Genomic DNA, 72,089 nt, shown 5'->3' with positions numbered 1-72,089 from the left:
GTTATTAGATTGTTATTGGATACAACGATTGTGAGCTCTGATACTGTTGTCAAGAGAATTGGAGTTGAACGTTGTATGGGAATAACTTTATGTGATAGTACATTAAACTGATTAATGTCCAAATGTATGGGTTTAGTTCTCAAGTCAGTGATGTTGTGAAAATGAGTGTGAATGGTTGCGCGTCACGCCTGTGTACTCTGCACTGACCAACTCAGGGTGCAGTCCGCCTGTGGTGTGACAGCCTACAGGTATGTCTAATTAGCACAGCCCACAATTGGGTTGATTATGAACACAATATTATTGTTTTAATGGTGAAAATAGCGTGTGTAAAAGTATCCCTTTTAAATGAAAACTAATGATTCCAAATCCATCTCACAGTCATGGTGATTTCAATGACAGTCGTTTGAGTTCCATATCCAATTGAGGTAGCTAGCCGTTCTCCCCCATTTATCCCACCTAGGTGGCCATTGTTGTGCAACATGTGAGGCTGGAAAGGTGAGTTACATCATCTTGTTTGGTATTATTAAAATATCCAAAATTTCAGTTTTCCTACAGTGTATGACGGGTGCTCAATGCGTCATTGCGGTTGATCGTTATCCGAGGTACTGTTGGTCGACCGCATGATGTTGCACAACATATGGGAGGGAAAAAACCCGACTGGGTCTCAGAGGAACTTCAAAATACAAGCATACCAAGGCTGTTCGTGTCATACATCATCTGTTATGGTACAGTTTATTTTGAAGCAATGAGTGACTTTGTCACAATGGTTGGCTGCTTTACTATAATGGAGTAGATTGGCCTTGTGTTTTTCATTGTGCTTCTAGCCCATTCCTTGTAGTTCCTGCCTGGTAAATGTGTCCATGCTGCCCAGGTAATTTTATTCTTTGCTTAAAAAAATAATTACTATGAATTCATTATATAGTATTGTGCTGAGCTGTATTTGCCACCTACCATAGATTATTAGAATATCACTGCTCATATCTTCCCCACTAGATCATGGGTAGTTGGCTGCATGAAAAGTATGTCTTGGGGCAACAATGTTTAGGCACTCCTGGAGTATAACATGTATGGGCAACTAGATAGCTGGACTAATAATTAGCAACTGTACCACATTCTAATTAACAAGTTATCATTGTGGTTTTACTCTATTGCTTGGACTGATGGATAGTCCATTGGTGCCTAATATTATTAGAATAGATAATTTGATGACCAAATTATACTTTTGTACTTTCTTCCCTCATTTACTGGTTTGATTAAATTGCCAACATTTTTTTCCACCCCTTTTCTGTGTCATAGAGTTATCCGAGAGTCACAGGAGTTCAATGTAGTGGGTAACCTTGACTTGCATGTGCGCACACACACAGACACACACTGTCATCGTGGCCAATTGTTTCACATGATGGATGTCGCACACTCGCCCGTCAGCGTGGTGCCCCTGCTGCTTTTAATTGCCCTATCAGAGAGCTGGAACATTTGTTACTTTGGGGCAGCGAGCTCAGGATAGCTAGATGAGAAGCCATTCCCTCTTGCTCACGCACAATGGCAATCACGCACTCACTTGGAGAGGCACGCTTCCTTTCTGCAAGGTGTAGAATTTGATGCAGATTCAGTTGTTGGGCCTTGGTGGATTTCCGTACTCTTCTCTACCGAGTGTCATCTGAGCTAAAGCTTTGATTGTGTACTTGATCATGTAGGGAGCGGTTTTCAACCTCAGTGTTGGTGGCAGCGTTGTCACAACAGATAATAACACTGACACCTGTAAGTACGCACTCTGTCAAGATCCCCTCTAATCTCAATAACTACAGTCGACGTTTCACAAAAGAACTGTTATGCTGACATGCATTCTTGACAAAACAACACATTTTTTTCTGACAGATAAAACGGGAAGAAATAAATAGAGAGGAAAAATCAAGTCAATTTCGCTTCGGCTTCACACGTTTCTCTTCAGTGACAACATCCGTCTTTGCTGTTGAACTTGCTGCCAAAATCTGTCCCTGGGGATGCCAGTAATGTCAGACAAATCTAGTCAGAAAAATCTAACTATAAACTCAAATCAAAGTTGCGCATGTCGTCTTGACGCAGTTTACTTGTTTGGGAATGCGTAAATGTGTTTCGTTTAAAAGATATAGGACAAAAGGTCTCATCATAAACAATATCTCAGTTGAGCGAGAGTCAATGAAGTTTGCTGTATGACCATAGGGGGGCAGTGTAATACCATGCATGAATGCATTTGTTAAACCTCATAGCTTCACTTTTACCTTCTGCTTTTTATTTTTTCCATCCGTATTTCTATGCCTCTGTCTCTGCTCGCACACACACACTGTCACATACAGTATAACAATGCTCTCTCTCGCACACACACACACACACACACATACAGTACCAACACACGTACGCAATAATCTCAGCTCCTCCGCTCAATTATGAGCTACAATGCGTGTAATTAGAAAAGAATAAAATGCGTTTCAGCTTTCATTAATGAATTTCATTGATTGGGTCCATCTCTTTGTTTCTTGCTTTGATGAAGTTAACTTTGAGGGGAATAAACAGCTAAACTTGCAGCTGTGGACGTGCACAGCAGCGACGATGCATGTTGTCTTTGGCAAGTTGGCTATATGGTGTGTCCTAAATAGAAATAGGCCTTGCCACAAAGCTAACAATTGTAATGGAAAAGGGAAATCTGAAACTGAAGAAAGAAGTAATAAATCATGGGACGGCATTATGGTAAAAAGCAAGAGGCGGTGTTTAAAAAAAGACTCTGTGAGAGCAGACAGTAAGAATAGATGAGGTGAGGGGAAAGGACATAATTGCTACCCTGTTTGGGGACATGTTGCTGCAATAAACCACACAACTGTGACTAGGAATAAGGGAGAGTACATACCAAGTGTGTGTACGTCTGCTTTCCAGTGACTGTCATGGATGGGAGCACTTGATGCCCAAACCTTTTGTCTTCATGCATTTTAAACTTGTCCTGTATGTATTTGTGTGTGTGCATGCATGTGTGCGTGTGCGGTGGAACAGAGACTCTGTGTCAGCATTGCTGTGCCCTCAGCGAGCCGGTCTCTAATTACAGTCTACGGTTACGGCGTCCATCTCCCTGTTTAAACCCGGCTAAGGCTGCCCAGCCCCACTGAGCCAAGGTAAACCACACGGCTAATTAGACAGACCAGCTTCCATCGTGCACCAACAGTTGAGGTGGGCAGGGGGCATGCGTAGCATGAAGAGAGATAGGGATGGCGGGAAAGCGGAGGATAGGATGGAGGGAATTAGTGTCACATTTACATTTGGAGGGTTAAGTTGTTATCAGAAGTTAGGAGCACAATAGTGTCTGCTATGTTGTTTTGGCCTGTGTTCACTCATGTGTGGTGTTTTAGAGTGTTAGTCCAAAGCTGTTTTGACACCCCTGAATGCATTTCTTTAAGCCTGAGGTCATTTGCATATTGTAAGCAATTGTAAGGGGGGTCATTGGTCAACCTGGGGCAAGCTAATCTGCATAATTGGCTCCGGTGGTTCAAATTATAGCCTCCTGTCGCTCTGCTGAGAGACAGAAACCAAGGGGGTGAAATAAGAGGGGTGCAATTATGGTCATATGCACCCAATAGAAGGGGGGGAGAAATCATTTCCTTCTTTTTCTCAAGATTTTACCTTTTGACCAATGACAGCTTTGCGGTGGTACCAGAGGCAATCGGGAATGGGCTAAACTCGGCCCTCCCCACATGGAGAAGTGGCAAGTGAGGGAGACGAGAAGCGAGTGAAAAAGAGAGAAACATGGAAGACTGAAGAAGGAGATGACATCCATCCTCACCAGTATGAGAGGAAGGCAAGAATGAGGGTGCAAGGTAGACATATTGGTTTTGGAGATGGAGCTAAAGTGAGCAGCGAAATGGAGGGGAAAATAAGATGCCGCGACATGGCAAGATGGGGTGACAGATCTATTCTCCTTGTACCAAGCGACATTTTCTCCTCTGCGTCCTCTCTTGTCAATCCAGAGTGAGAAAAAAAACAACGTATTTTCATGTATTTTCTTGCAGATTCGACCTCATCTCTTAAGCACTTGATTATTGTATATGTGTGCGTGTGTGCAAGGAGAGGTTGGATAAGGGCGCAGTAAATAAATCATGGGGGGGGTCATCGGAAGAAGGTCACTGACTGGACCCTTTCTGCTGCTATACACACACATACAAACGGACACACATCCTTGCTTGCTGACAGGCCCCTGCCCCTCATTTCGGGGTGCTCTGGGTGATTCTCCCAGCGTAATGGCTTCTACCCCATTTCCAGTCTACCGTCTGAAAGAAATGGCACACAGAAGCTCACATACACTGACATACACACACCTGGACAGACGGGCACTGGGGAGAGGCAAACGGATGGAATCGGCCCGGTAAATAACGTTCTTTTATACATGTTTGATGTTTGTCTGCCTTCTAATGCCGTGTAGCCTATGATTGTATATTTTTTTTTAGTTTCATTCTTGCGTATGTCGCCAACGCTTGAGTACGGCCCCCTTTCTCGTTTTTATTTTTTGGTGTGTCTTCATTGCGTGCCGCAGTCCTATGCTAACATGGAGGTGAGCCGTGCTGTCAATCAGCACATTGCACAGGCTGGTGGTTAGCTGGAATTTTCTGCAGGCGCTTGTCACACGTTGAGGCTGGGAGGTGGAGAGGAGTTGACACCTTGAGGAATGTAAAATGGCTGGAGTAACTTATTGCAAGTGGAATGGTCCACTTGAAACTGATATATTCATGCAGCCTGGTGACCTTCTGTCCATCCACAATTTGTACGGGAATGTGGTATCATCAAGGATTTAGTTCCAAATGGAAAGAACAAAAAAAGAACACACATTTTAGGGTTGCACAGATTTTACTATGATTCATCTGATTTACTCAAAGCTTTTCACTTAAGGCCTAGACTGGTCTTGAAATGTCAGTTTTTTTTAATTGGCTGAAAGAGTATTTTTCGAATGTATGGCTGATCAACGATAGATTGGATGCAACGGGAATGGGTGTGCGGGCAGGATAGGCAAAAAAGAATTGTATACGGAAGAGGGATGCATTTGTCTGTCTGACTCTCAATCTGTCTCGCAGGGCGGCAAGTGGGAGGGTCTATCAATCACCCCCACTCCCCATCATTTATATTCAGCAGTTCATATCACTTCAGGAGGAGGAGAGTCGGCTCCTTTGCATAAGGAAGAATAACTCCTGAAAAGCTGTCAGAGCAAACCAAATAAATGACTACGTTGATGTATACGTTTGATGTTTTTGTTCAGAGTGACGATAGATGTGAGCATGTACAATGAAAGATGCGATCTCACCGATTTGCGTGTACAAAATGCCTCTGTTACATTTTTATTTTCTTGTATATAAAAAAAGTTACTATAGCAAATTGAGATTTGGAGGATAGAATAATTAATGTGATAAAAATCATCAACTCAACAGAAAAAATTCTTATCATTTTTCTGATATGATTTACAGTTTACTCATCAAATCCCAAAGAAATATTTGTCTCAAGACATCTACAAACAATCTCAGGCATCTATTTATATTTTTTTCAAGTGCTAAAGGAGGGTGTAAAAGGCTGGTATTAAATAAATTAAGTACCAAAGTAATCAATTGCTTAAGATAATTGAATACTAAGGAAATGAAGTACTGAGGTGATTGATTACTTTAGGTACTAAAGCAGGTACAAAAGCACTAAAGTATTTTTTAGTACTTTAGTCGAGTAATTGATTGACTTTCATTATGTACTCGATCACCTTTATAATGGATTACTTTACCAGTTAAGTACTAGTTTACTAGTTGGTACCAGCCATTTTAGACACCACCCACCCTCCAACAAACACTTGGAAATGTGAATAAATAAATAAGTACCGGAAATGAATGTCTAGATTCCTAAACGTGTAAAGATATATCTTTGAGATTGGATGAGTTCATATTCTCTCAAATTTTTCGGTAATTTCGGTACCTAAATGATCAAAATAAATCTACTCAAATCCGCAAATTTTGCTTTGATGAGCTTAAGCTCTTAAATCTTTTGTTTGTCTAAAGTCCACGCTGTTTGTAAAAAAAAAATCTTCAAAATCTTTTATAAACTTTGCTTATGCAGTGCAAAGAGGCCTTTTATCCTGCTGCAACAATGTGTAGGGAACCGAGAGCCACTTATAACCCTCAACAGCATGTGAGGCAGCAATTTTAAAAATATAAAAACAAAGTCTCAAAAGAGCTGTTAAATTAGCAATTAACATGAAAATGCTATCAATAACAAACATTAATACAATCATGAATCATGTTTTTTATGTTATTTTTAAGACATTGTAAAAACTGAAGTGGATCCTGGTTATCCTATCCTCTGTCAAAAATTCCTCCATCCCTCACCCTGTCCTCCATTTTCCCGTTCCTCAGCGTGACCTTGTGCGAGTGTGTGGAAATTAAATGCAGCTAACTCCAGGGGCTTAAGTGTAATCATGTATTTAGCAGCAAATATGTACCGAAGGGCTGTTTAAGCTTGGAAAAAGAAAACTCCCAACATTAATTGAGGGATATTACCGTTGGAGTCAATTTCCGTGTTTCTGACAGGGATAGTCATACCCTCAGACCTGAACAAATGTGTCTGTCTGCCTGCAAAAAAAAAAAAAAAAAAAAAAAGATGAATAAGAGGGAAAATAAATGAAAACAATTCCAGAATTTGAAACCTGTGATACACCTCTTAACAGAAAACATGTACAATTATGAATAACCATTGCTACAATGATTTGCATCATCACGAAAACTGCACAGTTTTATATATATATATATATATATATATATATATATATATATATATATATATATATATATATATATATATATATATATATACACATTTTTTTAAGAAGAAGAAAAAAATTAGCTGAACCATTCATAGAAATTCAACTGTGCAGTTTTCCTGATTTGACCAAGTGACAAGTCACCAATAGAGGCCAGTGTGTAACTAAGTATTTGGCCTTCCTGAGGTTGCTGCTCATTGGAAGTACAACCAGACAGGTGGGGGAGGGGGGCGGGTTGAGAGGTAACAAAAAGGAGAGGGTGGTTGTGAGTATTGTTGGATGGGTTATTGTAGAATGGCATAAGCAAACAAGGTGTTTAACTCTGCTTGTAGAATATGTTAAATGGATGTCTGTGATGTGCGCTGTGAATTATTTGTTCTATCGTAAAGTGCATTTGTGACGCACGCTCATACATAGGCATTACTATGAGTGTTCTCCAATTTGGATTGTTCCCTGTTCTCTCTCTCCTTCTTTTCATTTAGTGCTAACAACGCGGAAAGTTATATTAAAAAAAAAAAAAAATCAACCCGTCAGTGGATGGTTTGGAAACATTTCTAATTATCTCCACTCTAAACTCCCCCACCGACAACTTCTGGTAACTCTCATTTTAGTATTTTGATGTGGCACAGGAAACGTTTTGAAGTCCCAAGTAGTTAGAAAAATCCATAAAATTGGTCAGAATTTATTGACGAGGGTGGCACAGCACATTCTCTTCTTTTTTTCTTTCATATTCATAATAAAAACAAATCCTGTTTATAGCTTGAGGATTTCCAAAGCGATGACCCATTTAACTCTGTCATATAATGTTCTTAATATCCAGATTAAAATTTCTTCCTTTAAACCCTTTACAACATGCAAAATTATTTGAGCAATCAAGCCCAAAGCCCACCCCGCCCACACCTTCTGCCCTTCCCTTTTGCCTGGCCTTCACAAATACAACTTCTAATACTGATGTATGAATGCAAACCCCCCACCCACACAAACATATACACTCTCACACACACACAAACCTCCCTGGTTCTTGTCTCTTTGCAATTAGAAAGTGAAAGACTGCAATAAAGGTGGCGCTGTACGAAGAGGGCAGTTAATGAAAGAAAGGATTATGGGTAAAGGCAACATCAAGGGGAGATTAGGAAAGGACGAACAGGCTCCCTGAGACAAAAGATCCTACTGACAAGAGCAGCTTAGCACACATAATTTCAAAGACACACACACATACATGCGGACACACAACCCCCCACATACATGCACAACATAAATCCACTCAAATTTGCAAATGTTGACTTGCATGTGTAAAACCGTTGAGCCATACCCTCCCGAAAGTCTGGAAGTCATGCATCAAAACAATCTTAAAATGGTCCAGATGTGCCCCTGAATTTGCACTCTTCAGGAAAACTTTAGTGACATGAAGCAGCATACAGATACTACAAGTAAAGGATTTAGACAAGACATTGTCACGTAATCCTTGTGCGTCTTGCGATAGTAGAGTATTTAGCTTTCACATGCAGAAAACCATTTCATCAGAGGTACACACAAATGCAACACTTACTGACAATACAAATGAGACGGATCTTAACACCTCCCAAACAAACAAACAAACAAACAAAGCACAAAATTTGCATATGAAAAACCTCATGGTAAACTACCAAAGGAAAATAACAAAAAGTATGCATAGTGAAATGATCCTGTCTCAGGTTAATCACAAATCTATTTAAAGTGAAATTTAGGCTTTTTAGAAAATTACTCGAACACAAAACCATGATTTATTCTTGGTTTTAAAGAGGATGCCTATAGTTTTAGAAATCTTTCTTTTAACATTCTCTATATGCACTTCCAGCATAATTCTGAATCAAGTATGACGCCAAGAAATTTGATCTCATTTACTCTTTCTATTTCTGTTGATTGTATCATAATTTTGACTGGAATTCTGCATTGTCTAGTACCAAAAATAATACATTTTGTTTTAGTTAAACTCAAAGATAATTTGTCTGCATCAAACCAGTTCTTTAATGTATTTAATTAGTTTTGCACAGTATTCAGAAGCTGGTCGAGATATTTCCTCGAGCAATATAAAGTAGTGTCATCTGCATAGAGTACTTTTTAAAATATTTTACAAGCACAACAGACGTCATTGATATATAACATAAATAATTTGGGATCAAGTATAGACCCTTGAGGGACACCATTAATAGTTTTCAGCAGATATTATTTTCTATTATTGAACTGTACATACTGAGTTTGTAGTTTTCATTTGCGATGGGTGCCAGTTTTGAAAGACAACTTACATACTGTATATATGTAAATGGTAACCTGTTGTTATCTATCTCAAGGATCGACCATCTTGTCACTTGCTGTCGACTAAAAATTACATCACTGTTGTCAAGTGTTGGCTTCTGCAAGCCAAACTGTGATTGGTCATTGGATTAGTGAGTCAGCATCCACTGAGTCAGCATCCACTGAACACTGAAAACAGATCAGAACCAAACCAAACCAAACCAAAACATTTATTTATGTTTTGATGATGCCCAAAGTTGAAGCTTGCAGTCAATATTTTTTTTCCTGTGTATGCATGTGGCTGGAATGTTGAAAATAATCGTAAATACAAAACAAAAATGGAAATACGCATTGAACCAGATTCGGCCACTTGGACCTGCGGTGTAAATCCAGTCAAAGTAATCTAGGCCTTCTCACTACAAGACTAGCATACTGCCTCTTTAAGTAGAGTGATAAGCACTCTGGCCTCAATGCTGAGCAGGGAGCAAATTGAAAGTGAAGATTGCCTTCCCGTAGACTTTATCTTTTCCCACTAAAACAGGGTAAGGGTGGCTGCGACTACACCTATTGATTTTGCAATTTCAGCAAATTAAGAAGGAGACAGCCGGCCCTATTAGAGAGCTGTCTGTGGCCAGGACTTGCATGGGAGGAGTGGTCAGTGATGGGGATGTTGGCAAAGTTGCAAGGAGACTCTATTCATTTGAAATTGTCATCCGTTTTTTCCAAGCTTGATTACTGAGTACATTATCACTCATCGGTTGAGCGAGGCCGAAAGTACAGAAAGCCATAATGTATAAATGTATGGAATAGAAGAAGCTAGAGGCAATTACAATATCGCTACGCGATATGGGAAATTCTAATAAGAGCTCTAAACTTATCAATAAGATCAATTCTGTGTAATGTAATATTTTATCAGGTGTGCTCACTATCTGACATGGCTTCAAAGCAACAGGATCAAGTCCAAGGTTCCTTCCAGGAGGTCAAATAAATGTATTTTCTCCCCAGAGGAAGCAACCATCCAAGTGCAGTAATCCGTGATATACATTTATCGGCAGGAGGGGAATTTTTCTCATTTTTCAATCTGATTGCATTATCAGCCTATATATGACTTCCATATTGGAGGTTTAATATGGAAAATTCAATAGGAGCAGTGATGGATGATTTCTCTGTTAAAGGGTGCACATTTTTCATTCATTTTGGTAACTTTTTGGGGGGTTGATGGGGGTGTTCTCTGGAAATGATGAAATATGAGATTTTTTTTTATTGATCATTAGTCCCTGCACTGCACCTGCTTCACCAATTTGTTTCCAATCAAAATTGGCATAAAGATTTATATTTTGCATCACGGCAGGCGAGGATTATCATTATTCATTCAATAACAAGCGAGAATTACAAAGACAAAGAGCAGTACAAGACACCCACTTTGTTCAATTCCCTCTAGCATGATTATATTTTTAATATTTTCCCCTCAGCCTATTTTGCATTGCATTTCAAACGGCTGCCCCGAGGACTTGGGAAAATCTAATTCCTCACTACTGTTTTTCCTAAAAGTGAGAAATATTTCACTTTGTGATTATAAAACGACATAATTGGAGATAAGTGTGATTTAATCCCCATATTTTGTCTATTATTCGTGTTTTGTAAACGCATTTGTGTGCACAGAGGGTGAATTGAAGTGCTCAACTGGCAACTCAACATGTGACTCACAAGCTCGTTCGGTGATTGCCCCTTTTGTAAAGACAACTCCTAATTGTTAGGTAATTAACATGGCATGCTGTAATTATGTTGGCCTAAGGACCCGATTAGTGTTGCCGCATGTCTTATGGGTGCTGAGGGGGCTGTATGCGAGCGTGTGTCTAAGCCTATCTGCTGGCCCGGGGACAGATGGCACATTGTCAAAAGCTGACATGTTTTGTTTTGCCCTGATGTGTGTGGAGGGGCTGCCGCGCGGAAGAGGAGATGAGCTGCGCCCAGGGACCTGTCCTTTTGTTTCAGCGTAGTTAATTAAGTGCTAATTGAGTGTAATTATTTACACCATCAAACACTGGGAATGAAGATGTCAAGTGGCAGAGGCACAAAGGCGGTTGGTTGCAGGCTGGCAGCTGAGAGGCCGCAATCTGTTGATGGCTGCCGCATGCTTCCAAGTAACACATGGAGGACCAATTAACAACAAGCCGACGATCCTGTTTGACATCAATCTCGGTTTATCTGCATTTTATTTCGTCGCGCTTAGCCACAGTTCTAATACATTACGAAGCACCGGGTAGCTCAATGTATCGAAATGCAAAATTAGGAGACAAAGACAGTGATGGGGGGCGGGCGAGGAAAGGAAGCACTAAGAGACACAGTGTGACATTGATCAGTCGAGGAGAGAATGAGATGAGGCAGTATCGAGTGTGTTAACACCTCCAGCTAATCAACATGACAGACTTTAGACTTGCCCCCCAAACAACACATACGCACACACACACTCATACACGCAGCCATGTCCTCAGTCAAGAAGGACGCCGAGAAGTAACTTGCGATAATAAACTCATGAAACAGTGATTATGCAGTTGGCTATGGTACGTCTAAATATTCAATTGTAGAAGGAAAAATCCTGATTATAAAAGAAATTGAATGATAACTTCCTTTGTTCTTTTTTTTTTTCTAAATACACTTTGGAGTACTATTATTATCTCCACACTCAAACACGTTTTAAAAACACGAAAGTTCACGATGTTATGGAAGCGTTGTCGTTTTGTTTGTCGTTTTCACAAAACCAGGCTTATGCTGTAATGTTGAACGTGCCATTGGAATGAATGATAGACAACCCTTTGGAATGCAGTGCTCTCGTTTGCCTGCGTCCCTGCATCCCCGATGCATAATTTTTGCCTTGGGATGCATGCTGTCAAATCAACGTGCATCCACTAGACACAACTTTTTTTTTTGTTTGTTTTTTTTTTGGTAAGGGTGTTGCTAAACAATTGTTTCTCAATTGCAGCATGCAGCAGGAGCCTCCTCTCGATGTGACTCATACTTTTTGGCTGCCTTAGCCAATCACACTGCTACTTTCATGGAGCAGTATATCGTATATCGTTCGAGGTAGGACGCGAGCAGTCTGTCGTGCTAAAGCAACAAAATTAACAATCCAGCATGCAAATGTAAAATAGATGGAGAATCAGACTCATTTTTCAGCTGCAGCTGAGATCTTTCTTACAACTGAACAGTTTAACAAAATACACACGGCTCCTGTGACCTTTAGTATGTGGTGGATTTATTTTCAGTGTTTACAATCTTGCTTTTTGCTGCCAATATTTTAGCATCCTTTTCTTCAAGTGGAACAACAAAATATTGCCACAAGGTGATTTGAAAGTAATTAGAGCAACCTGTATTTGTCCTGTAGGGCTGCAGCTAGTGATTCAGATTCACTTTATTGTCACTTAGATGCACTCAACTGCAAACGTGAATTTTTTTTTTTTAAGTTTAAATTAAAAAAAAAAAAAATATATATATATATATATATATATATATATATATATATATATAAATACGATAAAAACCATAGTAAAATTCTAACAAACGGTACCCATAAGGGAACATTCATGGAAAATTGTGTTGTTGCACATATAAAACTGTTGCATGTCTCATAGCGCTATTGTTCAACAGTCTGATGGTTTATGAAAAGAAAGTCTTTTGGGATTAGTTACATTAAAAAACTATTAACACAGAAGACCAAATGACACATTTTCCATCATCATGAATGACCAAACATTACAATGTTCAAATAAATATAAACATAGATTTTAGATTACTCTCTCTTCATACATTTGATCAAGATATAGTGACGTCAGACCCACAGAACACACATTTGAGTCAGCCAGATTTAGTCAGAATGATCCGTAGGATCGACAACTGTGCCAGGCTGTCAGAATCATTGAGGGTAGAGTCATTTAATTCTATTAATACACCTCTGAAAAGAGATCCAACTTCTCTCGCCAGCCAACATAAGGCATTCCAACACTGCTAGCTAATGGCTAATTTATGCTATTGACTGTGCTAAAGAAATGTCTATGTGATTTTTTTTTTTTTTAGCATCCTGAACTTGTTCTTCATTGTTGTGTTTTTTGTATCAGGTACCTCCCTCCTTGAGCAACAGTTTGTGCCGTCATTACGACATTTTCAGGGAACAAGTTCAAAATAAAAGCCTTTGTATACTAACTTTTGGCGGCATGTTTTAATTGATTGAGATTAAGGCATAAAGATGACATTATCTAAAGTTGCTTTAACATCTTGGATGCTACATTTGTGTGGCAATAGATCTAACCCCATACCCACAGATCAAACGAACAATAATATAAACTGAAGATTACAGTATATGCGTTATATAGAATGCACCACCATATAATTGTAACATATATGCTGTATATACAGCTTTAGTTTAATGGATTTAAGTACCTTCATTCAAAAAGACGCCACACTTATTAAATGATCTGTTGAATTTTTTAAAGATACACGACATATTGCACTTGATATATACTGATTTTTATAAAACACGTCACAGCCCTTATATCTTTATCAGACAAGTACTAAGTCTATAAATGGGCTAATGAACAAATTTGAATCTTGAGCATGTGCTACCTCAGTCTGGGTCCAGAATGAATGCAGAGCACGTAGATGCATTTGGCTTGATGATTGTGTGAAGCATGTGGAACGCAAGCATTTCAATAGTCAAAACAGTAGCAAACGAGGACAAAGTGCTCCCTGAAACCAAAGAATGAATGTCACTTAAATAAAACATGGCGAAAGGTCACTTAACAACAAGCCTGAATAAACCTGTACCCAATGGTGTTAAAAGACAGTCATCATGCTGTGTTTTTTTTAGACCTAGTGTTTACTCTGAAGAATTACAGTCAAGTAGCTGTGACATATTGCTGTTTTTAGAGTCTAAACGTATTAAAAGGGAGCCAGGCCATATCGATGTTGTGAATCAATATAGCTGGAGTGGGGAGCAAATGGGGAGCAAATGCTGTGGTATCAAGTGTTGCATTCAAAACTTGCATACAGTATTTTGCCTTTTTCTGAAATGCATCACACATTCATACACCTACAAAAATTAGTTGGCAATCTGTCATATGTAGCTTCGATTACTTATTCACAGACTTGCATTTTATCTATCTATCTATCTATCTATCTATCTATCTATCTATCTATCTATCTATCTATCTATCTATCTATCTATCTATCTATCTATCTATCTATCTATCTATCTATCCATCCATCCATCCATCCATCCATCCATCCATCCATCAACAGAAAGAATCAATTAATATAAGAAAGAAAAACAATTATTAGAATCAAAATTCTCATTACGACAGTTACAAATCCCAAAGCCCAACATCGATGATTAAAAAATAAATAAAATCTGCTTCTTGTCGCCTTCTAACTATGCTAGATACACATTACCAAGGATGAGGCACCAAATATCACGTCACATGCCAACAGCTTGCTGTGAAGGTAAACTTCAAAAATAAACTCTCTGAATGATGCATGTACAGTGGGCCCCCGGTTTACGAACTCCCTCTTTGACGAACTTTTCATCTTATGAACGTGGACTGTGGCGTTTTTTGTCCCCCTCTTACGCACAGACTTTTCATCTTACGAACAATCCAACATGCCGGTCAGTGTGTCCGTACTATTTTTTTCTCTTTGCTGCATCAACAAAAATAACTATTTTCGCATGTCACGGTAAAGCCGATATGCTATTGGTCTTATGAAGTCACAGTCACTGTCTCAGTCACGGAGCTGCTGATATGCTATTGGTCGATTAAGGTTACAGTCCCGGTCTCAGTCACTGAGTTGCGGATACGCTATTGGCCGGCGCCACGTCAATCACAGAAATGCCGATATGCTATTGGCCGAACGCCTTCATCTAGCTTGATGGCACAGCTGGTCGGGATGGAAGGAAGGAGAGAAAAGGAGTGAAAAACGGAAGGAAGGAATGTTGTGAAGAATTTGCAAACTTTATCTGTTAGACATGGCTTCTAAAATTGCTAGTGGCGGTAAAGGAAGAAGTAAGAGGATGATGACAATAGGAACCAAGCAGGAGATAATAAAAAAAATACGAAGGAGGCACACGCATAGTTAACCTTGCTCCTGAGTATGGCCGTAACCGCTCGGCAATCTTCTAAGGGCAAGACTTTCCTTGCCAGGGGACGGACCTCGGTCGACAACAAAATGGAGAGGCTTCTTCTATTATGGATTAAAGAGAAGGAAATCGCCGGTGATATGATCTAGTTTGAGAAAAGTTCTCGTTTAAGAAAGTAAATAAATAAATTCTGCGGGTTGGTCTCTGCTCCCCTCCGCCTCCACCCAGCTAAAGTCACGTCGCCCCAAAGGTAAATGTCATTTTTCCTTTGTATATGTTATTTTATTTAACTGTACAGTAGATTATGTTACTAATTTTTAATATATGTATAAAGTCGTGATGTTTTTACCTAAGGTTTTTGCACGCGTTGCACGCATTCCCTAATTAACATAGGTTTGGATTGCCCGTCATACGAGCAATTCGAGTTACGAGCATAGCCGCTGAACGGATTAAGTTCGTAACACGGGGGCCCACTGTATGTCTCTGCTGTTTGCTACCAGCTAGCTTTACTCTTTTCAAGATTAAAATGTTACTGAAAATGTTAGAAAAGGATAGGATAAGAAGAGTTGTTCGAGTCTGATATTACTTCCTCTCGGAAAATTTGATTTGCATGAGGGTCAAGCAGCGTCATGGAACATTGTGTTTGACTTTGGAAGTTCCATGATGCATGGCAGTCTTCTAAATTGAATGACATATTTGAAAACACAAGATCGTACGAATGCTGCTGCCTGGTGTATAATCCAGACTAAATTTTGAGCAGCAAGTGCAAAGAAGGAGCACTTGATATGAAGCGGAATGTGAGCATACATGCGTGTATCAGTCTTTGTGCGCATGTTAAGATGCTAGCTTTCACATTGCACTTAGCATAGTGAAGACTGCCGTCACCAAATCCATTCCCATTCCTTCTTTAATTAATTTTTTTTTTTCGTGTGTCGGGTAGTTGAATGATGATATCCTATGGGAGAGGTGGTGGCAGTGTGAAAACTTTAGGAAATTGTAGTGCATTGATTGTACACGGCAAAAACACACAGCATAGAATGAAAATAAAAGTGTACAGAAAATTGAAATTGGCTAAAGTTTTGACCAAAGGAAGCAAAATTAAGCTAATGTAGCTAACTAGCCTCGCTACGTGTCTTCTCAGTCTGCAGTTAACATGATGTTTAGCTGTAAACAATGTCTCAGAATAGTATATAGTAACAATGACCTAACTCCACAATAAAGTCTGAATGTGTGTGTTGATGTGTTGTGTCAGAAAATATCATCTTTGCTCGTAATAACCCTTGTGATAGTCCTTTTATTTGTAACTTTAATTTTTGACATTGACTAACCCCCCAAAAATGAGGTCTGAAAGTATTTTTTTTAACCTACATTATCAGTCAAAGCCTAAAGCTGGATCTGTCATGTACTGAGAAGTAGAAAGAGACATTTACCCCTCCACGCACACACACACACGCACACACACACGCACACACACACGCACGCACACACACACACACACACACACTCACACACACACTTCACTTCTGTACTCAACTGTGCTTCCTTCTCACATTTTAGCTGCTTTTGTGCATTTACAGGGAAATTGACAAATTGGGAGCACGTTACCATGACCGTATTTGTCACTGGAACAGAAGATTACTTGCACCAATGCAAAAACATTAAAATAATCACTGACAGAACAGTTGAGTCCAGAACAAGCAATGTTTTAAGTCATTCTTTTCCTTGAAATCTAAATTAAAAAACATGTCTTTTTTTAATGTTTTTAAATGGTGTGTATATGTAATTATGCACTGTAAATAAAGTTCCCTTCCAATCATTTCACATTTGTTTTAAGTTTTTCTTTTTTACTCAGTAATCTGACAATAGAAGATATTTAAATATATATTTTGTTCCAATGGTTTACATCATAGATTTTTATCAGGTGAAACTAATAATTTCTTTTACTTTTTGATGGATCCAATCTAATTGTTTTAAATTAGGACAAACAGCAATGAAGGGTTTGCTTTGGCACTTTTACAGTACACATTGAACATTTTTTTGATCAAACCCTGAATATGGACTGTGACGGATTACTTCAATATTTTAAAAGAATCTCGTGTTTTTTTTTTCAGGGTAGAATCGATAAGGAGCGACTTCAATGACTGTAACAGTGTTGTGAAAACGGTAGAAACATGCTATTTTGGTAAATACTGGTAAATATATATTTGATAAATATTGCTGCACTTTGCACTTGCTTGGAAAAACACTTCCTGTTTGATTGCTTAGCAACCAGCACCAAAAATGGGTACGCATGCGCTAAGGCACAATTGTGCCTGTGCTGTTCTCTGCTATACCCTGTGGTGGGCGCCACACAAACTAAGTGCAGTGTGTGTATGTTTGCATGTGTGTGTGTGTGTGTGTGGGTGTGTGTGTGTGTTGGGGAGAGGAAGGGTTTTAACAGTGGGGTATTCTTGCCTCTGGTCAGAGGTGGAATTAATTTTAGCTGGCAGTCCCACGCTGCGGTCATTTCTTTTAAAGGGAGGTGTTATTATCCTGATTTGGCCGTAACGGCTGGGGATTGGACGGCCAACTGGCAGCTCCACAATCTCCTTTAATGACAAAGAGACTCAGGACAATATGTCCTTTTCTGACTTGCTTAAAAAGACAGCTACGCTGGAGAGAATCAGATTTTTAAGTTACTAAAATATTAGGTTTAGCTCATATAAGGTCATGTTTATTCGCTGTAACTTGAGCTCCTTTGATAGGTTATGTAGAAAAAGATGAATGATTACCATCTAACGTCAATAATTACTACCTGAAACATAACAGTGTGATTAAACAAATTTATGGCTGATGAATAAAATAAAATAGCACTCGTGTTGACATGTACAACATGTCATGAATGAATTCCAGCCTCAATAAAACACAAGCACGCTCTCACACTGACAATACATTACTCTAATTAAAGCTGGTATTTGTGGAGCAGTTGAATTGTATGTTCAGAAAGCTCCCTTAAGCCACATTTCATTAAATCAAAGATGTGTCTCATGACAGAAAAACCCCAAATGACCACATACCCCACATTTTAAATGGCAGCCATCTGCCAAAGCAGTGTCTTTTCACTGCCCTAATCATTCGCATAACCAAAAGATGATTATTTTCCCTCGTGAAATGATAATTATAATGTAGTGGATTAGAATGGGGTCAAGAAAATACCTTAATGTCAGAGAAGATTGCTGAGTAGTCGCAATAATCGCAGCCTGGGTTTTTTTTTAATCGGAATGAAATACGGGCCATAAATTATTGCCTTTCATGCAAACTTGTGTTTATGCACAGGCACATCGCAAATCTAATTTTTCAGCAATTTTAAGAGGCTTAAAAATAGTCATTTTTGTGCAGGAACTGAATAAAAAATGTTTCGTGTATACTTTCACTGGTGGGGATTATTTTTTTCGTCCATTTTTTTTTTTTTTGTCAAAATGACGTTAAAATCTCAGAATAAGTCATCCGCGATTGTAGAACAGCTACCTGTGCCTCCTCCAATATGCCAGCCGGCCAAGCAATTGCATAAAAAAGGTATAATAAAGCTTGTAGCTTGTAGCTCACATGTGTAATACCTGGAGAGCCTCATCTAAATATCCTCCAGGAGCGTGTTTGCAACACTCGAGGTATTGCATCACTCAGCAATCTGCAACTCCAAATAGTCTTTTAAATCTCGCAGCTAATCTGTGATGCCGCGTTGAAAAGAAGAACTCATACATTTATTTAAAATACCTTTCAGCCACAGAGTGAAAGATAGTTTTAATATTACAAAACACCTCGGGATTCAGCTGCTAAGATAAGATGCTAGGAGCCTGGAGCAGAGAAAAAAACCACGCACACATACAAAAGGTTTATCTTTTGAGCTTCATTCTTGCTGCTCACGCGTCAAACACGGCAAAGTCCACGACGCCTGCGCCCACCCTCATCCTTAACAAAGCAGCAAAGCCGATCCATTGTGCCGGATTCATCTGTAACAAATTCATACATCCATATCGACACACCAGGAAACAAGACTCCTTCGGAGGGTGCGATGGAGGAATGGGCGGAGATGGAGGGATATATTTCTCCTTTGCTCTTTGTTTCATTGGGGGTATAAGCAATCAGGAAAGCTGCAAATTGCTTTGCCACCTCTTCCCCCAGCAGTCTGTCCTGACAAATCTGCCCATGATGTATCATTATCACAACTTTGGGTGGAAATCCATAGAATCAATAGGTTTGTCAGGGAAACTCACGCTTGGGATTGCTTACACGCTGTGCGGCTTGTTCATCCACAAGTCAGGCCTATCCTGCCCAAGGCAACGGAAAGACAACACGCACATGGAAAACACACGGCTGCACAACTCAGAAAATACATTTATATCGCTAAATCTGTCAGTCTGTCCCATTTCCCTGAAATGTCTGCTTGTGTGTTAATTCATTAGCTGGTCAGCAGGAGCTGGACGGACGTCTCTTCCCATGCAATTACTGTCCGGTAAACAGGTCACAAGGGTAGAGTCCAGCTGCTGCAACCCTCAACAACTCACACACACGCGCGTGCGCACACGCACACACGCATCACGTGCACAAAAACACAGACATACACACACTGTGGGTCCCGAGCTTTCAAAGTGCTATTGATTGGTTGGGCTGTGACATCTCCTAAGCCATGTCACCCCTGTGAAAGAAGCCTCCAAATTGACCAATAATAAAGTGGTGGAAGTTGTAGTGGTACTCTCCTGGGAGCTGTCAGTGTGGACTGTCACTGTCTATGTCTATGTGTGTGCTTGTGCGTGTAAGCACACTGCATGCAACCATGAATATATGATTGTGTGTATTGTAGACTTACCTGCACACTCTTTGCTCTATACCACGGGTCACCGGCGTAGTTCCCGTGGGCACCAGGTAGCCCCCAAGGATCACAAGAGTAGCCTGCTGGCCTGTTCTGCAAATACCTTACATTACTTCTTCCTTAAATATCGTGAGAAATCATTAACATGATCGGTGTCTTCAGAAAAACTGGTAGCCGTTCGTATTACTCAGGACCAAAGAAGTAGGTCTGGGTTTCAAAAAGGTCTGTGCAATTATAAAATGATACAAGTGAAACACACACTCTTATCATTTCTGACTCAACTGAATCATGTCAATTGAGCCTTTGCTTTTTCAGTGTCAATTATTTTCTATTTGTACGCATACACATGAAGTGTAAACATTTAGCAGTAAATAAATGTATATTATTATGTTTATAACAAGACTAGCATAATATACAGTATATACACAAGACTGGCTCTTGGGCTGAATCTCCCACCACCATATTGTTGGTTGATAATGATGAGACAGAAGACACAGGTGCTCGCTCAAACATGACTGTAATGTGTCAACCTGCCATGTCTCCCCTCTGCTGGTAATTCTAATATGTATTTGTTATCATTTTTAATGCATTTTCATAATTATTAATATGTCGTTTTGTCCACAAATGAGAGACATAAATTAAACTGCTGATTACTGCTGTCTCACACTTTTCATCTTTACACGCTTTATCCACACTTTCCACCAACAGTTCACATTGTAGAACCAGCAAACCTAAAATTGGCATTAGCTATGGCTAACATTGTACATATTCACATAAAAACACATACATACGTTGGTGTAAACGAACCAGTGGACACTTTCACTTGAATTGCTTGTTAATTAGCGTAATGCCGTGAATGACTGCGCATTAGCCAGAGGGCTAAAGAACATAACACAGGAAGTACTTAGCATGACCTTAAACTAAACTTTAGTAAACTTAAATGCTCGAAACCCAAGAATAAATATGATTGCTCCTGTGGACTTTTAAATTATCCCTAGATAACTGCAAAAATGTAAAACAAACATATTCAAATAAAACGACCTATATAACGTTCTCTGCATGCACCACCAACACACCAGTGCCAGCTCAAGGCAAATACAGCAAATGAACTGCATTCATATTGTCACCTGCTACAAACAATGTAATTTGGCTATTTACATTAAAAGTCAGCTATTCATCTTAAAGGTGTCTCTACTTACTAAGGATTCTCTTTACAGAATGACTCATTTAAGAATTAGAGGTACCACAGACGCTATTTGAGCACAAATTAGAATGTGCACTCAGTTCACGTTTTATCTCATTTTCAAAAAAATTAAATGATGATTTAATCAAATGAATTTATTCTTTTGCCCGGACCTACACTGACCAAAGCGTGATGATATGTTATTATAAACATGTGCAGTTGTAATAAATAAAAACAGATATGCAATATTCAGCTCCTCCAATTTGTAGGAGGCTTTGTAGGCTACAAAAAACAGTGGTAGCAATACTCAACTACCATTCGCACTGTAAAGAAGCAGACATTAGCTACGGCTCATGCTAAGTTGATAGCATGATTTATTCATATTGTTTGGTGCAAGGTGTTACAAAAGTGACACATTGCAGTAATATATTCGTTTAGTAAAGCGAATCTGATATATCTTTCATTATAACATTTACTTGCATGTTCCTTTAAAAATATTGGAAGCATTAATAAATTAATTAATCACTAATAAAAGAGTAACTTTAACATTCGAACCAACCTTTATTGTTTTTTTACATGAATAATAACATAAAGAAACGTATTGCATGTTCAGAAAGGAACAATCATGTGGAAAAAAAAAATGTTGAGTAGAAACAATTATAGCCAAAGCCTGGACCTAGGATCCCATCCCATTATTTTTAAGTTACTTTACCAACACTGCTCATTCATAATGAATATTTACTATAATACTATGGGCTCAATTTTTGTGCGCTCAGCGTAAAACCTGGCACTTTTTTAATACAGGAAGTATTATTTACCATATTAGGGAATTTAGCAGACTGCTTGGACATGACTGAGACCATATATTTTTTACACATCTCCAGCGCACCTGACAATTTGGTGACAGAAATTAGACTACCTCTGTGAATAGCTAAAACAGATCTAAATTGTGGTGCAGGTGGTGTAATGTGATTTTGCAGATTGAAGCACAAACAGATTCTTGTTCTCTTTCTCCTCCCTCTCTCTTCCACTTTCTCTCTTAAACAACACAGCCTTTGGTTTACAGTAATGCCAAAAATGCTGGTGTGAAGCGAATCACACAAAATGTGCTCACTTGATCAAAGTACTGAACTCCAAGTGTGAACTCAGCCAATATTGAAATAATCAACACAAGAACCCTGTTAGTTGTGGTTGTTTGCAAGCAAACCATTGTTCATATGGGAAATAGACCCTTCATTTAGTGTCTCATTAATCCTCACTTTGTGAGAGGTCAGCCTTTCTACAAAAACAAGTGGTTTTCTGCTTGTGTGTGTTCCAGCACCAACCTCATTATATTGTGGCTTTATGCACAAAGACTGAGAGGGTCACATTGATTTGACTCCCTGGAGTATTAGCATGGGATTATGGCAGTCAACAGGCCTTCATTGATGTGTGTGTGTGTGTGTGTGTGTGTGTGTGTGTGTGCGTGTGTGTGTGTGTGTGTGTGTAATATAGAGCTGAACCTAGGGTCATTACACCATAGAATAGTTCGCTGTTGGTGCTGAGTGTGTATGCGTAAGTGTTTTTGCATACCCTCATTAATTCTTTGTGCCAATACAAACCACGCTGCTCAAAGTGTGAGACTCTTTTGAGGGCTTTTTATTCTTATGATGTAACACTTTGATCTGAGTTTGATTGGCTGTGGGAGGTGTTAGTGTGTGCGTGTATTTATCTTTATCTAAATTATGAGTACTCCCATCAGAAACACACTCAGCGATTCACAATCAGCTTGTCATGCGCGTGTGTTCATGTGCGCATAATGATGGCCATTTGAAACACTTAGTGGATTACGCCTCAACCGTATTTGCATAACTTTGAAGTATTCATAGCATTAGCAAGGCAATTACAATAATTAACATGGGAATTCATGTCAATGGGCCACAGCCACCAGGCGAATGTAATTACAGCTATGCTAATGAAGGTTTGATTAAGCTTTTAAAGAACAATCGGGTTATTTAACCCAACATGTTCAAGAGGCTGTAGAGACATTGAACACCCCCCACCTGCCTGCCTTCTAGTTGGAAGGATGCAAATAATTATGTAGTAGCACTAGGTGTCCAACATGTTTGATGTGTACACACTCCTGTCTGTGCCCCATTATATACCGTCTATATACTGTATACAAATGAACACACACACACTCACACACACTTGGTTGCACAGACATTGTCTTGCCCTCTCCCTCCCTTTCTCCTCCTCCTTTTGTTTTGCCCGCTGTCTTTCCATCCAGACAAGAAGACACAATTTTTTTTTTCATTGAACAAGAACAATTTGCTGTCTGATGTTGGAAGCCTCATTGTAGTGACGAGGCCTAAATTAAAGTGTGGGCTTATTAAAGACTGAATGTGTGTGTGCGCGCGTCCGTACACGCATGTGCTCTTGACACTGATCCGCCCAATAAACTCACTGTCCGTGACTAAGAGTGCACTCGTAGCAAGACAGACACAATTGCCTGTTAAGTCAGTGTTGCTTTTATTGAGGCTCCCTGAACAATGCCTTGATGTGTGTCACGACTCAGAGCAGCATCAAGACAAGCGGAGATTATTTTAATGAATTGAGGTGCCTCTCTATGGACTTTGAGGGCATTGTCCTATTTATGACACATTTTAAAATACACCTCATTGATGGCTTTATAACCGCCTCCATTTTCATGTTTCGATTCTTTTTCACTCTCTTGTAAAATGCCTTTCACTAATTTCAATCTCACTTTTGGAGCACACTTTTCAAGATGCTGAACTACGGATAGTTCCACTTCAGCGGTTACCCAATAGCGGAGGACCTGCCAAAAGTTGCCCCGTGACCTACATTTTTGTACCACGCCAAAGTGATGTGACACTGTCGCAATAAATGCATGTATTAGAAATACATTACAGCAAAAGAGAAGTGAGTGACAGTCAAATATTGCATCTTATGCTGCGAGTCAGTCCGGGTCAGCCGAGTCGATGAATGTCACTCACTGCCGCCGTATTGGGGTCATAATAAAGCAAATAAAGTGCTGTCTTGGAATGTCTACAACAGTGGTTCTCAAATTGGAGTTGGAGTACCACTCAGAGTACATAATGGCACTATAGGGGTGCAGAAGATTTTAACAGGGTTTCTGCAGGTATCCGCCAATTTTGATTACTTTTTTTTTACTGCCATGACAGGAAGAGTACATTTTATTTTTTAAATGTGAGAGCAAGTTAATTGCAACCTGAAACGACTCATTGTTGAATGCGTTATAGTGCAAAACGTTGGATGCCAGTTCTTTAAAATGTGTCAATATTGACAACAACAGCAAATTAAGGCAACATCAGGCAAGAGCAAAAGAAGCAGTCCTTCACGTGAAACACACAATTTCAAGACAATGATTAATCATTATTTGATCATGATTTGAATCTTGTGCGTCTTATGTGCAGTTTTTTTTTTTTTTTTTGCTAGCCACTAGGAGGCAGTCCACCTGTAAAACAAATGTGTGTCAATCTGTCCTTCTGTGGAAACCCTATGAAATGGAGCTGAAAAGGTGTGAATCAATGTCTGTACTCAAAAAGAGTTTTAAAATTATAGTATTAAAACATTATGTATAAAATGATTAAATCCATTGCAATTTGATATATAGTGCTTCATAGATACTGTGTGTACATTTATATATATATATATATATATATATATATATATATATATATATATATATATATATATATATATATATATATATATATATATATATATATATACATACACATGTATGATTGCATATATGAATTATGTGCAATGTCTTTATATGTTGCTGTAAACGGGCTATTTAAAGAAACGTTTTGAATAAAAAATAGTGATATAAAACTTCAATAAAAAACATCTTTCTGCGTATCTGATATTACCTGTGGCTTATCATCTGGTGCAACTTATTTGTGACAATTTCTTTTCCTTTTTTATTTTTTTTTGCTGAATTTTTGATGGTGCGCTTTATATACCGGTTCGGCTTATAGGCCGAAAAAAAAACAGTAATCATTATATCAAACAAATAATGGGATGTATGTAAAATGAAAATAAATAATAATTCCAATTTTAAACACATGTTGCTTCTTTTGTTACACGATTACAAAAAAAATCAAATATCCAATACTTATTTGTTCTGGTTTTGGGGCCTATGCAAGAAAAAAAATCACAGGGGGTACATCACTGAAAACAAAGTTTGGTGACCACTGGTCTATATTAACAATGGACAAGAAGAGTAGTTTATTTGTTATGACTTGCAAACACACACACATGCACACAATCAAATGTTTATGCACACACCAAGCACCTTGTTTTTGCTTTGATTAACTCCCAGTTTGCACTTTGCTAACGTATGTTGATTGTGTGCATTTGCATGAGCGTTTCCAAGCTGCAGTCCGCACGTGTGTACTCACAGCATTTCCATATTTGCGTGGGACTGAGCGATCATCATTACACAAGTCAATAGGCACATGTCCGCATATTGATCGCTGTATTGATGAGCAATGAAGGATGCAAGACTGCAGAGGGTTTAGATTTTTACCAAGACTGCAGTGAGATGAGCTCAAGTTCAGCTAAAGATCACCTCCGGGGCAAGATTATTGGCTTCTTGACAGCTTTACAGGTGCCATTAAATGGCCATCTGATTATTGTGGATCAATTAAAATGAACCATTATTGCAAGCGCTCGCGTCTCAAACTAAGAAAAATTTGATTCTTAAACCATGTAAGGGAGCTATATCCCCAAGTCAGGTATACTTTAATATATTGCTGATCCTTAGATGTAACTTTACAGCAGCTTAAATATTCATCCACAGGCTGATGGATCAATCGTTGGTGGCACTTAAAAGTGGAAAATATAAATCAGACTTGTGCTTTTATATATCATCTCTGCTATGTTTGTGTTTATTTTACTATCAATATCATTTCGACGGAATGTCCATAATTTGTAATACTTTATTCCTCACAAAAGAGAAATAATGATTGTTAAACTCTACCAAATCAAGAATGCTTGGATTCATTTTGGCCAATAATAATGCCATTGCAATAAACTTGTGGTTGTATGACAAGGGTATTTTTCTTTGTCGATGTGTATATGTGTAGACATGATTCCTGTTCGCAACTTTTGAACCCAAGTACACAATAGTAAATCTATGTTATGTATCTATTGTAAATTAGTTGTTTGCTTTATTGCCACTGACAGTTTAAGACTTTTAATTCTAGAATTTTATTAACTACAAAGAAAATTTGGGCCATTTTTCTGACCCATAATGTGACACAAGTCTATTAGCGAGTTTATTGTTTTTGTCTTTCAGCTATTTGTAAGCAAGGCTCAAAAAATATCATTTTTTCAGAGCAGTTTTGGGAATCATTGACTCAATTTGAGGAGTAATTTTCTCATTTTGTTGGGCATTTCTTTTCATTTTGTTCATCCCAATTCAACATTAGTATGACATTATTAAAATTATTATTATCATTATTAATATTTTATTAGTATTGCAGTTACTCTTTATGATTTTGAATAATCCAACTGCATTTGAATGCACCGTACGTCTGGCCCTCACACCAATAGCTACCAGAGACTTGGACGCTATCCGAAATTCAACTAGCACTCCGAAAGAAAAACTTCAGAACACAAGCTTGTCAAGCTATTGCATTGAAGTCCCATTTGCGTGTTTATTTTGACGTTGGTCAACACAGCGCAGTATTCTAACACACTGACTTAATGTGTTACATTTTGTCTTAGGATCACTAATTGTTTTTAGTCCAAGTCAAAAGAAGTTTAGTCTAGCACTCTGCGTAGCAAGCTTACTAGAGCATATTAGCAACCCCTGGCATGTACGCCAACTCATGGCCTATTTAACTTTGGAGCCGGAGTTCACTCTATAATTAGCATTTTGTCAATCTTTATGCTTGTGTGATATCCCCAGATGTTTTTTCCCCTGTTGTGTACATTTTTTTAAGTGCCAAAATAGAGGAATCTCTCTAAGAACATGTTTTTCAATATTAGAGGCAGAAAACTCAATTCATCTAATTACTTGGTTCATTTTGTTTTGTAAAGTAGCATCTTATTATGCTAAAGTCGTATGCAGCCATACAAAGTCATGCTCAATGTGAAGTTTAAACAGAATTATGTATGAAGCATAGAGCACATTTCCGCGCCAATATTGTAGCGTAAATTTGTGTCAACATAGTTTGTTTGTCTCAGAATACCAAAAAAAAGAGAAACAGAGCCTGCAGCTCTTATATTTTCTCTTTCTCCAGTTTACCATTTTCCTCGCCTCCCCTGCCTAGGCCCCTCCTTCTTCCCTATCCCCCCGGGGTGTCCTGAGACCCTTCATGACTGTCGCCATGGTAACACCTCAACCATTTGACAGTGGTCCCGGACACCACGTCTCACCCTCCAATGTTCTTCCTGTCCTTTTCTTCCTCCCTTCTTTTCTCTTCAGAGCATCCCCCCTCAACACCACCAACTAACCAACCCTCCCCAAAGTCCCTCCTGTTCCTCTCAAAACATGGCTTCCGGACAAAAATCACAAAATCACAGTGGCAAGTGGGGCATATGATGATGGGACGACCCCCTGAGGGCTTTTTCTCTTTCCCCAAGCACCCCTTAAATGGCAAGAGCAATCATAACGTCCTCACACTTTGAAGTCTGCTCCCAATTCCTCTCTTTTTTACTTTCCCTCTGTCTGTCTACTCGCCCCCCCCTTTTTTTTTTTCTTTCCACGCTCTCCTCCCGACTCAAATTGGCAGACATGTTGCGCCTGCATTGCCGTGACAGAGGGATGTCGTGCTGGCTATTTCTGAAGCAAATCAGTCAGCATCCAATTAAACATGGGAATATTGATCTCATGCCTCATTTCTGAGGATTAGTTTTCCCTTTGAAACATGACCTGGGCATTGACGCACACACACACTTACAAACACACACACATTTATATATACATAATATACACGCTGCGAGACATGTCTGGTGTCAGCTCTCTAGGTGCGATTGTGAGTCATTACAGCTGATGGTGTCAAAGTGAGATTTAAGGCCACCATTGCTACTGCAATCCCAAATTCAAACACACACACACAGATACACACTTACATTATGTTCTCCAGCAATGTTTTAACCATGATCGTGTGTTTGTAATTATAAACACTCGTATCAAAGAGCCTCATAGAATTCAGGCCGATGGGTATCCTTGGACGCTTTTAAAAGGATTGCGCACGGCCACACCCCCCCTACAGGCACACACAGCCTAACAAACACACACATGCTACACTTCAAATGTAGAGCCTTCTTTTTTTGCTTTTGCATACACCTTGAAGGTCTTTTGCCCAGAGCCCCAAGGTCAACACAAGTTGTTTGTGAGTGTCGTGTCGAGATGTCCCCTGGGCTCAGCTGCTTCAGAGGCCACCACCTGCCTTTTCTCGCAGCAAATGTTGCCTTCCTTGCGAGTGAACACCTGAGAGTGGAACGCTTTGGACAAGCTGCGGTTACATTCTGATGAAATTAGATGTAAAAAAAAAAAAAAAAGTCCTAGGAAATTATAGGTAAACTATTACTTAAAGCAGCGATTCTCACATGGGGTGTGTGAATTCCTCTGGGGCTATGTGAAGACACCTCCGGAGACACATTAGCGTTTAACAAGGTTTCTGCAAGTGGCATATAGAATTTTCTGCATTTTAATGAAGTGACAAGAACGTTCTTGTTTCTATTTAAGAGCAAAGTAATTAGAACATGAAACAATGACTCCTGCTAATTGCACAACACTATTTTTGAACCCTTTCACTACGTTTCTTTATTTTTTCAAATTAAAATTAATGGCATATATTACTAGTTGATAAGTCTAGGATGCATGGAAAATCAGGTAAAAAAAAAATCCCACTACCATAGATTAGGTTACAGGCCCTGGGATTTTTTGTCCCATTGGTATTTTATAATAATGATAAAAATAATAATTTAAACGTGCCAGAGAAAAGAAAATGATTGCCTACAATAATGCCTAAAATACATAGTAATCAATGTGATCTATGGTAACACACAGATATAGCACATATCAATAAATTTTTACAGTACTAGATGGTTAATTGAGGAGAAATCGTACAATGCACCTATCATGTTGACTGTTGGCCCAGAACTGCCTTGTTGTGTATGGAAAAGTAGTTAAATGCCACTAGAATCTAAAAATAGGTGTAATGAACTGCTGGGATACCATTTCAATTATTGCTACCATTCTTATACCCACTGCCATTTTTTGAAAAGCTGTGGGATGTATCATCCCAATGGGAGTAAAAGGGTTAAGTCTTTTATTCTGTCCAAAAATGCTTTGGTTAGGGGGTATCGGGCTGAAAAATAATGTTTCATAGTGGGTACAAACTTGCCATGCCTAATTGTTTATTGGTGTTGGTTAGTATATTGTTTTGTATGATGGTGTGGTCCTCACTGGCAAACGAAGGTGTGATGCGAGACTTTGAGGCTAATGAGGGCGTGTCTGCCAAGCCGAAGGTGCATTAAAGCACACAGTGATAAATGTCAAGCAGCCTGGGCTTTGCCACTGTCAGGAGGTGGACAGGAAGGTATGTCTGATCTTGTCAACCAGAAATCCGCATTTGAGTCCGAGCATACACGGACTAGAACTGAGTTGTAGTCTGACTGCTGACTGATGATCTGATCTGGCACCTGACCCACAAAAAATTACGCATAGGTGAATTGAACAACAGGGAGGAACCTTACAATTGGAGCCATGACATCAAAACATCCATCACGTTACTTTATGATAAATCCGTTCTTATACAGTATATAATTGCTGGAATAAAACATCAAAACAAACATAACTTGTCTGTTTAATGAGAAGCCACGATGTAACTTACTTGTGTGATGGCCAAATAGAGTGTTACATTGCTAACACAAGGAATTGTCCTCAAATACAAGTTGGCAACAAGCTCATCCGCTGCATGCCTGCTACATTTCCAAATTACAGCACGTGTTTTTTATACAGAATCGCAAAGCAGGCTCAGTAAAAATGCAGCAAATTTGATGGAAGGATGAAGTTTTTACAATACATTTGATAACTAAATCATTTTTTCCCCCTATTATTAACACCATATTTCACCAATTGTTGACAATTGAAAAATGGCACAGCTCAGCACATCACATGACCAAACCCAGAAAAGTAGAATGTGTTTTAAAACTATTAAATGTACGTACAAAAAAACAGTTAGTTAGTAAATAGGGTATCAACATAATTTTACTGCTTGCCAATGGCTAAATGAATTTAGGATCTCTTGAATTAGAGTCCAATTTCATGTGTATATTCGTTTTGCACACAGAAACAGAGCATACATGGAAATTTAAGTCTTTGATTCTTGCCAATATATGGCCTTTTCTAGCATTAGGGCAGTTCTGTATTTCCATGCTTGACTTTTCACAAAAGAGCGCTACATAATGTTTTTTTTTTTTTTTTTGGTTGTTATTTCTCTTTGGATTTGTTCTCATTATTTAGTGGTTGATGAGTGTGTGTATGTGTCCGTGTTTTTTTTTTTTTTGTAATCTTTATGAGCGGCGCATTGATGATTATTGTATAAGGTCATTGAAGAGAAATGACTACTGCTTGCCCTAGTAAAAAAAAAAAAATAGCCTTTCAAATGATTTTGCTGAGGGAATCAATTCATCTGAATGGGTGTCATCTTTTTATATTGGACTCACTGAAGGCTGCCTGGAGTTTGACCAATGAATTTAAATAAAACATTTGGTGCGAATCCTGCCTCTTACTTGCATGTACTCATAAAAGAGATACCTTTGATAACGGCCTTGTACTTTTATTTTACTTTTTTGGCGCCGCCGTATAAAGACTGTGAAATGAAAGAAAAATGTGTTGTTGTTGGGGCAAACGAGTGCATGGTGTCTCCAGAGTCATTTTCATTCACAGATAAACACACGGCAGCAGTGGTAAACAAGATTCACGGTGAAAGGGTGAGACACATTTGATAGTCATAAAGGATTTTTTCCCCTCAACGAGCAGAGATCAAATAAACTGTGTGTGTCTGAGGTGTCTTGTAGCCTCAAGCAGCGAGGCATAAATTTACCAGGAATCTTGTTTCTCTTACAAGGGTATTACTTTAATTTCTGTGTTTGGGTAAAAGAGAAGATGGTAGGGGGGCAAATTATGGGAAATAAATAAGAAAACATGCAGGTATGTGATTCATCTTACTGAGGAAAAAAAAAAGTGTTTCGCATCCTTCCTTGCACAAATTGTCACCTCGTATACCACCTGACCCTGGAGCTCCCCTTTAAAATCAGTTTTGTTTCAAAATAGAAAAGCAATTTTCCTTGGGTTTATAATCCTCGGTAATAGTCAACCGTCATTTTTAATCTTTAGATGCATTTTAAATCCAAGCTGTAATGTCTTAACTCTCTGTCAAGGTCAAATATCTTAGCAAATAAGGCTTAAGCTTTGTTTTATATGAAAGAATTACATGATTAATACCGAAGAATTAATCAGGTACTCTTCAGATCTCTGAGATTGGGTTTGTGCTACAGGATTATGTTGTCCTACTTTTTCAAATGGGCATAAATTCTCATGGACTTTTTTTTTTCTTTCTTGCTTAGCAAAGTGCTGCTAAATACATTCTTTTTAAACTCTTCTTTCATACACGGAGCCTTGATTGCTCCTCACGGCACACCGCTATAATTGCATTCCTCAGCAACTTTCCTGATCATCTTTATTAATTCACAGCTCCTTTTCAAATCATGACAACTATGTCTTATTGAAAAATTTCAAGTCAACACAGCAGCTATTTTAGCAAATCCATTCCTTGAAATAAATTGAAAATTGCTGAGAAGCCATTAAAGTTAAATTAAATCAATGTTCAATGTAGCAATGTAATGTTTTTATGTGGTTGCTATGCATTGTGGATTCCATTTACACATCATGATGCATCTAAACAGCATCAAATTACTTGATCAGTCCCTTATAGAACTCACTATAGTTCTAACTACAGTATAGAACTAACATTTCAAATTTGACTAGTGAAGTTGCATGGGTGAGCTTTCAACTGTATTCATCCAACCATTTTCAAGAGCGCATCAATAATTGTCAAGAGGGTTAGGGTTTTACATATATATTATGCATTATATATGAACTGCTTACCAGTCAATTGCAGGACACTCAGAGATGAACAACCATTCACACACCCAATCAGACCTCAGGGCAATTTAGATGTCAAACTAATTTTTATCATGGGCCACATAATAGTCATAGTTTCCGTCAGAGGGCTGGTGTTACAGTGAAGTTCAATACATTTTAAAATCAGAGGCTATCTAAAACTGTTCAAAAGAGAGATTGGGATAAATAATTAAAAAAAAGCTTGTTTTCCCCCTAAGTTTTTAAAAGTTGAAGAAAACGTCAAAAAGGGGTGGACATTTTCCATAGGAAGTTAAAGTGAGAATTTTTTTAAATGCAGCCACTCCTTCATTTACAAGCGACCCAACTATTGATTTTTTTTTTAGTCAAATCAACATTTTCGAGGGCCACAAAAGGCCCCAAGTTTTTAAAAGTTTAAGAAAACGGCCGAACCGTGGTGGATTCGAGGCAGACATATATATATATATATATATATATATATATATATATATATATATATATATATATATATATATATATATATATATATATATATATATATGCACACACCCTAGGGATCAGGATTAGCACATCTGCCTCACAGTATAGGGTCCCAAGTTTTATTCCAGCTTGCCCCCTGTCCCTCTTGTGTAGAGTTTGCATATTCTCCCTGTGTTCTCTCCAGATTCCTCCCACATTCCAAAAATTTGCACGACAGGTGTATTGGACACTCTAAATTGCCCTTATGTGTGATTGAGTGCGCGTATGGTTGATCGTCACTGTGTGCCCTGCAATTGGCTGGCAACCAGTTCAGGGTGTCTCCTGTCCACAACTGCTGCTAGACAGCTGGGATAGGCACCAGCAAGAAAGCAACCCTAGTGAGGATAAGCGGCTATAGACCATAGATGGATGGAAGGATGGAGTATCTTTGAACAAGAGCAAGAACACTTAATCTGCACCTTGTACATAATTGTATGCTTACAAACCTACAAAAGCAGTCTTGGGCAGTAGCTTATCACTTTCAGTATAAAGACAACTTTCAGTGATATTTAAATTGCCTCTACCAAAAGCTCTATGGAACCAATGACAAATGCGAATAATGTGGTTTTGTGGCTTCATAATTCACAAACTGTCACCCATTACACTTGCATCCTTCATTTCTAAAAAGAAAAAAAAGACAAATGATTGATGTTAAACCTTTAGAAACTGAAAGAATTTAAGGTCTTGCTGTTTCATTTTAGATTTGTTCCTGCTTACTCAAAACATCAGCAATTTCTTTTTCCTTTTGTTCACTAATTATATTTAGATGAGTGTGTATTGTGAAGTAAAAACCAAGGTACTTAAGCCCCTGTCCACCCGAGGGAGAAATGCTGGCGAGTGTCTGCAATCTCAGGGTTCGTTCAAGGTCTCCAGAGTTTGCCAAACTCTCATGAGATGTCGCCAGACGTTTGCTTGTACTGCTTGTCGCAAAGACATTTTGTGGTGTGGTGACCTCTGGCAACATTTTGGCGACTGGTGATCTTTTGGTGACCGTTGGCGATCTTGAATGAACCCTGAGGACTTCAAAAGAGTCGTTACCTTTGCAGACACTTTCGAGCATTTGCCTCTCACTGGGATAGGGGCTATTGAATTGTTGAAATGTATTTTTTCGGGGGGCATCCATTACCCCAAGGTGCTTTTGCATTTGAGGTGCAACATTTAAGTGAGAACTTCTCAATTATTAAATTAATCAGTTTTGTTAATTTGAGATTTGTTTTGATACCCCAAAGTGTCCAAATGTTCAGCGTTTCAGCCTCACGACTGGAAATGTTCGGAGACTTCTTCAGTCTGTAAGCAGTAAACTTTTGTTTTGTTGAATGAAAACAAGACCTCTACTTTTACTTCCAAAGGAAATGATTTTTGCCGATTTTCTAACGGTACAGTCAGAAGAAAAAAAAAATCTGCAGTCAATATGAAAACAATGTGTTTTGATAAAAAAAAAAAAAAAAAGATAGAACTTAAAAGATGTTTTTAAAAAAATACGATTTATCCAGCCATTTTCTGGAGCCTCTTATTGTCACAACTGTTGCGGCTTTCTGGTGCCAATCCGAGCTGACTTGATTTATTAATAAATCAACAAAATAAAAATAAACATGAATTAACTAATTGATTATTTAAATAATCGTTACAGCCCTAGTACATGTATTGACGTGCTGAGTTAAAAGTGGTCCCCTGATGGTAAAAAAAAACTAAAAAATACATACTGTATAACTAATACATATAACTATATAACTATAAAATACAAATAACATTTACGACACTATCACTGTGTGAACATAATATAAAAACACAAAATCACTACAGGTATAAGACACACCTGTGTATAATATGCATCGTTAATTTTGAAATTAATGTAGTGACAACCTCAGCTAACATGAGCTACTGATAGCTGCAACAGACATTTGTTGTGTTGCTAACAGGCAAACTGACATCCACCCTCCAGCTCGCCCCGTTACGTAATTATTGTAACAATATGGCCAGTATAAAATTAAATAAAAAAACTCATCTTATGTGGCTCACAGATCAATCTTCCACAAATAGTGTTGAATTAAAAAAAACAGCAACACATTTTTAAGTGACTGTTTAAAAGACGCACACTTACTTTTGGCCTTCTATTTTTTTTTTTTTTTTGGGGGGGGGGGGGGGGTATATTTGGGGAATTAGGTGTCCCTGTCTTGTGTCCCTGAAAATTGCATTTATGGGGCAACTTGACTTTTAGTATTTGAGTTGACCAGGCCACCTTAATATGTCCTACAAGAGCCGATGTTCTGAAAGGGCTCTTCATAATTTGGAATCCAAGACAGGAATGTTTTCCATTGAGTGATGCTGTTTGAAGAAACGTTAGCAAGCCAGCCTTCACCTCATGTTTCTGTTTACGACCACCCAGGAGGGCCGCTTCTTATTAATGCAAACTTTTCATAAACTGGACAGCAATTTGACTCCTCCGCCGTGCGTCCAAACAAACCGTGATTTATAATTCACATGATTTATGATCTATCAACATGCCAAAGCACCTCTGTATGCTCGGGCGTCGGTTTATAAATGCGCCGGCTGCAGATAAAGTAAAACTAGATGTAGATGCATCGGATGATTTCATTCAAAACCTGCTCATGTGTTTATTATGCACAATAAATCTAAAACCACTTGGAGTGTCAACACTATCTGGTGCACCTTCATTGTCGAGCCAAATGATAAGTTGCTTTTTAAATTGCTAGGACAGTGACACATGCATAGTAATGAGACACTCTGAATGTTCCCCATGTGAAATGATTAATTGCTAAATATGATGTGGCAAAGTAATAGAATTGGAAGGCCATGGGCGTTTAACTTTTGAAAGACATTTCATGACATGAGATATTTTTTTAGATCGTTACATAACATGGATGGAACTGCAAATCTTTTTGAAATCATTAAACCCATTCTTGTGTCAAAACACTCAGATCACATTCTTCTATTTTTTCCCTTTCCTTTTTATGTTTTCACGAGACATCTGTAATGACTTTTATGGATTGGTCATGAGCGCATGTGATTATCATATGAAAGGTTATATTTGACCCTTGCAAGTCACTTGCATTTAGCATCTATTTTGAGGCGCACTCCTCTTTTGTTCGGGCTTACCTTGGCTATCACTTGGCTGAGCCTTTGAGCTTAATGAATGCTGATGTCTCTATACGTGACAGGTATTACACAATAAAAATGTTTCAGCAAAGCTCACTATGTGGGGTAATTGGCGCTGTTTAAAAATGCATCAGGTTTTGGCATGGAAGTGCACACACAAATTCATACACAGTTGCACGCCAGGCGCTTTCTGATCTGACCCGTCAAAACCCATTAGGGCTTAAAACATACTTCCAACTGACACCCGGAGTCTCTGCGAGAAAACCGCCAATTACCAGCGGAAAATATCCCCCCACCTGGCTGCCACATTTGCATGTGAGTGGAGTGATCGGTTCAAATGAGAGCATTTTGGCGCTGCTCAAAAATTCACAGTATGCTGTCAGATCATGGCGGGAGTAAAGGGGGGAGGCTGATCTAGTAATATGAAGTCAGCGCTTTAACTGCAGCTTTCAAAGTTGCTTGCACTGCATAGTGGGGTTACACCCTCAGAATGGTGGTAACAGATGGAAGTTGGCCCCGTCTATGCTTCGCTTCCACCATTAGTCGTCTTTTGCCGGAACACCGAGGCTCTAAACTGTTCTCATTTAAATACATTTGAATACAGAGAAAGAGGAATAATAAGCTCTGAACATGCGTCGCTCTTGCTGTGGGAGTGAAAAGTGCAAACAGTACTGTTTTATGCAATAATGAAGGGTTTAATGAGAAAGTTATGCTCACGGTTATTTTATTTATTTATTTTGCTTTGTGGTTGTGAGTCTGTAGCTTCATGTGTTGGCTTCTTCCATGTTACAGAGGACCCCCCCCCCAAAAAAAAAAAAAAAAAAGAAAAAGAAAAAAAGAAAAAAATACAGACTGAAGTTTGGTCCTCAGTGTAACCAGTCTTGGGAGTAATGCATTACAAAAGTGATATAATTACTGTAATGCATTACTTTTTGCTGTAACGCAGTAGTTTAATATACCACACACAAAAAATAGCAATATTGTACTAGTAGACATTGTACTGTAAAAGTATAATAGAACAAGTATAAAAGAAATGCAATAAGTTTATTGCATTACATTTCAAATACAGTAATATTGTAACATAACTCATTACTCTGAAATGACAGTAATAAGAAATAAATAATGCAATACAATTGCCCAACACTGAGGGCATTTTTTACATTTAAAAAAAGAAAAAACACAAACAACAACTATTTATACATCTATGACAGAGAGATACGCTGTGGTTGCTAGACAGATGAGTTAGCGCTAAATCCACTTTAAATTATACAATTTAATTAATTAATTAATTGTTCTGTTATCTCTTCCTGTTCCCATCCCCTTGGCTCTGGTGCAGCACTGCTCTTTCCTGCTCTTCCTTTGCGTCTTTCTAGTTGAGTTTCATGAGGGAGACAGGCACTCCTACAAGACAAGTGATTGGCTCCCGGTTGCGACCATCGACCAACGAGAGCAGGAGTAGATACTACTCCAGGGCGGGAGTAGATGAAAACTCCTGCCTTCATTGGTCGAAGGTCATGCCAGTAGCCAATTACGTTATTGGTGATCATTTTCATTTTTTTGGCATGTTATTATTATTATAAAAAAGTATTGACAGGACAAAACAATCTCCTTATTCATGGAAATTGAATTTTTTTAAAACTAATTTTCCAAGTATCATAGACTTATAAACAAGTAATATATGCCAAAAGTTTATTTTTTTCATTAAAAAAAAAAAAGAATCGGTAGTGAAAGAAAAAAGCGTTGTGTTGTTTACCGTGTATTTAAGAACATCGGAGACAGATGTACAGTTGTCTTCAGTAGATTAGGGAATCTGATGTCCCACCTTGACATCTCCCAATCAATTGCTATCAGAAAGCGACATTTGCTTTCAATGTAACACAACACCAAAAGTGTCATTCAAGTGTTAAAACGTCAACAGCTGTTCCTAGCATTATGACTGACTTCTTCCAATGGCAGAAAATTCTTTGGCAATAGAAAACAAACAAAAAAAAGTTAGCTTTTATATTGAGTTTGACATAAAAAAAAGCTAAAAAGAAAAAAAAGGCAGAAGATAGAATCTTGTGCCTTTTTGTCTTAGTATTTGTGCAAAACTGCTCTTAGAAACATAATCAAGATCATTCAGGTTCATTGTATCGTCTGCATGTGTCACTGATTATCTGACCATTATAGTCTCAGAAAAGTTGTCTGATGCTGAAAATGAGGGTGATGCTCTGCTTCTTAAGTTAGTGTAGAAGTAGGCCAATACATGAGAATCTTAGCATATGGCTATCAGAGACATAATCACCAAGATTCTGGCTGAGGAGGGAACTGATGCAGTGGACCCCCCAACACACACACACACACACGCACACACACACACACACACACACACACACGCACGCAAACGCACACACACACAATAAATGGTGACCAAATTGTCTAGAATTCATTGTGCTATTATAGCAATAAAAACTATGCTAGGTACTAGTTCCTTCATTTGCTTAAACTGAAAGCAACAAATTCTTCTTCTTGTTAAACATTATTGAACAGGGAGGTATTATGTGCTTCACTCATAGGATAGCTTGAAATACTTGTTTTTGATTGTCGAGGTTGCGTGTATTCTTGTTAAACTGACAGTGAAAGATTTTATCTTAAGGTTTTAAGTTCATGTTTGACCCATGCTAAAAAGAAAAACAACTAGAAACAAAACTTCCTAAGAGCTGCAATCAAGAGAAGTTTTGGCACAACTCTACCAGGCAGCTTTAGTCCAGGTAATATTGCTCTGACCTTTAAAAAGGAGTTCATAACTTTCATAGAATAATCATTAAAATGTCATAGTTATGAATAATGTTATTCTAAAATTTTACATTGATAAATAATTGTTTTCAGAGAGAACCTTGCCACTAATGACATTTCTGAATATGAATGTATATAACAACTAATAAAAATGCAAAATTATTTTTTGAGGATCTTCAGAGAACGCGCAAAAAGGAGAACAATTTCCTCATGAACGGCTTCACCTGGGTGTAGAATAAATGAGTTTATCAAACAAAATTTATGCTTTAATAATTAGTGCTAAGGATATGCAAATCAATAAAACTACATGAGTCCCCAAATGCATACCCCCGCTTAATTTTGTTTCAGTTATCATTGCACACTTTCAGGAGAGCCGATGCACTTTTTTCACTTCTCAAAAATCACTGTGTTTACCTGCTGTTTGATATAGTATAACAGAAATTGTTGCTTGGAAGAACCATTGCTTTATAAAGAAAATTTCAGAAAATGATCATGGCCGCCAAAACCCTTTCATATGACTGTGAGTGTGAATTGTTGTTTGTCCATACAGTATGTGCCCTGTGATTGACGGGCCACCATCCAGACAATGTATGACCAAAACACAGTTGTTCTCAACCTTTTTTTCAATTTTGTAGCATCGCAATTTTGAATGCAAAATTAGAGTGTTGTGCCACCCATGTTTGATTCAATAAACCCTAGAACTATTTTTGTTGTCGTATCTCTAATTCGTGTATTTTTATCCAGGAACACTAGAAGAGACCAGCAATCTCTCTCATCCTTCTATCTATCTATCTATCTATCTATCTATCTATCTATCTATCTATCTATCTATCTATCTATCTATCTATCTATCTATCTATCTATCTATCTATCTATCTATCTATCTATCTATCTATCCATCCATCCATCCATCCATCCATCTAATGTAATCTACTATTATACATGGACGAAGTTACAACAATTTGAATGTTGCCAAGAATGTTGAAATCTCTCGTGTTGAGAAAAAGGTCCTGAAAGTTTTAGCACAATCATCTTTCAGGGGTGCGCATTGTCCACTATTCTCTTATTTTCATACACTACATTTGAACCTTTTGGCTGCTGGGGAAAAAATAAGTTGTGACCTTAAGGAGGTTGTTATTGTAGAAATCCTAAAATGAACATCTCTGTTAAAAATATACATTTTTGTGAATAAGTCAAAACTAATTTCTACGACATAAGCCTGGTTTTGTGAAAACACATCACATACTTTTTTTCTTTAGCATTGTCGCACATAAAATAAAAAATAAATAAATTGATAGATAAAAACATCAATTGAATATCCTTACCTTTTTTCCCTGATTCCGATGAGCTGAAAATTTGTACGCCCATAGTACAAATAACAAAATAAAAGCATGAAACATTAAGCACAGGGGTGACTGTAACAGAATTCAGGCATGAATCCCTTCATGTCTAAATTATTTGCTCTGAATTTGAAAAGAAAAAAAAAGGACTCTTCCTGACTATAAGCATTCAGTGAGATTTCCCTGCAGAAACCCTGTTTAAAATCTCACACAGAGCCATCACGTACCTCCAGGTCTGCCCCCATTTTAGAACAACCGGCATAAGAAATATAAAGATGAAAAATAATTACCAGCGAATTTGAACAACAAACCACATACAAACAAGAGTATATCTCATCTTTTTAAATGGCAAGATGTCAAACTGAGGATATTACAGTAGGTAACAAAGAAGAACAAAAGTCATCATAGTGACCTATTTTTTTTAAATATTTTGGCTACTTTACTAGCAGCCAAAGTGTTGCCAGGCCAGACTGTCCCTGATTGGATAATTTCAAACCTTAAATGTACCTGCCTTCTCAGCTTGACGCTTAGAATGATGAAAGAAAAAGAACCAATTGTTTTTCTTTAATTCACAAAAGATAGTGTCTACTAGCCGTCACAAAACTAATTTATATTATCCAATATCAAATGTTTATTCAAACTAAAACCATCTGTTCTACCATAAAGTGACTTTGTCATCCATTTTTTTAAAATGCGACAGAATTAACATGTAAATCTAATCCGCTGTGGCGATAGTGTGAAATGGCCTATTATGCTTCTGTTGAAATAAAATGGTGATGACATTGATTGTGCGATGTGACACATTTTCTTCATATGCGGCAGACAGTAATGACCGGGCTGATGGCAGGAACATCATTATCGCCGCCATAATCACCATTGGTATAATCAGTACTGTTTTCAGTGGGAGATTGCTTTGAACCTCCTATTGGTTGCCTCGGAAGGTGATAGAAAGATGGATCCACACGGTCGCGCACACACACATCATGCACACAGATCAACCCGGTGGCATTAAACGAGGCTCTTCATTGTTTCCCTTGTGATTAAAACCCATCGCTTTTGAGTCTCTTATATTGTCATCAGCGTGCCTTTGTGATGTGTCTGGGCTGCATGTGTGTGTTTGCTCTCCCCGCAGTGGCCCCGCTGTAAATGAATGTCATCTTGCCTTAGTCCAAGCATGGGCCCCAATGCGGCCGATCGATACTTCATTAGGCCTGGATTGTCTTGTGTCCATGCAACCTTGAAGCCGTTCCTTAATTACCCCGGCATTAAGGCTGGGGACGGCGCTACACGCCATGCTGAGGATGACCCCCCCCCCTCCCCCCGACAAACAGCACCACCACACTACCCGGGAACTCCTGCCACTCCACCACCTCCAAATTCACTCAAAAATGCACACATTTACTGACATGATGCACATTCAGAGTTAAAAACCGGTTCTACCAAAATGTAAGGAGCAATAAAGCATTTGATGTGCAAAGGGGGGAAATATGAGGAAGCAATTGTTCAAAAGGCAGTGGGGGCAGGGCAAGAGACGCCGCACAAGTGAAGGTGTGAATTAAGGGCAACGGGGGAGGCCGAGACGACCAGGATGAGTAAGAGATAGAAGAAAAGGTGAAGAAATTATTTTTTGAATGGTGTTGTTCCGAAAACAACATTTGGACTAAACCTCTATAAAGTTGCAATTTTATCATGGCAAAACTGTAAAACATCAGTCAAAGCAATGGAATCAGAAAGGTCAAAAATATAATTTCTACATTTTTTTAGGGCCTGCAACTAAGGCTTATTTAAATTATGGATTAATCTGTCAATGATTTTGTTAACGATACATTGGATTTTTAAGTGACACAATTTAAATTCAATCCCTTTTTTCGAAAACAGGGGTTCTCAAACTTTTTGGAGTCTGTGGACCCCTTTTAGAAAAATAAAATTTTCCAAGGACCCCCCTCCCCAAAATGTTCGCAGAAACAAAACAAAACAAAAAAAATAAGCCAAACATAAGAGCCCTTTTGGTTCACCAACAGATTCAATTTGACAACAAGTATATAGACAAAAGTTTAGAAAATAAAAATTTCAAATTGCACACCTCCTTTTATTTAGTGGAAGAGAACATTATAAAATAAAGTGCCGCTTTAGCTTTGCTGGCTTCATCGCCTGGTTAGCAAGCAATTGTAGACACAAAATGCAATTTGACAAATTGAAAAATTATTTCATCTTTAAAAATATTTAACTCAATATAAATATATAACTCAATACTTAAGTATATTAAGGACATTGATTTTCAGATGCTTAACCACTAAATCACAATATAAGGGTGTCCCCCGCCTCCTGCCCCAAGCCAGCTGGGATAGGCACCAGCAAGCCTGCCAGTTTCAGGTGTTATTAGGTTTAATCATATATCAAGAATAATTATTGATTAATTTGCTTATTAATTAGTTGTCAATTAATTATTGCACTATATGTTGTTTTTTTTTTACTTCTTAAGAGTACACCAGGCATTAAATTATACATTTATTCTGTGGACCACTTATGCTTATATTTGTTGCCTGCAAAATATACATAACAATTTTTTGTCACATCCTTATTCAGTGCTTTTGAATTGAGAGGACCCACATGCAGGGAAGCAGGGTGTACTACAAAAAGCAATTTATTAACAAAAACACTAGTACGTGTACAAGAAGTGATGATGGAATAACAATAAACAAAACACACACTCATACAAGTTAAACAAAAAAAAAAAATCAAACAAAGACCGACAGAAACAATGAGGAACACCTGGACAAAACAAAAGTGACTGGAGCTGACTGGAATATTAAAGCGGAAGAGACAACAAGCACAGGTGGAAATAGAAGACCCAATGAGCACGACAAGACACAAACTGACCTAAAACAAGAAACAAACCTAATCAAGACAGACACAAATTATGACATGTGGTCCTTGTTCTCAAACAGAGATAGAGAACATTCAAATTTGTATTCACAAATATTGGTCAGTGTTGATGAGAGTATAATATTGAATGTTTTATTCCACAAGGGCAGTGCCAATGAAAGAAATACAAGAGCAAGTAGATCAAAATAAAGCATGTAACCAACACAACACCACTCATCAGCCGTCTGCATGAACCTCAAACACCCCCCCCCAAAAAAATGATCAGTAGGTATGAAAAAAAAAGGCAATTGCAGCATATATTCCACATTTTACAAGTGTCAATTTTTCGAGAAGTAGAGAGAGATTCCACTATAATCACCACCAGCAACAGTGCTTCAGTCACTCGCAACCAGTCACATGCCTTTAATTTTTCCCATTTCATGTGTGTTTTTCATAACGATACATTTCAAACAGAGAAATATGAAACAGGAATGTTTGGGGGGGCCCCGCTCTAACCTTTTTGTTTTGAGATCAGAAGCAGACAGCAAGGATGAAAGGCTTAAATGTCACCAGGCTTGACATTTTGACCGTGCATGTCTGTGTATGTATGTATTTATATTAATGTGTGTGGCTGTGCACTTGATATGCAGCTAATGTTTTTTTTTTTTCTTTTTGTTATTTTACACTTAATTCCAGTGTAAGCCTTTACTGTACATCTAGTGAGAACAGCTATTTCTTGGATTATGACAGGCAAGAAAAAATAAGCTTATGTATGTCTTTTTTCCAAATTCTTTTCTGAGTCTGAAATAGTCCATTAAAATGAGATATTGTACTGTCTGAGGCAAAAAAAAAAAAAAAAGTAAAAACCAGCACCAGCTACACATACTATATATTAGCAGTGTGAAAATTAACAACAAATCAATAATACATTTAGTTAATAATTATTTTTGATAATCAATTAATCAGTTACAGACTTAAAACTGTCCAAATCCTCAGAATTTCTCAAAACTTATTTTAACATTAACTTTAGTCCTTCCTGAAACGGACTGATTATCATTGTGTTGAATCAAAATAGAACATTTCATTTTCATTTTTATTTTCATTTTTATTTTATTTTTGTTTTGGAAAACAAGGATTAATACGATAATAAAATAGAATTGCAAATGCGTTTAAACCTTTACTTTAGACTTTACATGATCAGGATTTTTGAGGCCCATCATCGCCTATTGCCGAATTAAAAAATAATCACGAAATTATCACTGATTTGATCGCCAGATGCAGAAATATGCCTTTGTCAATAACATGTCCATTTACTGCTTATGAACAAAACTACTTATAAAATTTAGCATTTTTTGCCACAAGGAAAAAAAAACCCTTTAAGGCATTCATGATCTGGCCACAAATAAAATAAAAGTGGAGTGAAATAAAAATTTCATACAATTTATAATCTGTTGAACCGATCAGTGACATCATTAATCGCTCTGTAAATTACGACATTACAGTTGATCTCCTATTTTGTACAACATGAAAAAAATGGCCTTCACAATCAAATCAACCAGATCAGTGTAACATCCCAATTTTTGCTCATTTTTTTGACATGTTATAAGCCAAACCAATAAACTAATCATGAAAAAAAAATGTAATGCACCTTCAATTTGAAATAAAGGACCTGTTTTTGATAAAGGAAGGGAAATTAAATTGTATTGTAACATGTTAAAATATAACATCCAATTCATTGTTAATACAGTTGACAGAATAATCGATTTTTAAAATAAACATTAGTTGCAGCCCTACTGTATATCTTTTCTAAACCATCAAAGTACTGCAATCAGTGATCAAACTTGACTTGAGCTAACAAGCTCCCCTCAGTTTGTAATAATAAGAAGTGAAGGGCAATGCTTCCCTGCATTTGAGAGTCATGGTTTCATTAGCTAAAATACATACTGTACACAATCCTGCTCACCACATTCAATGTAATGGCCTAAAGTAAATACTAATGTTCAGAATTAATATTGAGAGATTTTTGTGTTATTTTGCTTTTTAAATATGATTTGAATGATTAAATCGCTTGCACGTTGTTGAGCAAAGCATTCTAGGATGCCTGGGATGTGACACATTTAACTAACCAACAGGCATATGGGAAAGTGACAATCTAACTCTGATTGGTTCTTTCTTGACCGGGAAATGCAAGCTAGAAATTTTAAAATTCCCTCAACCAAAACGTCATATATGTTTTATATGAATGAGTGGGTGGTTGAAGTGAAACTTTGGCTTTTATTTTAAGATGGCAGAGATTTGACTGACGTTATTTTTAGGTGTACAATTATTTCTTTTTGAGGACAGGTCTGACACTCTATGTTGTTTATTCTTTGGGGACAGATATTAATAATTAACTTAATGATTTATTTTTATGAACAGATCACTACTGTACTCCCAAAAGAGGATGCTTTATGTTCAATATTTTTTTGCGCAAAAATATTTATTCATAATTATTTCTTTTTGAAATCAGGTCTGACACTTTAATTAGATTTTTTTGTGGACAAATATTTCTTAATAAATAACGTGTTTTTTTTTTAAAAACAGATCTTTGCTGTGATCCAAAAGAAAACAAGGACACTTTATGTTGGTTATTTTTTGTGGACCAATACAAATGACGTTTGAAGTGTTCTAAAGTTTAATAAATCAAACACTGCATATTTGAAGTCTTTTTTTTTTTTAAACCAAAACTAATTTGCACTGGTTAAGAGGTACTTGGATGAAAAGATATTTCACAGGGGGTACATTATTGAATAAAGGTTGAGAACCACTGCACTAGTTGACTCAACAGGAAAAAAAAAAAAAAAAAGTAAAATGCCCACCTCTGGTGGTCAACGTAACTCGGAAATCAATGGCGATTTTGGCCACAAGATCCTCTTCTGCATATATCAACCAAAGTTTTGGGGCCAATCATGTGAATATAAAAGTTGTTTGCATTGGCTGTTTGGCCGCATACTTTTAACAGCACACACAGTGGAATACAATTTAATTATGTTCTAAATCATCATAAAATGGAGGAATGGGATTTTCATAGGACAGGGACGATATATACTACTGCTATTATTGCGAGTCGGAGCAAGGCTCTGAGGCAGTTTTGGGGAGCGACAAGTACACATGAGAGGTTGGAGGAAGAGCCATGAGAGACAGTACAATGTGTTCAAATAGATCATTACAAGCAAAAGAAGAAGAAGGGCAGAGACCGGCATACATCGAAGGGAGGCAGAAGAGCAGGAAGTTGAAGAGCGAGTGGAGGGCTGGGTGGGGAAAGAGAAGGCAGATGGGGTGGCTGGGGGTGGGGTGGGGTGGGGTGGGGGTGCAGTCAAATGGCACTCATGACAAATGACATCCCCTGTCTTCCAGTCCCCTCTCCTCAGCACCATGATTTGTCATCTCCACTTCTGACATTTTTCATCGCACTATCAAATCACCCTGACAGAATGATATTTTCTAATTCTCCCAGCCTTGGAGCACGCCAAAAATAATGGCCTCCACATGCTATGCACACTCTTTCTCTTGTTTCCATACCGCTATTTTTTTTTTTTTTTTTTTTACACACTCGATGCGGTGATTCTCCGGTAATGAAAATGCGGCATTGACAATATATTGCAGGCAGGGCTTGACTGTAAGCAATCTGCTCTTCAGAGTCATTTAAAGATGTTTCATTCAAGCGATTGCACATGTAAATGCCAATGTCTTTTACTCATACAGTTTGTTGTTGTGTATGTAAGATGGCGCTCTCAATCTCAAAAGATGAGTTTTGTTTTAAAGGAAATGTAAACCTAGAACACATTAACTGAATTACATTATTAAAGCTTACGTTCACTTTTGATGCTGTTACGTGGCAGATATTGTAATAATCCCTTTTCTTTCTCTATGCCGTTAAATGAGTCCCCCACCTGCTGAGCTTTTGATTTCCCTCCCTATCATCTTTCTTTGTTTTATTGAATATAAATAAGGACAATGTCATATCTTCCTTGACCCACCTTTTCCATAATCCGGGTCACGGCACTGCAAATGAGTTTATGGCTAATTCTATGCCAGCAGGAGATCACTATCACTGTCGCCTGAAGGCATACAAAGAAAAAGGGTTATCGCCAACTCTTCGCATGACTGCTTTGGATCTTTTTGATAAGCGCTAACATGCAAATCTATCGACATCTCAGAGAGGCAGCGATTAAGCACATTTCCTGCTTTAGAGTAGCTGTGCATGATTCGCAGAACAGCTAATGTGCCGCCTTTACGCCTTTATACTTACCGTGAGTTCGTAAATACAATCTCTGTTTTGAACTATAACTTTTCACTTTGTTCTTTGCACAGAAAGAGCATTTGAATAAACACAGCACAATGTTTTTCATTGATTGTAGAAAATGACTACATATTTTTAAACTAATACATCCCCCAATTTTCCCGAATTAATTAAGATTAATCAGATTTTTCAAACAGCAAATTTACCAAGCTTTTGATAGATATTTATTTGGAAAGAACATAAAATCTTCAAATAAAAAATAGAATTTGCTTTCAAAGACTGTTAAAATGGTTTTGCTTGAGATGTACGCTTAAAATTAGTGCTGGGTATTCTACCTTAAAAGTGTATTGAGATTTATTGCGATACAGCAAAGGCATATTGCAATATGTATTGTGATATATTGGGCAATGTTTGTAAAAAAAAAAAAAAAAAAAAAAAAACCTATGGCATATATATATTAACAATGGCTGAAAAAAAACAGAATGAAAATTATTAGAATAAACAAATGCTATCAATTCTTTTTCAGAAGCCACACATCATGACATCTATGAGTGCACATGAAACAACAACTAAAAATATAAAATAAAAAAATCAACATGTTCACAATTTTTGATTTCAAGGATGCCCTTGACAGTGTAAATATGTCCCCAACAATTGAGAATACTCTTTCAGATGGCGCTGATGTGGCAGAAATACACAGGTAGCACTTTGCCTTTTCTGCTATTTTTTCTCTTCAACTGTAAACAAAAAAGATATGTCACATTACAAGTGTTGGTGGAAAAAAAAGTCAACAAAACCAAGAAGAATTTTATTGTTATAATAAAATACAGTGAAACCTCAAGATACTGTAGCTTCTGTACCGTTTTTTTCTTCACATTATGGAAATTACTTAGCATATAAGAGAAACAAAACAAAATAAAACAAAACAAAACTTGAATTTTCAAAATCCCCATTTGATTTAAACGCAGCATACGATTCTACTGCTAGTTAATATGACTACTGGTTGTGAAGAAGTAGGAGTCAGATATTATGGTGCATCGTGAGTCATAATATGACAAAAATCATAATACAAAATCCACTCCGGATTTGACTTGAGCGGATTGACTTGAAAAACAAAATTCACGAAAATAAGGCGTTTCAGAGCCCATACATGATATATTGGAAATTGAACGTCAAATTGCAATATGCCAATTGTGTCACTTCATATTGCAATATATCGATATTATCACCCAGTCCTACTAAAAATACAAAATAAAAATTATGCTTCAACTAGGCTTTGAAAGTGCACTTTTTATTTTATTCTCTCAATGAGCTGTCAGGCAACTTTTTAAAGTCAAACTCGGAAAATCAACTCAAATCTTTGTCTGTCTTTGTGCTGGTGACTTTTTTCTGTTTGGTTGCAAAGTTAGCGGTTCAGAATTCAGGTGCCACAGGAAGTCAATAGACCTGAGTTAACGGAGTTTTTTTTTTTTCCTTTATAACACTTCTCTTACATTTGATAAAAAAAATCTCTTGAATAAAATTGTATTTCATGCAATTTCATTCTTAAAAGAAAGGTAGAAATACAACATTGAGAAATTTATTTTACTGTTAAAAAAAGAATTGATTTATTATCAATACAGTTGATCAAAGACATTTTGTTAAATGCTCTAATAAGGTACTGCTCATTTGAGTGACTGCTGGCAGTAAATGTGCTTGTGTGTGTACGTGTCTTTGTGCATGCGTGCAGCATTGTGTGAACATATGTATGTGTGTGTGTGTATGCTGATTTTACAGTGTCTGGGGTAATTAAGCATTATCTGGGGATTCGTCTCTTGCCTTTAAGCAGCAAGCGGGTGTTGTTGTTTCATGTAATAAATGTCATGTATGCATGATTTCACATGTTCTTCGTTAGCAGTCCCTATGCTTATTGCTAAGCATTGCCACTGAGCCGCAGCCATGGGAATGCTAATGATCCTAAGATTTAGTTCAATTCATCATACACAATTATTTGCGTACATCTTAACCAGTGATGCCACTCATGCGTTTGCATCTTACTCCTACATTTTGAAGTAATACCTAATATGTGTCACACACTATTTTCAGTCAAGTAATCCAATTTTAGTTACTACTATCATATATGTAAATAACTTGAAAAAAAACACATGACTAAAAAGCTAATACTTTTCACTCTTGGTCCAGGGTAAAATTAATAATCCATCCATCCATTTTCCACACTACCTGATTCCTAACGCTACCATATTCACTAAGTCTCTTCAGAAATAATTATACATTATATTTTATTTACATTAAACACAGTAAAATGCATGATTGAACTATTAAAATGAATGACAGCATGAGTGCAAGCAAGTACTGTCACTTTGATCTTAAAATATTAAAGTTTGTTAAAGCTCCAATAAAACTGCAAAAACATAATCAAAAACGGATTGCACGACATTATGCGTTGCCACATGAGATTGTGTGATTGCACAAAGTTCCCAAATTAATCATTGTTATCATCAACAATGTACATTATAAGTAAATATATAGTATATATTGTGTGTAGTATTTATAATTGAATGTTAAGACTCCCCTTATTTTAGAAATGATTAAAAATGTATTGTCGTTTTTATAATTTAAAAAAAAGTGGCAAATTTGTCAAATCCCTATGAGTCTAACTCTGTTTATAGTGGTACTTGTACTTATGAAATCAACTTGTTCCAGAAGTAATTTTGTGTGAATGTGAATTTTCATAAACAGATACACTTTTTACATGTAAATAGATTCATCAGTTCACCCCGAAAATGCAACTAAATCCTTTAAATGGATATTATTAAATTATAAAAATCCATAAAAAAAGGTAACAAATACATATTAGAATTACATTAATTCATAATAATCAAAATATATCGTTTAAAGAGAATAATAAAAATATACTCCTAAGCCATTTAGATTAATTATATTAATTGTAGCAGTCGACAATATGAATGCAGTTGTTTGCCTTGAGATGTGCTGGTGTGTTGGTGATGATTGCAGAGAGACACACACCTTTTTGGATGTTTATTTTGTATGTTTTTATTTTACATTACAAGTGATCCAGGAATCATTTACAAGTGCATAGAAGCAATACTATTTATGTTTTGTATTATTTTCAGCATATAAATTTACTTAAGTATAGTTTGGAGTCATGTAAAGGGCTTCCTGTGTGATGTCCTTGCTAAAGTGCTAAAGGCGCGCTAACAACGTGAATGTCAGATGCGACAGCCAAAGTAGTATGTTACATATTTATTTTTAAGTGACTACAATGTTAGCTGTAGCTAATGTCAAATTTTTGTTTGTTAGTTCTATGGTGTAAATTGTTGGTGGGAAGAGTGACTGAAACGAGTAAAGATGAAAAGAGCAAGACCACAGTAAATATCAATGCAAAAAACTATTGTCTCATATGATATGCCAACAATGTCGCCTTTCGTATCTTGAATTTTGTTTAGTTTCTAGAGACAATATTCTTGCGCCAAAGTTTCGTAAGGTGAATTTTCATAAGTATATCTACCACTGTAATTATTTTTTCAATTAAAAAAAAAATAAATAAAAAACTTTGTTCTTTAACATCGGTATTACAAACACACTTCCAATTAAGTGGCAAAACTGGTATCGACAATATTAATCAAATAACTTGTAATCTGAATGTTACTTTTTAAATCAAATAAGGACTATCAAATGTTTTTAGAATGGATTATTACATCGATTAATCAAATGATCTGATACTATTTCCTTTTGCCAATAACACACAACATTGTAACACAAGAGGGATTGATGTTGTAATAAACCAAACATTTTCAAAGTGATTCAGTCTTCGTTTTTCAAAGCAAAAGCAAATGTTTGCAAATGTGTTATTTTGATTCAGCATAATTGATTCAGCAGTCCTCTTTCATGAAAGACTACAGAAATCTGAAAATAATTACAGCAGACAGACTGAATTTAGATTATTTGGACAGTTTTAAGGTAAACAATTTTTATAAACAATTACACGGTTATTAAAATAGCTGTGATTAATTTCATAATTAATTACCACACACACACACACACATGCACGCACACGCACACACGCATGCACACGCACACATGCACACACACAGTCTCGTACTTATTTCTGCATTATATACATGTTTTGATATCCATATGCAAGTTAAATTAAATACCAAGTTTCCCAATTTTAAGGAAGCTTTTGTTGTTGGCCATCTATTAGAATTTTGTGGCAATTCATTATAATAAAGTTCAGAAATGTGACCTAGATAGTTAATAGTTAAGTAGTCTAAAATCATAAAGGCGGCAGATACTTTTTTGGATGAGCAGCTCTTCTGTTGACCTACTGAACATTCAGATGGGACCGCAGTGTCCACTTTCTTCAACTTAAACATTTAGCTCTGATTCTTCTTTTGTTCAATAAAGTGCAGCTGGTTGAAAATGAAGCAATATTAAAGCAATTTCAGCCGTAGTCGAGCTGAGCCGAGGCCACCACCCAAGTAATACCTGAGCAGAATAGATCGCTTTTCTATCATCGGTGGATACGCTAAAGATGAAATGGAGCTCATAAATGAAGCAAAATGATCACTGATGTATGTTCAATGATAGGGATAAGATAATATGGGAAATTGTGCGAATGGAGTCTGGAGAGTGAATCAGTTCATTCCAGAGTACAGCAACAGTGCGCTCAACCAATTTTTTCTTTGAAGGTACTGCCCGTTCTTTGCAGATTTCCCATCTGTACACACTAAGTGTAGCACATCCACTGACAGAAGATGCAGGGTTGTTATCACCTCCTTACTTCCTGATCAGCTTCTAGCGTTCTTTTGAGCAAGACAGCGGTCACTTCCTCTTACTCACAGGCGAGACAGGTCGAATTAAACCTGAGTGTGAAATGGTGGGGAGTTGAGGAGAGCGAAGCGTTGATGGGAGAGCAGTGAGGAGGAGGGATTGATTGGGGCAGCCAGAAGATGGCTGCTGATGAAGGCCTCTCATAGGCAAGATGGATCTAGTGTCGGGTCCTTGCTCCTATAAGCCCTTCCGCCTAATCCACCTCGCATTTCCCTCTTGATTGCTTCCAAATTGCCTTCTGCCACAGTTTCCCACTGATTCCTTACTGCCAACTCATTGCCACGCCGAACAGGAACTCGCGTCTGGCCTGGTGAGCTTCTTCGTTGGCTTTGACCGAAAAATGGAGCGTGACGGCGAATGGGGGTGGCTCCTGTGCCCTTGTGTGTTTGTGTGTACATTCCCTCATAAAACCAGTCTCTGGACTTGTCATTAAAATGCATTATCATCCTGCTGTGTCAAGAGAGGAGACAAATAGTCTCTCCCTCCGCCTGCTATCTGACTGTCTCATTCTTATTCTCTCTTTCATATACTCCCTGACTTCATCTCCTCAGGGGGATAAAGGGATAGGGGGTCTTTTTTTCTTCTTGTCCCACCTCTCTTTTCTTGCTTGTTTCCCCCGCTTGCTTTAATTACTCCGGTTCTTCCGCCATATCTCACTGTCTCAGCCTCTTTAGTTTCCGTTTTTCTTCACATTTTCACTCAAATTCACCGTGGAGACATGTATTATAGGAAGTGCTTTGCTTTCAGTGGTCCGGAGGCCTTTGCCTCAGCAGAGTGATAACAGAGATATAGCCTAACACGCTCTGATTTGTTTGCTACTCATTTATCATGTGACCTTTTGTTGCTATCATTAATTCGGATAGGGGGAGGAGGAGGCTGCTGAGGGAGACAGACGGACGAGGAGGGGGGGTTAAGGACGGACATATTGCGAGACAAAGCTAAAAGCAAAGAAGCAGAGATGCAGGGAGAAAGGTCAAGTAAAGAGACAAACAAAGTAGGAGCGACGTTGAGAGAGAATAGAAGGACAGCACAGAGAGGAAAAAAGAATAAGATTGAGAGAGAGAGAAAGCGATAACAGGGAAGGAGCAGAGAAGATTGCATTTTAGAATTACTGGCCAACACCTAACAATTTATGCCCTCATGCAGTGCTTGGCAGCAGCTGGAGACCGCAAAGCCTGCGGTGAATGTGAGTGTATGTGTGTGTGCGTATTCACGTGTGTGTAAGAGAAGGAGAGGTGGAAGAAGACTAAAGGTAAGCTACAGTACTCTATAGCACCGTGACATTATCAAGGGGCATTAAAAGAAAAAGCACCAGCGATCACGGCTTCTTCACGATGATATGTTCTCAATGTGCAGTGAGCCTACGCTGCGGTCTTCTGCAGCCAGCAAACTAAAAATATCTTCCCACCTATCGACTGCCTTGTCTTTTCGTTCCCGCTTTGATGCCACTATTTTATGTTATTCGTCTGCCAAGAAAAGGAGACAAATATTTGCTTCTCCTGCCCACTGTGTTGCATTGATTGCTGATTCATTGTGTTTTCAAGTAAATGAGGCAAAATGGCGTGGCCTACTTGGCTGCAACCAGCCAAGATCCTGTTGTTTCACCATAACAGACTTAAGGAAGAACAAATGCAACAGCAGGTTGAACTGCATCCATGAACCTCTCAGTACAGTTCTTATACAGCTCAATAGGACACTGACAAAAAAAGGGCGTTCTGAACATTCCAGATGGCTGTAACGAAACTATGCTGACATGATCTTGTGAACGTGCAGGGTTTTTGTTTTGCGTTTACGTTTGGGGGCATATTTTACTGTCATGCAGAGCATTAAAAGGCAGAAGATTCTCCTGTGTACCCCATTTCATTTCAACAGGAAAACATGCCCAGAAGGAGTCCACCACATACTCCACCAGGAATATCAGCCACAGATCCTGTGGTGAGGAGTTTTGCATGACACTTCTTGAGCGTCTTGGCATCAACTTGAGCTTGTCTTCCTTTAAGGGTCCTCCACCATCTTTGCACTTAACTGATGGATCTCCAAAGCTCAAAACATGATGCTAGCTGAACATTGTCCTGTAGGGCCAGACTTTTACCCACTTTAGTAGGCTATGAAATTTAGAACAAAGTAATCAATCTAAATGTAAAATAATAATAATAATAATAATAATAATAATAATAATAATAATAATAATAATAATAATAATGATAATAATAATAAGAAAAAGAAATTAACAAGGATGTTATTTCCATGCATCATGGAACACACACACACAAAAAGTATTACAATATGGACATTCAGACACTGTACCTTTCAAAAGAAGTTTTTTTTTCCTCAACTGAAGTATGATACTGTTCCCCGATTTGCATAATATCTGCATAGTAATTTGATGTTTTGAGAGGTCTTGTGTTCAGACAAGTATTTATTTGTGCAAATAAAAATACTATTTGTTTGATGCCTCTTGCTTCAAAAGCGAAGCAAAGAAGAAAAGTGTCCTCAGAAAATAAGCATTGTGAAAATGGCTATGTGCTTTAGACTTGCTTTGGAAAATAGCTGTACTTTTAACATTTATGGAACCAACTTTGTACAAAACATGACTCAGGGTAGGTCATGCTTCTATTCATGGCAGTTTGCGTTTGCGTTCAATTGGTAAACAGTTCTCCTTTCTGTAAACGTATGTATAATACATAAGGACACAAGGAAAAAACCTCTGTAGTAATATAGTGGGCTCCCGGTTTATGAGATTAATCTGTTCCGCTGTTGGGATCGTAACGAGAATTCGCCGTATGGTGGGAAATCCAAACCGATGTTAATTTGTTAATGCATGTAAAACCCCAAGTAAAACCATCAAAATGGTGTATACATATAAAAAAATGTATCAAAATAGTAAAGTAAGACCTACTGTATGTATATAAAATATACATGTATACAATTAAAAATCGGCATAAATAAAAAATATAGAAAGGATTTATTTTCTTTTAGTGACATGCTTGTTACGGCCATATTCCCTAGTGAGGGTAGCCTAGCCTAGGCTATGTTATCTTAGCCTTCTTTGTATTTCTTGATTATCTCCAGCTTTGTTTCCATATAAATCATCTTCTTACTTCTCTCTTTAACATCACTAGCAATCTTGGGACCCATGGTTCACCCATTCAAGTTTGAATTAAGCAGTAAAATGCACAAAAAATAGTTGTTTTAAGCACTCAGACGCAATCCAGTCCGTAGCATGTCGCCATTTTGACAGTGACGCCAACCAATACCAGACCAGTATCCTAGGGAGTTGTGACGCAGACCAATGGCAGACCAGCATCTCAGTGACGCGTTGCAGCACAGGCAGTTTGACGGGACCAGAAAATAAGACCATTTACCATGGAGACAAAACAGCACAAATACAGCACAAATACAGCCAACCCCTAGGGTCATGGCAGTTGTTTTGTCATAAAGCGAGAAAAATACAGTGAAGAGTGGACGAAAAAATTTTGCAGATCACGTCATGAGCTGAAAAAAAGTAAGGCAGGAATGTCGTACCCCTGGGGTCCACTGTATATTGAAATGGTTAATTTAATTTAAAAAAAAATAGTCCCTAAAATCAATTCCTCTTATTCATATCATGACAAAGCTGAAGTTCTAAAATTACTTCCTGAATGTCATTTTAAAAGGAAACTCCAGGGTGTAATCGGTTGAATAAAACATTGAAAATTTTAAATGCCAACACACAAGAATGAAAACCACCTGAGAGAACTCTTTATAGTGCAGATTTTTTTTCCCTTTAATGTCTAAACTGTGAGGTCAATGCTGGGCTGTTTGATCAAGTCCATAAATGCCTTGGCAGACAAAGAACTATCCCTGGCCAAAGCACTCCCAATCGTGCAAGTAGAGAAGCTAACACAGACCATTTGTAGACTTGTTTTTTTTTTTTTTTTTTTACGAACAGTTAATCCATTACAACATGAGATTGTAGTTGAGGAGACTTTGATCCAGATGGGGACATATCAGTTTGTTTATAGTTGAAAGGATTAAAATAAACGTGTAATTCTTGTGTTCGGACAACTCCTGCATCAAAAAGGTTTTAGGCAAATACGAAAAACAATATCAGGCCTAACCGTATCTTGTTATACTCGTACATGCGGGCCCGCTGTTCCCCTCGTGCATAAACACAGGCCTCATCATCCTCTGCGTGTTATCTCCCGTGCGCATGGCGTCAGCGGGTGGAAGAGAGACCACACAGCGAGAGCCACAAAAATTAAACCATCTACAATGCCATCACCGGGCCCAGAGTATGAAGGGAAAAAAAATGAAGGTGACATTTGAAGGAGAGGGGGGGGGGAGGTGTACCGGCGGGTGAAGGAGGGAGTGAGAGGGGGGAGGATTTAATAGGTCCCTGAGACACGAAGGGTGTGAGATGAGATGATGAAACCGCAGGATAGAGAAGAGCAGAGAGGGAGATTGTGTGTCAAAATGTGGATGTTTGGAGATTGGGCTTCCTACCCTGCCAAATGATTAAAATGTTCTGTCTGACATTCATATTCCACTATAGGAGTCGTGCCTATGTACCAAGCAGCGCCTGGAATGTGAACGGAGGCTGTGTGTTTTGAGGTTCAGCAGACAAAATTTTGTGGACGACATCAGTATGTTAAATATTTTGGGAAATTTTGTGAAATAATAAAAAAAAAAAATCATCTAGGGGTACCTGCGGGCACTTCACAGGGTATGTGTATATTTTAACAAGATTTCTGCAGGTATCAGAAAATATAATCTAATTTTTGAAAATTTTTCTTTTCAAATTGAGAAAAAATTAAGTGGACCACAAACATTCTTTCTAAATTTTGTTATACTGCCTCCTTTGCGAAATTAATTTTGGTAAGTTTTCATAAGGATTACTTGTTATACACCAGCTGGAAATAAAACAGATGATGTTACACTATCTTCTGAAATTGCTGAGTAAACAAAACGCCTGGCGATACTGCCACAAATGTAATTAGAAAGTTTAATAAATCAGACACAGATGGCACTGGGCTTCAAAACCTTTTTTCATGTTTTGTTTTATCAACACTTTATACTAGTCTTAAGGGGTACTTGACTAAAAATAAATAAAGAAATCACCTCCATGAAATCAAGTCGAGAACCACGGTCGAAAACAATCATTTTTAACATTAAAAAAAATATGCATGAAACACAAAATATTCATTCATTGACTTGCAGCGTTGATTTATTGTTTTTCACACCAAAAATATCTAAAACGGGACCTAGCAATCCTGAGTGTGTTCCCCTCCAACACTCCAGAGATGAGGGTTGTCATGGTTACAGGGGCAGAAAAATCGCCCCATGGCCCAACCCACCCCAGTGACACACTCACACCTGACACACACATGCACACATCTTGTTGTTTTTTCCAGCCCCACACTTCATTTCCTTGTCCGGGCCTTGCTGATGTCACTGGCGAATGTATGAATTTAACATACAGGTTATGTGATGCATATCTGGACTGTTGCAGCATGGGGAAAAAAAGAACAAGAGTCCTTGTTGCCTCGATACATAGATAAGACAAGTCACCAAAATGCCCTTGAAATTTAAAAGAGAAAGTCATCAAACATGAGAGGAAATTCAAAATTCAATCTCAAAGAGATTTACTATTGAGGGAGTTCTTTTGTGGCTTTTCAGGTACAATTAGTCTTTTCTCTTCTCAGAATAAAGCAGGAACAGAGAGGGAACACTTAAGAAGATATATTTTGAAAAAAAAAAGATTTGGTGGGAGAAAACACAGAGAGTAGAAATGAGATTTTTATGTTGTTTTCGCTGGAAGTGTGTGTGCGCGCGTGTGTGTGTGTGTGTGTGTGTGTGTGTGCATGTACGCAGTGCATTAGAACTGAACTTCACTAAGCACTCAAGGGATTAAAGAGCACTTGCTTCAAATAAATATTCTTAATTTTGATATGATTTTTAAAGCCATCATCATAATTATTGTTTTTCATGTTTCTTGCCCTTCCAACTCTTGTAGTTTTTTTTTTTTTTTTTTTTTTTTTTAATGAAGCCCAAATGCAATAAACAAAATGGATATGCATTAAGGGAATGATGGCGCTTTCAAGTCTAAAGCTCTCATGTCTTTTAAGTGCTCCTATTATACCGCATTCTTTGTTCTCTATATTTCATCAAAGCAAATTGCAGGTATCTATTTGATCAAAATACACTTAGGTACTGCAGGATTCTTACTTAAAGATTTAATTCAGAAGGAATGTAAAAAAATGACCATCTGAACATCAACAGTCTGCAAATGAGTCGTAAAACCGATCAGCTACTTCATCGATGATACAATTGTTTGCAGTATAGGTATTGGGAAAATTATAATTAGTGTAATACTGCTGAACGCTAAACCTAACAGTGCTTTATTTTTCAAAATGAATTGTATTGATTCTTGAAAACAAACTGCGGAGAAATAACAATTACATTGTCTGGACATAGCCTTCATGTAATTGCTGTTTGATAACTCTGATTGACTATTGATCAGAACTGAGTTTTGACCCCAGCAATAAATCTAAAGCCCCAGTTCAGGTCACAGACAAATATTTTAGTGCTAGTTTAGGTGAAGAATAGCCATTTATCCCCCCACTCTCCCTGAACGCACCTGTTTGTCTCTTTTTTTATGACAGCGGCGCTCTCATCATTCCTCTTAAGTTTTACCCTTTTATGACCTTTCGCAGAGACCGAACGTGTCGGTGTTATATATGGGCTGTCCCGCCATGACGGGATGGCCAGGAGGTTATGGAGGGGGCTGCATTAGGCAGTCCCCATTGCCTCCCTTACCACCCATCGCACCATGCAGGAGTCCCCAGCCTTGCTCCGCTTCATTCATTTTGTTTGTCCCCTGCGGTTGGCCGACGTGGCCTCTAAATCCTTCCTTTATTGTACGCGGTGTGCACAAAGGCAGGCCAACGCTCTCATTTTCTTAATGGGGCTACGGACTGGTGTGGATGGAAATGAGCAAAAACGACTCCAAACTGTTTCCGGCCACACGCGCGTAACACGTCGCGCTTCCTGAGGAGGAGAAGCCGAGGCGATCCGAGGCGGACAACACTCAGTCAAGATGACCCACTTGATCTTCCGGTTGACGCAGATCCTCCCTCGGCTTTCTTTTGCTTGAGTTCGACACCTTCCTCTTCAGTGGCAACAAAAGTAGGATTACGCGGAGAGGGAGTGATAGCGAGAGAGCAGGAGACAGTAAAAGAACATCAATGTGTTTATGCAGACTTAAGCTTTCTTTTCTCTTGGTTTTTATTTTTTTGAGGGTTTTTTGCCCTAAAATAGACTCCCTTCAAAACATACTAACCAGAAAGAGAGATAGACAATCGCAGTTATTACACATGCACGTTGCTTAGAATGGCTGGATGACACTTTTTTTTTTTTTTTAATCTGCTCTGACATGTAGAAGGTTATTAGTGTTGTGTTTCCTCAACCGCCCCTGCCTTTTTTTTTTTTTTTTTTTTTAAATAAACATTGTATTGTACGTGGGAGCCATGCTGCCTTAATGGGACAAGGCCACGACGACATCTTTAACGTCTCACTCGCATCGAGTAACAAGCACATCTTTCAACGTTGTGCTCTGGAGGGGAAAAAAAAATACGATATTATATATATATATATATATATATATATATATATATATATATATATATATATATATATATATATATAGCATATTTCACAATTGTCTTTTTTGTACATATTTAATGAGGGCTACTACTGATTATTGTCTTATTAATCAATAATTATTCAATGTTGTTTTATTTTCTCAGTTAACAGATTAATCATTTTATTAAGAAGCCAGTTTTAATTTCCACACGAAACAGGACTTTTTGTTTTAAATTGATCATACAAAACCAAACTTTTTGATGATTTGGTTGCATGTTTAGGGTCAACATAACATAAAGTTGTCAAAAATGCTGATCATTGTCTATTGTCTAAAAAAGATGTTTGCAGATGCTTCATTTGGATTCAACACATTCAGTCTGCTTTCAATTAGGACTAAAGACCTCTGAAAGATTCTGGGAATTTGAACAATTTAAGGTCTCTGAACAAGTTACTCTTACAAATAATTGTTGATTAATTTGGTAATTGATAAGTTGTCAATTGTGCTATTAATCTTTGCAACTCTAGTCTTGGCAAAAATCTTTTGTGTTTATGTTCATTATTTTGCAATGGTAAAAAAGACATCATACCGAGATCTGCCATTTTGACTTTTCTCGTTCCTAATTGAGGGAAACAAAATACTGTAATATACATAGCAACTCCCCCTTGATAATGCAAATTTTTAAATGAAAGCCTCTTTGGCAGTTTCATCCAAAATTGAACATCATTATTAAAGTAAAGATAGAATACTGGATTCACCCTATTATGTTGTACAGGCGGCTTTTGAGTGTTTTCGATTCATACTATTGCATTATCATTTTATCAAATACATTTTTGTGGATATGTGCAGGCTTGTTGTCAGTTTGAAAGAAATTGCACACCTTGCGTTCTTGGCTTGTGCATTCTGCTCATACATCATTGTAAAAACAATTCTGACTTCCTTCTTCCTTTTATTTAACCTTTCAAACTGCATTCCTTACATTTTTTTTTTAAGAAAAAAAGGTTAACATCGCCTCTAAATTTTTCAATTCCCAAATGTTTGTCACTTGTAATAGTGTGTCATTATTCATGGTGGATATTAACTGTGTGACACTTCTCGGCGGCGCGGCGGCGCTCGTTTCGTTTCTACCCATCAGGCATTGGGGCATGACAGGGGGAAGTGTTGTTAGGACTGCGGTCCCTCGCTTGTCCCCTGATGTAGACAGACATTCTAAACGACATTGGCCAATCAGATGCAAGATGGCGACCAGGGGTGGTGCTGTGTGTGTGCGTGTTTGCGTGTGTGTGTGTGTGTGTGTGTGTGTTGGATGGATGCTGGGGAGAAGATGAGAAAACATGGGGAGCCTCATTTGATGCAGTTAATGTGCAGATTTATGTAGAGGGACAGTGGTCAACATTCATAAGATCTCCTTTCTCCCTCCAAGCCTCCTGCCCCCGCCTCCTCCCATTCCATTTATTCCTATTGCACCCCCTAACGCACACACACACACACACACACACGCACACACCAACCCCCAAAGCCTTTCTTCCCCTTCGCCTGATTTTCTCCCTCTTTGTCACTCACCGTCATTCCATCCATTGCACCCTCTCTTTTTCCCCTTCCCTCATCTGTCTTTGCTGCACCCCCCCCCCCCCCCCCCCCCCCCACACACACACACACACACACTCTCTATCCCATATGTAAGGATGTAAGGACTAAGACTGTTGTGGACTGTAGCCATCAGACCAATAGGAGGCATAGGTAGACCGTACAACCGCGTGGAGATGATACACATCCCACATTCAATATTTTATTTTTATGTTCCACCAAGCAGGCAGCTTCTCTGTTGAACTGAGACATGTCGATAAACATTTCAATTTATTTGCTCATCTCCTGTTAATTAAAATGATAAAACATACTGATGCAACTCCTCTAAATGTGTCATTTCACATTTTAGAGGCTGCTGATTTTGAAATAATCTAGTACACGACAGACAATGAAATACAATTATGTTACTATTTTTCTGCCTCTAAAATGTATATCTTCATGTTTTGAAATTAATAAATTCGTTCTGCACAACACATACTCGTACATCTGATGTATATCAAAGCAGAAGAATAACATGACATAAATAGTGTTGTTATTGGTAGTAGTAATATAAAACAAACTAACATTTCCATTAACATTTAATTTAAATAGAAATGCTGTTGATGTTGCTTTTTTATCATTTCTTATCTATCTATCTATCTATCTATCTATCTATCTATCTATCTATCTATCTATCTATCTATCTATCTATCTATCTATCTATCTATCTATCTATCTATTCATCATTTTCATACTGACAATGATGTATTTTATTATTTGAATGTGCTGTCATTACCCAACAACCAAAACACAAATAAAAAAAATGCTCAATTGCTAAACAACTATTTATTTATTGGATATAAATGCTAAAATAAATAAAAAAATGGAAATCCTATATTTTGCATTTGGTAAACAACAACATGAGATATTTTTACATACCCATCATTATAATATTAGTTTTTTGGTAACTAATTTAGGAATTGTTTGTCTCGAATATAATAGTAACTTCCAGGACCGTACCTTGTTGTGGTTTACCACTGACTCAATCCCTTGCTTCTGAACTAAACTTTCCAGCCATAGACATCATCAGCTTTTGCCACTTCCTCATCTTCCTGACCTTCATACAGTACTTTCTGTCTTCACTTTTATTCCCATCCCCTTTTCCCCAGTCCACTGACTCCTCTGGTAATCCCTCTCCATCATTACAGAGGCCCTTCACTCTTGGTGAGACTTTCTCACCCCTCGTTGCGCCCGCACTCCCGTCCATTTTTTTCTTCTTCTACCCTATCTTCAAGCACAACTTTCGCACAGACCTCCTTTTTCCATGTTCCATGCATAAACCAACTTAAAAACCAGAATCTTAATTTAGGTGCACTTTCATAAAACACAAATTTAACACTAGTTTTAAAGTATATTAACTTATCAAACATTTTGATTTACTCATGGTAAAAAAACACAAATACATAAACAGGCACATAATATGAGGATATTTTAAAACAACATTCAAAAACAATGGATGAATTATGCCCCCGAAAAATGCAGTAAATATTTGTGTTTTCATGCTTACAGGTGTCTAAAATGGTTGACTGCAACTAATGACATGAAAAATATGCTTTTTACTTTTATGCCAGCAATCACTTTGTCACGCGGCTTCAAAGGGGTGCATCGCTCCCGCTTTGGAAGCAATCCCTGTGTTTCTACCTGCAGCTGCAAGTGTCTGTACTTTTCGACTATTCTCTGTCTAGGAGCTTTACAAGTGAACCTGCTAGTGTGATCTCAGACTGGCTGCACCCCGGAGCAAAGAAGTGGAGAATATATATATATATATATATATATATATATATATATATATATATATATATATATATATATATATATATATATATATATATATATATATATATATATATATATATATATATATATATATATACAAACACTGTATGTGTGTGTTGTGTGTATAGTATGTCAGAAGATGGCACAACCACAGTATTCTGTAGATCCATAGCTCAATACTACCAGGCAAGTTGGAACTCATGGATTTTATTTTATTATTTATTTTTGCCATCTGCTTTAAAAAAAGCATTAGCCTGTTTATTTCCATATTTTGTCCTGGATCCTCCTGAGGCAACATCATATACACCACAATCATATTTCCAGGGTCAAGAGACCGGAGGGGTGTGTGAATTGATCAAATCTTAATGATAGAGCATATCAATATTACCTCTGCAATGCAAAGTATTTTTTGCCCAGTAAAATGTATGCATTTTATATTGAGTTTTTTTTTCCCCTTCGTGTTTTCCTCTCAAGCTTTCCTCTGTCAAACAACTTGGTAAATTTCTTAAATAGCTATGTTATCCTTTTAAAAATCAATATGAATATAGCTAATGTGCCAAGAGCCTTTCAGGGCACATTAATAAAGAAGTGAAACCTGAATTTAAGAGGTTTAACCTGAACACAAAAGGTTTGCACACAAATGAAATGAAGATTCTATTAGGAGCATATAAAATAAACAGGAATCATTTACATCATGTTTGAAATTAAATAAAATTTTCTCCAATTATTATCAATGGCATGTCAGTGCAGTACCTTTTTTTTTTCAATAATCAATTTAACAATCAACGATGTTTGTTTTTAATTGTCAGTGTGTGTAGTGCTTTTTTATGCTTTTCCTTCATCTTCAATTGTTTGACTATTTTAAATGTGCCCAGCTTTTTTTAAGGAACCATTTTGTATCTTCAACTTAGATACAAAAAGCTGTAGAGACCATGTGATGTCCTCTAGCAAATCATATTCCAGGGGGAGGCCTGTCTTTAGCCCAAAGTCATCTGACAGAGGCTGGATTTATGGTTTCATCATTAAAATGTATCAAAGATGATGATGCTTTCATCTAAAAATTCAATTTTATTGAATTACACTTCTTTTTCCATTTGAATTTTGTGAAATTTATTTCATGTTCAAATATGAACATAATTTATGATAATAAATGTTTGTTTGTTTTTTATCTCACCTTTTACACAACACAAATACTGACCTTTTTGATGGAAGAAAATGAAATTTCAGGTTACTACTCTATGATTATTTCAGATTCTTGTGAAAGACCTGAGATGTGAAACAAGGTTTATGGCTAGTGAAACACTGCCACAAATCATACCTTTTTAAAATCTGCTTTTTCATGAAAAGAGCAAAACTAAAAGTGTTATATAATTACTACCTACATCAGCCTAAATGTGAAGATTAGAGAACAAAGCAAAGCATTACATTCGTGTGGTAGACAGAAATCAGACTTAGAAGTGACAAGTGAAGTGACAAGTCACTTGAAGTTTTGATCAAGTACACAGTGTTGGGCAAGGTCCTACAAAAATGTAATGAATAATTGATTACTTCTTACTGTCATTTTAAAGTAATTAGTTACATTACAATATTACTGTATTTAAAATGTAAGGCATTGCACTACTATTGCATTATTTTTATATTCCTCTCACCACCGGAACTGGAAATGTGGATTTGCCCTTCTAAATGTAGCTCATTACACTCATTACACATTCAGTGGAAGGTTGGCTTAAGCCTAATAAGAGTGTAAATAATTTCAAAAAGATTTATCGTCAAGTGTACAGTATAGCACGAAACCGCGAAACACGAAACACTTTGTTTGCCAAAGTTTGGTCCCCTTCCGCAACACAGCGCGTGCCTCCAGCTCGTTCGCCAAATCTGGTGCATTTCCCCCAGCCAGGCCTTCAAGGACAAGATACAAAATCTTTTTTTTTTTTTTTTTTGTATTTTAATTCCTTGATTACTTTGCTTCACAGCATAGTGATGCATTGTTTATGCTTTAGGAATAAATAGTTCGCATTTACTACAATTTCAATGTTAATATTAAAATTCAAGTTCAGTTGGCCAGATTCGGAACAGACGTTTCAAAAATGACATGGTTTTGGAGGGGCTAATGTTAGCAGCTAACCTACATCATTGTTTTTGTGGAAGTGGCATCCCTGAGTGTGAGAGCGATAATTTTGACTGCTTTGTTTTAACCCCACTCTCAATCTTTCGCATGTTTTTGTTTTCACTAACTTTACGTTACTATGGCATCGCTCTAAATGGTTTGTCGAATTACAGGTGCTATTTTGCAAAGTACACACCTCCACGCAGCGCACAAAGTGCACCTAATTATGATATTCTTATTGTCTTTATGTAATGCATTGTTTTACTCTCATTACCGTGTAAAATATTACTATTTTTGAGTGTGTAATGCATTACAGTACAGAGTGAGGGGAAAAAGTAATGCATTACAGTATTTACATTACTTTTGTAATGCATTACTCCCAACACTGCAATTATATGAAGAGGAAATATAAAATTTCAGAAATTTTGAATTTTGAACATTATTGGATTCAAACAAAAAATCAATAGAGAGCAATAGATCATAGAACTGAAACTGAAAAGCATTTTATTTATTCATTGTTAATGTTGTGTTTCTTTTTAGGATTTGGGTGAGGCATTTTACTCCTCTGAATGAAGCCAGTCAGCACCCCTCTTTGCCTTTTAGGAGGCTGGAAAGTGAACAATATAATTGCGTATTATCGACAGTATAATTCTTTTTAACTCTGTTTAGCAAGTTTGAAAATTTTGAGTTGCTTCTAGACAGAGACAGATGCCTTGATTGACAGAGAAACACTTGAAGGGCAATACAAAGCTTGCTAGCTGGGACGGTTGGAGAGCCCCACATTGCTTGCTAATTAAAAGAGAAGTAGCTGTCTTTCTTTCACTCTCTGTTATTCCCTTATTCCTGGGAGTATTAATGTTTTATTCAGGAGAAACATAACTATAGATGAAATTAATAAAATCAGGCCCTGCCTTACCCTGCCATCTCTTGAGGGGGCCTAAATTCAAACGCTCGTTTCTGCCGGCTTTGAATGTGCAAACTCAAAGTGCGCTGTGTACTGTACTTTTCATTTTCTTCATTTCCTGCATATTAACTTTCTTTTCCCTTTTGTTTCAAAGTGCATTGCCCCGAAAATAAAGATCAATTTTTCAGTGCGAGAGTCTGTGGAATTAGAGCATGTTTTCCACAGAACCACAGTGATTTACTGATGTTCTTGAATAATTTTCATTGGATGTTTAGTTTGCGGGGATTTTTTTTTTTTCTCCCCCCACAAATTAGAGTGTGAAGCTTTTAGTCCTGTTTATGCCATCCACATGAGCAGGATGCAAAGAAATGTGCAGGCTTTTTATTATGCCGTTGTTTTATTAGGTGTGTTCATGCTTTTTTCATGGGTGTGTGTGTCTGTGTGAATATATGCGTGTGTTTCATTTGACCATACACATGCAGGCCTTGGGAGTATTTGCCTGTCTGATCACCTCATGTGAGTCTAAGGGGGGAAGCCATGCGTGACTAACACACACTTCAGAGTTGAACTAATTGTGTCATTTTTAACATGAATCCACGCTTGCCCACATTTTATTCAGCCTCTGCCTTGTCCTCGAGCCACACGATGCATTCACATCCATCCTGTTCTGGAGGAATTTCCAATGCCTCTGCAGGTGCATTACTTATTTCCCGTCAATATTGCAGTTTGTGTACTTCTAAATGTCCCCGGTGTTTATCAGAAGGATACTTTCTGCTCATTGAGACTAACTGTGAACATTTGTAAAATACAGTAAAAGAGAAGGGTGATCATAATAGTTTTTCTCAATCTTTTTTTAAAGATGGACTCCTGTGTTTTTTTTTCAGCCAAGTACCAATGTACCAAAGCACCAAAATGCTTTACCAATGTAAAGCATTTTTTGATTTAAAGAAAAGAAAAGAAAAGAAAAACAAAAAGAAAAGAAAAGAAAAACAAAAAGAAAAGAAAAGAAAAGAAAAGAAAAGAAAAGAAAAGAAAAGAAAAGAAAAGAAAAGAAAAGAAAAGAAAAAAAAATCGATGTTGTGGCAACTTTGCTTTTTTGTTCGTTTTTAGCAACAACCGAAACTACAGGAGATCCTTCATGGCGTTCTCGGGGGCTCAGGAGTACAAGGTCCAGAAATCCTGATGGGGGCTGTTTTGTCCCTGTACCACCATTGTAAGAGTTTGGTCTGCATTGGCAACTGTCAAATTTGTTTTCAGTAAGGGATTGACTCTGCCAAGGCAGCCCTTTGTCTCCGATTCACCAACTCTCGCTGGAATGCTTCGCAGCTGAGTGTGAATGAAAATCAGGACCTCCAAATCTGAGTCCATGGTGGAGTGCTCTCTTCAGATCAGGGATGAGATCCTGCTCGCTATGGAGTTCAAGTATCTTTGGGGTCTTGCTCCTGAGTGAGGGCAGTAGGGAGTAGGAGATGGACAGGCAGATTGGTAGAGCATTTGCTACGATGTATTGGTCCATTGCGATGAAATAGGATCCGATCTCATGGTTGATCTACATTCCTACCCTCACCTATGATCATGTGCTGTGAGTCGTGACCAAAAACTAATAAGATCCCAGATACAAACGGCTGAAGTGAGTTTCATCTTTTATGTCATGTTCTGACTCCCTTAGAGATACGGTGAGAAGCTCTCTCCTCTGGGAGGGACTCACTATTGAAGCACTGCTCTTCCATTTTTAGATTAGCCTGATGAGGTGGCTCAGGCATCTGGTTAGGATTCCTCCTGCACACTTCCCTGGTGAGGTGTTCTGGGCATGTCCCACTGGCAGGAGGAGGCACTGGAGAGACTCTCTCCCCGCTGGCCTGACAACACCTTGAGATCCCCCATTGTTGAAAGATGTGGCCAGGGAGAAGGAAGCCTAGGTTTTTCTGCTAAAGTTCAAAACCTTGGATAAGCAGTAGAAAACGGATGGAAGGATTTCTATCCAGATGGAGCTTTCCCAACACTTTAAATAGACACAGATAGCGACGCAAATCATTTCCTACCTTACAGCCAAACACATAGGCTACTCACACACACGGAGTGAAAGGAGGGCAGTGTGGTTGATCAATAGTTTCCTGTGCTGGGGAGGGCTGATGGCTTCAGACAGCAGTCAAAGCCCTAAGGACCTGAGGGTGACACCCCTTATCAACCGAGCAAGGTGAAATGTCAAACACTGGATCCACTCTCCCTCTGCCACCTTCCCTTGGTCTGTAATTTTCTATGAGCGCCTACAAGTGACTTAAATTGAATGCATTTTTTTCCACCTCACTTATTTTGTGCTTGTTTTGCTTGTATTCAACTGATTTTTCATGTCACATGTTTCTCTTCTCTCATCCCTTTTGTCCTTTACCCAGCTTGCTTGTGCACTATGGCAACATAACAGAAAACAGCCTAGTGAGCACAACATAGATAGGAATTTGAATTTGAATATGGCCGCAATGTTTGTGGGGGTGTTTCGCTGCTAATCTGGCTTAGATGCACTCTGCATGTCTTACACACTGTCCATTTCCATGGCCCTGAGCTCAATAACAACAGTCGGATTAGCGCTGGGTGACTTCACACACTAATAACAACAGAAAGGAAGATGCATAATATGTAAAGCTAGAATACTGAAACATTTTTATACTGCCTATGATTTTATTGCCAGTTAAATCAAATAACACATTTGTAGCCAGTTAAAAAAAGAATAGGTGTGCAAATATGTAAAACTTGTTTGTGTTTCCTGTTTGCTTGTGGTAAACATGCTTGTGCATGCTCCACAGCAAACATCTTTCCCCCTGCATAATATTTGGCATTATTTCCTCATCTGGCAAAAGGATTATCATCCTCAGATTGGATTTATGATCTGAACGCAAAGGCAGGTTTATCCAGCCACCATATGTAGAATTATCATTAGAGCTTTAATCCTCTGCACATCTCATACACACACACAAACACTCACACACACACATACATCTACACACACGCACACCACCCTCCAAAGCCAAAAGCATCCCAAGCATAATGATTGGCAGTTAGTGACTTGTACATCTTTTTCGTCTAACCCCCTTGTTAGTGATTATGTCAGTTATTTTTGCTTTGTCAGTAATAATAATGTTAAAACATGAAAAACAATGAGGGATATTCACTAGGTTTAAGACAAAATATGCACATGTGGTTGAGATGAGGCTTAGATTATTTTCATGTTTTTCTTTTAATTCAGTTCCACTGCACAGTACCATATTTCAACAAACATTTCAAAATATGAACAGTTTTTAGCTATCTATTTTTAGGTTGTTAATTTGTCTTTACACAGTTGAGAACGTTCATATATTAACCTGAACCTGAATATATGTATATATCAACCTTAAACAACTGGTAATTATTTTTTACAGTGTTTGAACGGGTTACATCTTATTATAAAACAGAAACAAATAATCAAGTGCATCAACGTGTATGAAACTAAAAAATAATAAAATAAAAGACAGAGGAAACATTTTTATTTCATTGCAATTACACTTCACATGAAAATAACAAAGTATTTTCCATGGAACTGATTTAATTGAAGTTTTATGATGGTGACATATACGTCTGGAACAAATTAATTCACTTTGCTACATTATTTCCTAATGAAATAAAAATACATCAACATGAAATTCAGTTCTATGTATCTATAAATTGATGTTATTCAGCTTTAATGGGTATTTTTAATGGGTAGCTTTAAAAGGGTATTTTCAGATAAGTGAGAAAATTGCAAAACATTTCAATGTGTATTTGAGAGGAAAGAACACCTGTTTGAAAAATATCATTAAGAAAATGCAACCCATAGCAGATTCATATCCCCCACCATCTTCTCAGTGATAAGTCATCACTGTTAGCCCTCACCCACCTCCCCTTCCATCGCTCCCCCAGGCTTCACCGCCTCTAATCAAGTCCTAATGAGCCTAATTGGTCGTTAAAACATTCCCAAGTCTGACACAACCGTGCTGCAGCGTCCGCCATATGGTCGGGGTTGGCCCGAGGCCCCCGAGCTGCCAACTGTTTCCCCCATCAGTGCTTGAACAATGCTGAATGGCAGCGGCTGCATTGGGAGTTTCTGACTTTTGATGATTCAGCGCTCGCGCCGCTGCACAGAGTCAACAAAGTGTAAACGCATGTGCATTTCTCTGACTGTGTACTGTTTAGCAACCAGTAGTCAATCAAACTAGTCAATCAGTACAAAAACACAAATTAATTACCCCTGCCAAATGTGTGCTTGTGTCACACTTTCCAAACAAAACTAACATTGCAGAGATTATTTTAATTTAATAATATAAACATTTTTGTCAAAAATGTCCATTTTGGGATTTTTACAAAAGCAACCTCCTTGAGGTCTAAACTTTCATTTTCCAGAAGTTTAAAATCTCCCTTAGAGAGAGGCTGCGAAGCTCGGTCATCTGTTTTGAGAGGAGCCAATTGAGGTGGTTCAGGCACCTGGTTTGGATGCCTCCCTGGTGAGGGTTTCTGGGCATGTCCCACCAGGAGGAGGCCCAGGACACGCTAGAGGGACTATGTCACCTAGCTGGCCTAAGAACACTTGGTGATCCCCCTGAAGGAGCTGGACGAAGTGGTTGGGGAGAGGAAAGTCTGGGCCTCCCTGCTGAGGCTTCAGCCCCCGCCACTGGATAAGCACAAGAAAATGAATGGATTGGTAAAATAATACAGTTCGAAGTAATAGGCCATCAAAGATTTTTCATTTTCATGGACTTTTGCGCAGTGTTTCTTTTGACTTTTGCTTCTGGACAAGGAAATCGATAGCAGCATTATTTTTGACGTTCTTTTGCCATGTGATCTCAGCTGCAACAATAATGTTTTGCCTTGACTGTGCTGCATGGCCTACTAATTAATTTGCCTCTATAAACTAGGAGCTGTGATGCCTGTTGCCCTCAGCCAATTTACTTGTGCCCCTAATATGACCCAAGCACTGCACTTTGCCTGCTTTTTACTCTGTGTTCATGTGCATGTGTGTTTGTGTTATGTGTGAAGAAGATCAACACATTTAACCAAAAATATAAGCCCTGGATTCAACAAGAAATGATTATATAAACGATGTCTTGGTAGTTTCCCCTACCCCTGAGGTTTGAAGGTTACATCTGTCTATATGTGTGTGAGGGCGGCAGCATCATGACCCTACTGCGTGTTTATAGCACACAAAATGTGGACCCCTCCAGCACAGTCACGATTTCTGCGATTAACAACAAATTACTTAACTTACTGTACCAAAAAGATAAGTCTGTGTCTGAGACACAGGTCACACCTTTCGATACAGATATTTTGCTATTTTTGGGACTATTAATATTTACCAGGTATTGCTATTCATGATATTGTCTAGGAGTGTCAAAATAACATTGTAATTGTGACCAATTCATTATGTAGGCGTCGTTATTGAGCCATCTTTTTAATCACGTTAATTCACCCCCTGGGGGAAACTTTTACCCAGCTCGGGCTTTTTTATGTTTTTGATTTCTGATATCAAAGGAAAAGCATACAAAAAAACATGAGGAGGCTAAACTATTGCATAGAATGTCAAAACATGACGACTGAATTTGGCACGCTGCCGTCCCTTCTAAATGCTTGCAAACGGAAGGCCGAGAGGTACACCATAAATGTGTCAAAATTAGCCCATATCGGGCTCATTTACTGCCATTCAAAATTGGAAGTATTGTTTATTTTGGACATATTGAAAACCCAATATTTTAGAATGCTTTTCCCCCGACTTTTGCATTAATCCTTTCAACGGCAACTTGCGAACGGGGTGCAATAGAAATTTCTGTGTTGACGCCCCAAAACCCCGTGTTCCTTTCAGCATATGATATTTGCCTTACTATAGCTCAGTTTCCCCGGGTGACGTCTCCA

The sequence above is a fragment of the Hippichthys cyanospilos genome, chromosome 19, assembly GCF_059441005.1.
Source record: "Hippichthys cyanospilos isolate Australia breed blue-spotted pipefish chromosome 19, RoL_Hcya_1.0, whole genome shotgun sequence".
Taxonomy (NCBI): Eukaryota; Metazoa; Chordata; class Actinopteri; order Syngnathiformes; family Syngnathidae; genus Hippichthys; species Hippichthys cyanospilos.
The sequence above is the reverse complement of the archived record's forward strand: the minus strand, read 5'-3'. Positions refer to the sequence as shown.